Raw genomic sequence first — 72,089 nt, 5'->3', positions numbered from 1 at the left:
GTGTACGTCTCCATACCCATTCTCAGAAGCGACATCCCGCCACTTTGCCATGTTCTCTTGCTTAGAAGTAAGTCACGCAGTCCAGTGACTCAGAGAAGGATCACACAGGGATGTGAGCACCAGAAGGCAGGTCATGGGAGCCGTTCTAGAAGCTGCCAACTATGGCTTAGCATATAGGAAAACAGGCCATTGGGAATAAATAGAATGCCCAAATTGAGTAAACACTTCTCTGAGGTCCCTTATATCAATGTCCTCTTTATAGAGCATCATTATCCTCAGATTCAGTTAAACACAGCAAAATTAACTTTTCGTTTCTATTCCTGATTGGTGATAACATTAATGTGCTGTTCAAAAGAAGTCATTCAATGACAAAGAGCAATCACAATGACAAAAAACTTAATATTATGACACAAAATAATAAAATATGATTGATTAAAACCCTTAAATTTTCAGAACTATAACTATATCATAAAATGAAATATAGCAGCTAATCAAATATCTCTACTAAATTAAAGAAAGGTAAATTAAGATATTAATAAACTACTATTTTTCTCCTGTCACACTAGGAAAAAATAAAGATCGCAAATGTATACGCATATTTCCAAGTCTAAAAGAATATACACCAAAGTGAAATGGATTGAAGTGTGGGTGAAGTCAGATGTACAGTTACAATTTGTAATGGGAGCATGTATTACTTTTACAAACCTGAAACTTCTTTAATTAAAAGGCAATCAATGAGAGGAAATTCTACAAACGTAACCTGTCTGCTTCTTTATTCATGTGTGGTTGTTCAGCAATGAGTTCCAGGAGCCCTGTTGAGTACCCATTATGTGTCATGGTGCTGGGTTCAAGGTCAGGTTACACACTAAGTGAAGACGTGCCTTCCGCCCTCAGGGGCCATCCCTACAGATTATTTTAGTCTAAGGGGACTGTCTTTGGTTTGGAATAGGTTGTATTTCCAAAGATTGTACCTCATAGACATCAGTGAAGTCAAATGGCTTTGGATGCTGAAAACTTGATTATGGAATGTCAAAATTATTCACAATTCCTCAAATGTTGTCATGAAAATCTTTTCTCAGAACCACATCCATCCCTTTCACTTCAGTGTCTTTCTGGTTGACAGTAAAGATGGTTTTGCGTAACTTCCTCAATCAGTACTGGCCCATCGTTTAAATAAATGAACTTATAGAGGATGATAGTACCTGTCAAATGTAAAAAGTGTCTGATGGTCAAATGCATTTGAGCATCAACAACTTGAGTGAAATTCCCCAGTGGCTCTACAGGAGGTCCTTTATGAGGAGGGTGCTGAGAAGCACCTAGAACCTCTACAGGAACGTGCATACTATTTCTCTCCAGACCTCTAGTCCACAGAAGTTCCTTCTCTTAGAGAATGGATCTAGTGCTCCATGGAACTAAAAAGGGGAAATGCAGCTGTAGTCAATACTCACAGTGATTTATGTAAAAGGTTGTCTCAATTCATATTTTTTATCTTCACAGAATATTTTCTTCTCTCCCTAGTCTGAGTGGTAAGTCTCCACTGTGACGTGCTGCTCCCTTCAGACCTTTGCAAAGGCATGGAAACAGCCCCACAAAATAACAAAGAAAAGGCACAGATGGGAAAGGATTGAGGCAGGCGTTGAGTTGGACACCCCTGCTTGGCCCAGTGCCCACATGTTCCTGAGAGATGCACATGTTTACATCTCGGCAGGAAAGCACAACATCAGTAATGTCCGGTCACGCTCATATCTTAGATGCCCACAGAGGCCCAAGACTGCCCCACAGTGATCCATGATCCAAGGGGTCACTTGCTAATACTGAAACTAACAACTTTCCTGTTCTTGTGTAAATATTTATTAGACAAGGACACTTACCCATTTCTGTGCTAATTAATACTGGAACCAGAGAAAAATAACATAGCTACTTGCTCCAGGAAATACTTACTTGAAAGATTAGAATGTGAACCAACTATTGAAATAGCTTATTATCAAAACTGACATATCATCAATATCTTCTTCTCAACCTTCCCTCTCTGTGCACAGCAACCCAAGCCATAACCTGTACCCAGACCAACCAGTTCCCTCTTTGAAAGATTGCCTCAAAATCACCTACCCACATCCCTAAAATCCTACAGATTTCTTCCGTGACTACCCCCCGAGACACTGTGACTATCAAGGTGGGGTTCTTTCATACTGCAATAAATCTAACAAAATTAGCTTTGCGTGATCAACAGGAATTTGGGTAGCGGTCTCTTTGGGGGAATGACAACTGACATTTGGAGACCATGAACCTATAAGAGATCCCTACAGGTAATACAACATCACACAATTATGTGAGTACTCACTTTGATTTGATGGATTGACATATTAAAATCATCTTGAAACTGGCCATTAACATGACATTAGGGTGACTGTGTGTCCTACATTCCCTAGGTTTTTCAAGAGCCCCCCAAGACTTGGAGGTCTTAGCCTCTAACTGAGTAAAATTTGGAAAGAGTTGAACCTTTCAAGTACGCTGGGCTCTAGACGGATAGTCCAGGACTAGCAACATGAACCTCTGCCCACCCCAGCCCAGCTTACCCTTTGTAGGCCGCTTTGCACTGTCTTCCTCATACCAGCTACAGGACGAGTGATGACCGGCAGGGGACCCAGAAGATACCACTCAGTCTCCTCGGATTTAGCAGAATGGTCTCCTCAGTAGAAGGATCAATTGGGGAATTAGTTTTCATAGCAACATCTCCAATAAGGAAAAGCAAAAAGCTATCTCTAGTAACCTTAGTTAACAAGTGGATTTGCATGTGTGCATGGGTTTGTGTATCTTTGTGCACAAACACATGTACGCAGAGGGCAGGTGTCAATAATCTCAACTCATGAAAGTTTCCTGAAGTTACTAAGTGGAGAGGCGACGGTTCAACGACCACGGCAGGGATCCAGTAACAGGGTTACAGCAACACCAGGTCTTCCTTTGACCAGGGTGTAATTTGCTTTATTGAAACTATAAATCAGTTGATCTTTCTGAAATAATGAAACAGAAATGTATGCACTTGGAAAATCTGCTAATAATGAAAGAGATACAAATTTAAGACAGCCATGACTTATGAATGGGCTGCTACGTGCCAGGAAACTTGCCAACATTATCTTAGGTTCTCTAAACCAGTGCTTCCCAAACTTTAATGTCCCCGAGGAGCTTGTTAAAATGTCTGATTCAGTGGGACTGGGGTGGGGTCCAGGAGTCTTTTGTGGGGATGGAACTATTTGTATTTTGATTGTTATGGGAATTACACGAACCTGTATATGTTTTCAAATTCATAGAACTTACATGCAAAAATGAGTCACTTTTATTGTTGATACTTTTTAAATATAAAATTTAAAGTCAGACATGCACACAAAAATACATCATTGCCTCCTGATGTGAGGCCCTAGAAAACTTGTACCATCACTATGGAATGTTCCTTCTGAAATGTTTATCCCGAAATCTGGCCATGAAGAAATAATCCATTGTTCCAAACTGAGAGACATTCTATAAAACAGCTGGCTCAGGTTCTGCAAAGTTATCAATATCATGAGAGGGGAAAAATGAAAAGGCTAGAAACTGCTCAGATTTCATATAAAGACATGACAACCAGATTCAGCATGGGATTCTTGATCAGGTCTTGTGTTAGGAGAAAAAAAGCACAGAAATAAATGATATCGTTGGGATAACTGAAGACATTTGAATATGAACTCATCATTTAGTGAAAGTACTGCATCCATGTTAAAGTACCCGAGTATGACAATACTATTGTTTACCTTGTTCTTCAATTAGCACTGAAATATCTAGAGGCAATGTGCCATGACGTCTACAACTCGTGTTCAAATGGTTCAGCAAAATGCATGTGCGTATAGGAGAAAATCAAGTGTAGCAGAACATTCAGCCAGGTGAAGAGCACGTAGCTGTGCCTTGTGCTACTCTTGCAACTACTCAGAAGGCTTAAAATTTTTCAGAATAAAAAGTTGGTGTATCTAATTTGCTGACTGCTATAACAAATTACCACAAACTTAGTGGTTTAAAACAACACACATTTATTACCTTACAGTTCTGGAGGTCAGAAGTTTGGAATGGGTCTGATGGGCTAAAGTCAAGGTGTGGGCAGGGCTGGTTCCTCCTGGAGGCTCCAGGGGAGAATGTTCCATGCCTTCCACAGCCTCCCGCATTCCTTGGCTCCTGGTCCTTTCCTCCACCTTCAATGCACATCACTGCAGTCTCTGCTACCCTCACCACCTCTCCATTCTTCTTGTGACTGTCCCGCCTCTCTCTTATAAGGACTTTGCGATTTCACTGGGCCCACTTGGATAATCCAGGATCGTTTCCCATCTCAAGATCCTTCACCCAATCACATCTGCGAAGCCCCTTTTACCATGTGAAATAACATTCACGCACTCTGGGAATTAGGATGTGGACATTAGGCAGTGAGGGGGAGCATCATTTAGCCTACCATAGTCGGTAAATGAGTTTTTCAATCCTTGTGAAATTTTTAAAAGCATAAATAATATATTTTGAACAGAACGAAGACCACAATACAACATATCAAAATCTGTGGGATGCAGCAAGAGCAGTGCTTAGCAGAAAATGCGTAGCGTTAAACGCTTACATGAGAAAAGAAACAGATCAACAACACATCACATTACATTCTGAACTATTTGTAATTATTTGGATTATAGGTATCTTTTTTTTTTTTAAAGACTGGCACCTGAGCTAACATCTGCTGCCAATCCCTTTTTCCCCCTTCTTCTCCTTCTCCCCAAAGCCCCAGGTACACAGTTGCATTTTCTAGTGGTGAGTGCCTCTGGTTGTGCCATGTGGGACGCCACCTCAGCACAGATTGACGAGCAGTGGCATGTCTGTGCCCAAGACCCGAACCTGCGAAACCCTGGGCGGCTGAAGCAGAGCACGGGAACTAAACCACTCGGCCATGGCCATGGGGTGGGGCCCTGGTATTCTTATTTTAATGTACACTTGGTACTAGCAGGAGGCGTTTTTATTCCATTTTGAACCTGAGCCTATCGGAGGAGAGTGAGTAGATCCCCAATAATTTCACTAACAGTGATTGGTTGACGTTAGATACCTATTAAATTTTCTATCATAGCTTTTTAATGTTACATACAGATGAGATATGCATTCAAGAGTGCATTCTAAAATATTGCCCCTTTTACAGTTTAAAAAGCTGTTGAATACATCACCAAATAAGCGGCAGCAATTGGGTTATTTAGCTACATATTGCTTTTGCTTTAACTTTTTTATTTTGAAGAAATCATAAATTCACAGGAAGCTACAAAGAAACCCTTGGGGTGTCCTTCACACTTTTCACCCAGGCTGCCTCATCCTTCACAGCTATAGCACAATACCAAAACCAAAACCAAGGATGTTAGCATTGGCACAGTCCACACAACTTACTCAGGTTTCAGGAGTTGTATGTACACTCATGTGTGTGTATGTAGCTTTCCGTCATGTTATCCCCTGTGTAGAGTCATGGGATCACCACAACAATAAAGACGCACAAATGAACCACCCGCACAGGACTCCCTCATGCCATCCCTTTATAGCCACAACTATCCCTCCTCCCCGTTCCTAACACCCGGAAACCACCAATCTGTCCTCCACCTCCATAATTATGTTAGTTCATGAATGCAGCAAAACAGCAATCATCCAGTATATATCCTTTGAGATTGGCTTTCTTCACTCAGCATAATTTTCTCAAGGTCCACCCAAGCTGTGGTGCATATCAATAGTCTGTTTATTTTCACCAGTGCACAGTATGCCCTGGCATAGAGCTACCATACCTCTCCCCCATTGAAGGACATTTGGGTAATTTCCAGTTTTGAGCTATTACAAATAAAGCTGCTATGAACCTTCATGTACAAATTTCTGCATGAAAATAAATTTTCATTTCTCTGGAGAAATGCCCAAGAGTGCAATTGATGGTTCATTGGGCAAGTTCACTTCATATTCTTTTGTATGTTAAAAAACATATATGCTCCCTGTAAGGTATTGGCACCAACTCTTCTCAAAGTAATTTCTGTATGGCTGTGTAAACCCCAAGACATGTGAACGAAGAGATATCTGTTTAGCGTGCAAGTTGGCGCCTATGCCTGAAGCATAGCATTATCATCTGTGTCCATAGTCTCTCCTGACAGGGCTCTCCCCTCCCTTCTAACAAGGTCTCTAGTACTGGAGCAGAGATGGGAAAGACACAAAGAGAGAAAAGACTTTCCTCCTTCTGAAATAAGGATTGTTGAGGACACCCTTTCAGAAATGAGGCTGAGAAGCCCCTCAGACCTGGACGGTTTAGCATGAATAAAATCTCCTTGGATTTTGCGACCGGGCTACCCTTTCCTCCTGCAGGTGGCCAGAGGTCTGGGGAGGGCCCACTACTCAGCGGATCCTAGCTCCAAGACAGGACCAACTTGGGGGTGGGAGATGCTCTCAAAAAATGAAAGAAAATCACTGTTCCTATGAGAAAACAAGATTAGATGGTACCCATCTTTGTAAGCTGGGCCTCATCAGTGCTCACGTTGTCCAGACCTGCAGGCCACTTGTAAGTCTTCAGTCCCTGGTTATACCTCAGGGCCACAGTCACCCTACGCCATCCGCTGTCCTCCCTGGTCGCAGAAGCCTGGACTAAGACCCCTTCCTCTCCTCTGTAACCCTTACGTCATCTACTTTAACCCTTGGGTTCCTCCACCCAAACCGAGTATAGAATGGGACAGAAGCCATTGGCTGCCTGTTTCTTAGCTCGATCCACAGAATTTGGTGAAGATTCAAAGCTCACAAACAACTCCTCCATTTTCTTGAGGTTCCTATGTTGCTGACATGCTGCTGTTCCTTTACTATTTTTTATTTACTATTAACTTTTGGAAATAGAAAGCATAGCTATTCATTCTGAGTAATGTGAACAAAAGCCCATAAAGCCACAAGGTGTTTTTCACTTGCCATGGAAACTTCCCAACTACCATAGCTCAAGCTTGCTTTCCACCTTCCAGGCTTGTGTTACGGATTGGAATACAAATTTATGACTAGCCATTTTTATTGCATATATCATATTTCTCAAGGGACTAATCAATTTCTATCACATTCAATGCCACACAATTCATAGGAACTATAAGAATTTTCAGTCAAGTTCATGCTGATATCAGTTCATCCTGTTATTTTCCAAAGTGCGCAGATTATTTTGGTATCTTGGTGCATCCATTTATTTGTCCTTTCCATGTAGGTGGAGCTTACGTGTGCGAAGAGTGTGAACACTATTTCCACGCTTCATTGTGTTTGGAGGCTTGTAGAGAAAGACTCTACACAAACGTAACATGCCATCAGTACAATTCTCTTTTTTTAATAAAAATTTCCATTTCTCTGTAGTTTATATCTGATCAGTTTCCAGTTTCCATTTTTCACTTTATTTTTTTTGTTGTTGTGGGGGAGGAAGAGGCAGAAGTGCAAGTATTGTTATCTTTTGCCAGGGTTTCCATGGCTGCAACGACATTCATGTTTTTCTCTCGATAGTGCATAATAAAGCAGATGTTATGTAAATAACTTCAAATGCCATCTAAAATTATGTTTCCCTGCAGAATTAAACAGCTTGGAGGCTGCAAATGTCTCTTTCCCTTCAGACGATCTAGAGACCCTCTTCTTAAAGATGGTCCCACCTTCCTCCAACAAATTGCCATGGCAACAACCTCCAATATCCGGAATCCACTCTCCACTAGTACTAACAGTCCTTGGATGCCTCTCCAGCATTGGCTGCTCCCTTGGGCCTCATTAAAATCACCTACCTCACTTTTCCCACCTTTGCTGGTGCTTTCATTCACAGGGAATTCAGATACCTGTCCTCTGTCTACCTCCTAGGGGTGCTCCAGCCTCCAGAACCTCGCTCAGCAGGACCACCTTCAACAAGCTTCTCTGATGAAAGCATGACTCTATGCCGCTGTCTAAATCCACAGCCAGGTGGATGGTGAGCAAAATTAAAGACAACTTGAAGAAAATGACCAATCAATCTAGAGCAAAATGGTAAGTGAGATAGGCTAGGAAGACACCATCCTCTCCAGGGGGTTCGTGGTCTCATTTCCCACCACAGTAGAGAGGGTTTTGCATCCTCCTTTGTAAGTGCACATTCTCAGTAAAGACTGAATCTACCAAGAGAAGGAGCGATTCCAGTTTCCCAGCGTGGTTTCACTGCTTTTTCAGAAGAGATCCTCACCCCGGCTAGAATGCTGGACTGGCGGGTGGTCGTTAGCGCTCTTTGCCAGCTCTTTCCTCCCTCTCTGGCTTCTTCCTTCTAGGAACATGGAAGAACTATATTTACTCGCTCCCTTAAGGTTGGGTGGCAACATGTGACTAATTCTGGCCAATGAGTTGTGGGTGGAGATACGTGTGTCACCTTTATTCCAGAGCTCCTACATGCCTGTCTCAAACCCTCCAGAGCTCTCTTTGCCTCTGTCACAGAATTCACAGCATTTAAGTCATGGCCACATTAACATCCTAGATCCTGCCAGAAGCAATGTCCAGGCTAAGGGACAGGATAAGAGATAAACCTTTGTTGTTTTAAGGCACAGAGATGCTGGGGCTGTTTGTCATCATCATGCAACACTGACTAATACAGTTGAGATGCTCAATTTTCAGAACTAACTTCATACTTATTTCCAGGATCTTTTGCTGACACTGGGCAAAGAGCTGGTTTAGTCCAATGGGCAGAGGAGCGGCCAGAAGAGGAAATTCATTCAAGTCACGTTCAATGGTGAGAGCAGCTCTAAATCGTAGGTACATAAGGTGGGCCGTCAGGGCAGAGCAACAATGCCTTGTGGCCTAGGGGCATCCATGGGTCCAGTGGCCTCAGCAAGGGCCCATTTCTTCGAGGGGGAAGAGAGGGAATGTCCCGTCAGGATCAGAAAGAGAACAATATAATGTGACAAAAAAAAATACAAGTGATTCTGAAATGCCACCTGCCTTTCCCCTGCCTCCCCGACTTCTTTTTAGTGGAGACCCCCCAACCCAGACAGAATGCTGGGATGGTATGTGGTCATTAGTTTCTTAAGGAATGGAGTCAGGAGATTCTGATGTTAAATTCTACAGCAGAATCATAAAACCGTACTTCCACCGAGAGGCTGGGGCACTCGTCTGCCTGACCGGGCGCTGGGTTTCCCAGGGTGCCCAGCTCTCCTAAGTCTTTGCTCCAGACGAGAGAACAGACGTCGTCCTTTCCCCATCGCTCTCACTGCAGTGCTCTGCAAGCCTCCATACTCAACGACGACAAACTAAAGCCCAAGGGGACACCTGATTAAGCTGTTTTATCTCTTAAAAATATGAGAGACGTTTATATGCTACTGCAAGAACCCGCTCTCTCCCTTCGCTCACCTCACCTCCATTCTCGGTGGCCAATAGGACCTGCCTGAGATTCTAATCAAACCCTTACAAGCAGAAGTTTTGCTTTCCCAAAGCTTGTTATGTTCTGAAGAAGTTTCTTATTTCAGATGGTACCTAGGGGCAAAATGTGATGGGAAAGTGGAGAGGGAAATAACAGGAGTTAATTGTTGTCACAGTCGGCAATAGTTGGAAGGTCCCCTGACAGGACATCCCACCTTGAAATCTCACTCATGTCTATGATCCCCTTGGCACCAACGAAAATTAACTTTATTTCTCAACAGTGAGAAAGGAATGGAGGCCAAATGGCATCTGGCACACTCTAAAGTAATGATTTTTGCAATGACTCCAGGAGAGAAATGTGGTGGGAGACGGAAGCCGGGACACAGTGCAACCTGCCGTGGGCACCCTGCAGTGGCGGAATGGGAGCCATCGGTGCTGCCCTCATCTGAGAGCAGCCACTGAGGAAAAACCTGCTTCCCAGTAAGTTAATTACGCTAATTTGATTTTAATTGATTGCATAGTCTTGCTTAAAATTGCTGTGAAATTGTGTTTGTTTTAAAGACGCACAAAAGCCATAAGCTGAAAGAATTCAACCAAGTTCTACATTGTACATATTAAGTAACATTAAAATACAGCGTAGACCTGCCCAGAGGCTCCCCAATCTGTTTGCTTTCAGTCCCCCACTATCCTCCGGTTAGAGAAGTGCTGTGTGGGAGGGATCCAGGGAGATGCCGGGTGAGTGCTGAGGGTGAGAACGTATTGGGGTGAAGTTCACAGGCTGCTCCCTTAACGGGGGTCCTGAATTGTTGGCGGAGACATCTGACAACACCAGTAACAGAACTGGTCCAGGGATGGGGACACTGTCTATAGTGCAATCCCCTTTAGTTGCCCCAGCTGTTCATCTGATAGACACAGTTGTGCAGGGGAACAATGTGGATACAAAGGGACAAAGCCGGTGTGCCTCTCCTTTCCCGCCAGAATACCAACTTCACTGTGGGTGGCAATGTGCCCAGCTCTACCAGGCACCCTCTCGCTTCCCCCATGAAGGGGTGGCCACGGAAGACATGAAACATAAGCGCAGGTTAGGAGGCAGGGTTTCTGGAAAGCTCCTTTAAAGGGGAGCTGAGTCAGCACACTCACCTTCCCTCACCTTTCCTCCTGCTTACTGCCTGGGATATGGGGCAGCTACGGTGCCACAGCAGCCTTCTTGTGAGTAACCAAGATGGAGACGCCTGGAGAACTCTGAGGTCCCTGCAATGCTTCCCTTCCGACTGCCTGATGACCCAGAGGAAGAGCCTGTTGAGGCAGCTGTCACTGGGGTTTCCGTTATACAAGACCAACCAGAGGCCTCAGGAGAGGGCGCAGGACTGTCACAGCCCTCTCTGATGCAGTGTGGAGCGGGCAGGAACCTATCACAGAGACTTTGACCCGCAGCAAGGGGCCACTGCCTCCACCGTCTCGGGTGGGCCTTGCAGCTGGAGGAGAAGGCAGAGACATCAGGGGGCGCCCCTGGGGTCTCCAGCAGGACAAGGGAGCGGGAGCCCCTGCAATCCATCCTCTGGAAGAACTCAGATGGAGGGGCCCTGTGGAGGGAGGATGAAACGATCCAACGGGCTCTTCCAGATGACCTATATTTAGCACTTCCTGAAAGCAGCTATTTCGAGTCGAGTGTGAATGAAAACAACAGTGGATTTCAAAAGAGGGAAGAGTGTGGAAGGAGGCCATGAAAATGTAACGAGAAGCAAAGGCAGTGCCGATGACTGCATATCTGGGTTCAGTTCTGGCTGACTAGCAGCAGGCACGGCCTCACAATTCGAAAAGGAAAGAGAGGCAGAGGAGTAAGACTCAGGGCTGAAACCAGACATGGAGAGGCTGGCCCGGCGCCCTGCCTGCCGACACCCCTCGCTCATGGAGACAGTCACTGCTGTGACGTTCTGAGTCTTTTTTTTTAAGGATTGGGCTAAACTGATGTCAATCTTTTTTCTTTGTTTTTTCTGCTTTATCTCCCCAAACACCCCCCACCCCCCCGCCATGTACATAGTTGTATATCTTAGTTGCAGGCCCTTCTAGTTGTGGGATGTGGGACGCCGCCTCAACGTAGCCTGACAAGCGGTGCCATGTCCGCGCCCAGGATCCGAACCCTGGGCCACTGCAGTGGAGTGCGTGAACTTAACCACTCGGCCACGGAGCCGGCCCCACGTTCTGAGTCTTTGCAGTGTGACAACGCTGGGCCAGGTCTTCTACCTCTGGGGTCTCATGTCATCTTTACAGATATTGCTCCCATTACAGCTGAGGACATCAGCGTGTCTGTTTGTCCCCAGTCACCACCAAGGGCAGGAGGGCAGCCGCCCTTCCAGAGCGGGGCCCTGACCTTGTTATTTTCTAGCCACACCAACCCCCCCAAGAAACAGCCCTACTCCAGGGACGCCACAAAGCTTCTTGTTTTAAACGTGATTGTAAAAAATCTCAATTAAGGGAGTCTTCAATTAATCGAGTGTTCTGGGTAATTTAATTTCCTGGCTTAATTGAGCACTAACCAGAAAAACTTTCCCATTAAAACACATTTTTCCAAAGTATATAAGGCACACTTCCTTGACTTAGTGAACTAGATTTTTTTTAAAGGAACTAATTTTCTTTTTCCTGTTTTTTTTTTTTTTTTGAGGAAGATTGGCCCTGAGCTAACATCTGTTTCCAATCTTGCTCTTTTTTTCTCCCAAAAGTCCCGGTACATAGTTGTATATTGTAGTTGTAGGTCCCTCCAGTTCCTCTATGTGGGATGCCACCCCATCATGGCCTGATGAGTGGTATATAGGTCCACGCCCAGGACCTCAACTGGCAGACCACAGGCCACCGAAGTGGAGTGCGTGACCTTAACCACTTGGCCATGGGGCCGGCCCCGGTGAACTCAGTCTAAATGTTATGTTCTTTGATAATTAAGTCGCTGACGGTGCCTCTGCCAACTGCTCCGAAAATCACTTCTCACCCCCAGCAGCTCACGCCCCGCGTGGGGTTGTATCTGACTTTAGGTTTTTTCCCATCTTCTACGACGTAAGTCTTGAAAGGACATCTCTGGGTGAAAGATTGTTTCTTTTACATTTCAAATTCATTTCAGGGGCTAGCCTGGTGGCGCAGCAGTTAAGTGCGCACGTTCCCATTTGGCGGCCCGCGGTTCACCGGTTTGGATCCCAGGTGCGGACATGGCACTGCTTGTCAAGCCGTGCTGTGGCAGGCATCCCACATATAAAGTACAGGAAGATGGGCATGGATGTTAGCTCAGGGCCAGTCTTCCTCAGCAAAAAGAGGAGGATTGGCAGCAGATGTTAGCTCAGGGCTAATCTTCCTCAAAAAAACACTCGCTTCAGCAGTGCCTAAAGTGGAATGTTAGGTCAACTGGGTCATAACACATGTTATAGATTTTTTAACGATTCCAAAAATGTTTCCAAAATGCCGCACCACTTCTCACCACACTGCTGCCGGCACTCAGTGTTATAATTTTTAAAAAATCTTAGAGGGCAATTGCTCATGATGAATTTAACCATAAACTGGGAACTGACGAGCTGGGAGACCAGTGACGCAGGTTCTGGGTGAAGGGAGGATGAAGGTGGATGACAACGAACCAGGAGAGGAGGAAGCGCTCGGAGAACAGTCTGAGAGAGAAAAGAAAGAAAACACTTCGTCCATGCAAGCAGTGGTGTCCTGTAAATGCCTAACAACCAGCTCTCCAGGAAAGAAAAAAGAAAAGAAGGAAAGAAAGCCCTGATTTGTAGAGTTGGCAAGGAGTGCATGTTCCTGCCCTGGCCCATTTCAACTCACTTAACCCGGAGTCAGAAAGAAGTGGCCCAGTTGTCTCTGGTGGCTCAGTAAGAGGTGGCCCCAGCACACCACTGACTGCAAGGCACCAAGGGGACCATTAGAAGAGTCGTAAGGGTGAGGGTCCTTGGGTGTGGACGTGCTACTACCATCTTCCACACCGTGCCATTTAAGACTTGCCACCCAATGGTTCTGGACACTTACAGGGATCCCTAAACAGAGGACTGGGGACCTGAATGCCCTGCGTGGTCAAGAGAAACACATGCCCCTTGACAACAGCACAACTGAACAGACCCCACAAGGAAAATCCCTATTTGTTGGGGAAGCAGCATCCCCAGGGGACCACCATGTCCCCTAATCTCTCCACATGGTTTGTTCAATCTGACCTGACAACAGACGCCTTGCTCAGGCAATGGATTTCATTGCATAGTCAGTATCCCTTATTGGTCATCTATTTCCCCCAGGTTAGAGAATCCTAACTCAACATAGTAATCACTCACTATGGGTGAGGGAAAGCGGTTGATTACTCTGGTGGACAGTCCTAAGGCCTAAGTACTGAGGTTGAAAATGGACGCAGAAATGACGAGATGTTTCTCAGTGGCCTCCATTTTCAGCACTTTATCAGATTTTGGTGAAGGAGCACACAGAAGCCAGAGGTTACGGGTTCCAGTGGCGAGATGGTGGCAAATGGACTCTGAATCTAGTTGCTTACTTCATTTGGCTTTAGAAAGTGCTTCCTCATGGGCTTTTTTCAGCATTGGGATATGGTTTTAAATTATTCATACTAAGACATTATTTCTTTAACAAACTCAGAAAAACATAAAATATTGGGAAAATGTTGATGATTAAGCCATTTTACCTTCTCATGAAATCTTGATATCCTATGCGTGGCAGAGATCGCCAGTGTAGGAACCTTGTCTTTTAATTTCTGTAATCTGAGCTTTGACATCTGGGGCCTTGTTGACCCTGGAGGGACTGCCCCCACACCCCCCCACCACCACCCCACCACCAACCCAGGGCTAGATAATCCCTAGAGAAAGAAGGGACTCTCCCAGAAGCAAGCCTTTCATGTGCAAACCAACCAGTGCAGAGCCTGGACCCCACCGCCTCCTCTATCGCTGTCACACTCAGGTCACCATCCCTCTGCCCTAATCCACCCAGGGCCAGATACCTGAAAAACAAGGACAGCCACAAGGACAGCCCCGAAGGCCCAGAGCTCACTGAAATCACTCACACCCCCCAATCCTAAATCTTCTCACCCTTCCTTGCCTATTCCTTCCCCAAGAAACCACAACAAAGGCTCTTACCACATTTCTCCTCTCTCCCTCTGCCTCCTGGTGCTTCCTCATGTGCCTGCCCGCCATGGCATGGCCCGGCATGCTCCCCTCTTAGGATCTGTAAGTATAACAAACCATCTTTTCAACAGCAGTCCTCTCCGGATCTGTGGGTCTCATCATGCCTGAATAACAATAAAACCTGCATTTTCAAAGAGTCACTTGCCTCTCAATACCCCTTTTCCCCTTGTTAAGAACAGAGCCCCAACGTCTGTATAAGCACATTCCCTCCAAGATAAAAAGACAGGCTCTTCAAGTCTCCCTGGCACGTAGCAGCAGCTCTGTGAATAAGTTCTGCTCAATGAGGGTCCACAGAAGTGCGGTGGAGTACACATGCTTTCCTTTGCGCCCATCCTCTTATTGACAGCCTTCAGAGGACTTGATAGCTGGAGCTCCAGCAGCCAATGTGGGCCATTGGGATATGTCCCACAGCCTGGAGAAGGGGGATCCGAATCATCTAATGAATGTGGATCCCTTGTGAGTTCATGAAATCTGAATCCCTTTCATATGCAAAGAAAAAAGTCTATGTTGTTTAAATATTTGAGATCTTGCTGTTATATTCAGTCAGATAAGCTCACATAATGCACTACCTTAATGCAAAAAAACCATAATTTCTTGGCCTGAAGTCATGGGTTCAAGCCCGTTGAGGTACTCAATGTGTTCTAAAAATATATCAGTTGGTCATGCTACTGACATTATCACTATCAAAAAGGAGATAGTATAACTCATCTTTAACGTCAAAAACTTGGTAAGCCAACATACTCAGGGCTGAAAAGCCGCTTGCTAAGTGCCTCGCCCCTCCATATTTCCTACACGTAGAAGACTGACGAGATGCTGGCGGCCCCGGTTGGATTATATTCACAATTTTCACCGTTTCTTTGAACCACAGATCAAGAGCCGGAGGCTTATTGTTAACCACCAACTGCTCTGGACAGTAAAGCATACACGACTTGGCATTCAAGTGAAACCGCCCCCTTTCCGTGGGGCTCACAGTTAGTCCCCACTTGGACCAACCCCCTTTACCTTCTGCAGAGCATATCACCTCTTACAAAACAGACACAAGTTGATGACGACAACAGAACATCTTCCCCTCGAGTGTGGACTCTGGTGACCCCTCCCATAGCCCACTGGTGTGTCGTGAACTGACTCAAGGCTGGAACAGCATCAGCAGACCCTCTAATGTGCTGGTCACTGCTCTTCCACAGGGCAGGCCGTTAACATTACATGATATCCAACAATAAATAAAGGAATTTGAACCGAAACGCAGTTGTGCTTTCTCTCTGAGAACATCTGTGATAAACTTCGAGTCTGGCTTTACACACTTTTCTGTGATCGTATGACTTGTGTCTCTTTCTGCTGCAAAAAAAGCAATTTTTGGTTTATTCCATTTCTTTAACAATGATTCGTTAACTTTACACTTAAAACCATTATTTTTGCGTTTGTTCTGTTAAAAAAAAAACCGGGATCATGATTGTTTTACTAATGATGGTGAGAGTTTGATGAATGAATAAACTTTCTGAAAAAACAACTCATTGGCCTGAGGAGTTCAACTCATAATATTGATCGAATCATCAGATATTTTGTCTTATTTCCTAAACACATTTCTTTTGGTTGGAGGAGAGATTCTTTTCCTAGAAAATTTTCATACTGACAGATTCATGCTTTACGACACTCTGAGTTTAGTATTTTGCTACTATTTTCTCTCTACTTTTATGCTTCATTAAATCATGAGTTAGACATACAAAGGAAAAAATGCAATTTAACAAACACAGGAAAGTATATCCCACAAGCTTGAAACTACGCTAGCCAAGATGAAGTGCACAACGTTAATAGAGCACCAGCCCGGATGACATGACTAAAGGCCCGGGGCCTCCGGAACGGCTGCTGAGAACTCAGCTGGTGAGAACCCAATGGGATCTCTGTGAAAGTCAATTAGTTTTATTTTTCACATTTGTAAAATTTATAGGATTAAAAAAAACCTCTTTCACTGTCTTTTCCTTGAAAACTATGAAACTGCCTACAGGCTACTCAAGGGGCCACAACTTGAACCTTACTGACTTACGGGACAAAAGCAAGATGCTCCCGAGCATGCCTGAAGAGCTGCCATCCCACTGACCGACTTTGTGGCACCATTTCTGTAGTCGAATTCATTTTTATTGACACTAACCAACCTAAATTTGAGAATTTTTTTTAATAATCTATCAAAGAGGATATAAAAACCACTTTACAAGTCCGATTCTGGCATGTTCTAAGAATTTCATCCTTCCTAGTACTGTGTTTATTTGTATTGTATATATTTTATTTACTTATTTGCTATTTTAAGAGGAAAAGTTTGACAAAAAGGAAATGCTAATCTTTGAGATTACAAACGAGGAATAATGCATCAGTCAGGGTAGGGGGGTTACACTGCCGTAACAAACAAAGACTCCGAACATCTCAACGGCTTAATCCATCTCTAGAGAGCTATACATCCACAGGGGCCTCTGCCCCCGTCTCACCCTTGTCCTCACTCTGAGACGCAGGTCGTCGGAGCAACCCCTGTCGGGACAGTGTCGCTCCTGCGGGAGACGGGAAGGAGAGCTGTGGGGGGAGGGCCTTTTGTCGGCAATGAAACGCTCCAGTCTGGAAACGACAGGCGTATCTTCCACACACAGTGCCTTAGCCAGAAATGGTCAGATCCCACTCGACCGCTAAGGGACCCGGAGGTGCAACCCTACTTGTGCCCAGACGGGGCAGAATGGAGACGTTTGAAGAACTGCACAGAATCCCACCTTGAACATTAAGGTGGGGTTTGCTGCTCATTCTACAAGTGTTTATGGGGCACTTATGGGTCCAAAGGACAGTTCAGGTTGCCAAAGAGCCTTCAGCACTGACTTCAGGTTAATGGGGACGGAACAAATCAGGACACACGCAAAACTCACGTCAGCATAATGAAACGTCATCAGAGCCGAAAAGCACAGAAGAACAGGAATGAGGAGGAATTCCGAAGAATGAGAGAATTGTTTTGATTTGAATGACTGGGGAATGCTTCATAGAGGAGGTTATCGGATGGCAGCCTTAATATAGGAAGTTTTTTTTTCTATTTTACTTATTGAGATTATGATAGTTTACAACGTTGTGAAATTTCAGTCGTACATTATTATTTTTCAGTCGTATTGTAGGTGCACCACTTCACCCTTTGTGCCCACCCCCTGCACCCCTTTCCCCTGGTAACCACTAACCTGTTCCCTTTGTCCACGTGTTTAACTTCCACATATAAGAGGAGTCATACAGGGATTGTCTTTCTCTGTCTGGCTTATTTCACTTAACATAATACCCTCAAGGTCCATCCATGTTGTTGTGAACGGGATGATTTTATCCTTTTTTATGGCTGAGTAGTATTCCACTGCAAAACAGGAAAATGTTTTAATATCCAAGGATGGACCAGGGAGACAGAAGGAAGGATTTCTGAGCAGAGGAACAGCACATCCAAGGTAGTGCATTTTAACACACCCACGTTATAATTGTGTTGTCAGTTTCACAGTGACGATGACATCTGGAAGCCCATTTCCTCGTCCTCCTCTGAGTTCCTAATACCCTGTGGCTGTCACATGGGGGTGTTGGGGATACGTCGCAGTATCTAACTCTGAGGGCTGTTGTATTACCATGGTTGAGTGTGTGCACGTGCTGAGTGCTAGTGAGCACTTGGCACTTCATACTTTCAAGAGGTACTTCTTGAAAGCTAATACGTCTTTGTGATCAGACAGACTGCGAAGAGGATAATCTTAACTTGGACAAGAAGGCAACACACATGTCATATCTACTTACACCTACGTCTACTTTGTTGCCCCAATAAAGAAGCTGCACGGCCTCCATCTTGCATTCCTTGTGAGAGGCCTGTCTCCACTTGGTTTTTCTCCCACCCAGATCTCCCTCCTTAGAGAAGTTCAGCTGGAAGTTGGTGGTTTCCTTAGTTTTCCTACACCTAGGCCACCCCCCTTCATGTTGCTTGAGGCAAAGGGAGCTGTGGAGCTATAAGAGCAAACCAATAAAAACAACAACAATAGTGATAGCTGTTATCATTAAGACAATAGAGGTTATATGAAAATATCTGAGGCATTGCCTCTCTGGGCACACCAACGACTTGTGACATAATGCGATGGGCAAAGGCTTCTTTTAGTTGAGAAAGGGGAATGGAATGGGAACGTGACTGAGAGCAACCCAGAACTTTGAAAATAGGAAGGCGTACGAGGCCATGCCCCAGTCTGAAGCAGGAGCAAAGGAGTGACGTGGAAATTAATAACAGAAACCTTAACTAAATTGGAGTCAGAAAGCCTGTAGGAGGAGCTCTCACCCCATCCTACGTCATCACTTACTCCAAATAAGAAGAGACCTACACTTGCAACTCCAACAGCAAGTGCAATTACTTTAATAAAGGAAGATTTCTCTCCCCACCCGGCAACAGCCCAGCCAATGAGAAGCATTGCCCACCCTAAACGGTTGCTTTCCTCCAATGGGCTTTCCTTTAGGACAGCCCCTCCCTACTCCCCCCTTTTCTCTACAAAAGCAGCTCCCCTCCTTTGTCTGCTCCATTTGTCTGTGGTTCAACATAGCATGCACACCCCGAATTGCAATTCTTTTGGCTCTTCCCAAATAAACTTGTTTTGAGAGTAAAATAACAGGGAAATTCGCTTTTTAAGTTGACGCTGTGGACACAGCTGTGGCAGTAGCTACTGCGTGCTGAATGTAGGAAGCTCTGACCACTGAGTCAATTCATGGTATCCAAGGCAAGAGCTAGTCAGAGCCAACACATGACAGGTAAGGGGTCCATGGGTCTTTGGTATCGAGGGAACTTCAGGAGCTGTCAAGAACAGAGTGTGTGCCACGCCAGGATTGGGCCAGGCAAGGATGGGACACTCTGGATAGCCTGGCGCTCAGACCCAAGACCAGCGAGTTCGCCTCATGCTCAGAGCTGATGGAGCTCCTCTAGGTGGTGCCGCAGGGTGGGAGCCCTATGCCTAGATTCTACTGATGAATAAATGACAGACAATAGGATATAGTGGAGTATATGAGGAAGCCATTTGGGTTAAAACTAATTCCGCCTGACCTTGCTTTTCCAAGAGGGCCTGAGGTGGCCTGTTGAGCATGCATTGTACATCTGCTTTAAACATTTACTGTGTCCCAAAGACAAGAATGATGCCCCTAAAGACAGGCACGTAGCCTCCCCCGTTATCGGCATTTCCTTAAGGATAAGCATCTCTTCCCGGAAACTAAAGATTAATTACCGACCTGCTGTGCCCGCTAAGCATCTCGTGACAGTAGTATAAGAGACATTCCTGTCATACGTGATGTATGCTCTTTGTTCCAAGATGGTATATAACCACTCTGTACACCCCACTTCTTTGGTGCCCTTCTTTCCTTGGAGAAGGAAATCCCCCAGCTAGTCCTCAGACTTGGCTTATAATAAACTCACCCCAATTTTGACTTACATATTATGGATTATTTGCTTTGACAATACTTTGCCCTCCTTGCCAATCTTGAAGATGCTCTACATAGAGGAGCCAGGACCCCCCACCAATTTCACCAATTTGCAGCCCGGAAATATTCCTTAAAGGGCAACTCAATTCAGCAAGCAACCTCCCCCCAGGAGATTTAGGGAGCTGGCAGGCATTCCCCATTAAACTTGGTGAACAGCGGTGGCTCTCAAACTTCATTCCACATTTCAATTACCTGGCAACTTTTACACATCCCCAAGCCAAAGCCACATTTCAGACCTACTAAATCATGATTTCTGGGGTAGGGCCCGGGTGTTATTAGGTTTTAAAACTCCTCTAGGTGATTCCATTGTGCAGCCAAATTGGAGTACAAGTAGATTACAGCCTCGCTATGCAAAGTGTGGTCTGTGGACCAGTAGCAACAACATCACCTGGGATCTTACTGGAAATGCAGGTTCCCAGGCCCCACCCAGCCCTACTGACCTTTATTCACTCATTAAAGCTTGGTAAGTGCCTGATGGGATGTCCTTTATGGGGCCTAACGGGGCCTGCTGATTGTGATTACCTCCATGAACGGAGAAGCTCCTGAATAAGGAAGGGCCTGCTGAGATCAAGATCAGAAGCTGTTGAAGAGGCCTAAAGAAATGGAAAGTTTCTGGTTGATGGTTGCATCTGCACAGAGTAATTTTCACACTGCCTCAGACCTTCCAGAGACCTACAAGTTGGAGGGTTTTTGTTTCCATTGCAAGCTCGATATGGGACCAGACAGCTGAGTGCTTTGTGCTCATCCTTAACTTAGTCCTCAGGGCCACCCACGCAGCACGTTACTTCCCACTTTGCAGCAGCACAGCGAGGGTAGGAACCTGCCCACGGTCAGCTAGCTATTCAGTGGTAGAGAAAGGACTTTATCTTGTTTATAGTTATTGACTTGTTTTCCCTGTGTTACCAAAAGTCAGCTTTCTATTGTAGCTAGTGCCGGAAGGAGTATGGCCCGAGGGCATCAGGCAGAGACTGTGCCCAAGGACACCGACTGGGGCTGCTCGATCGGCCACTTCATAGCCAGGCCCTGGTGAGGAGGCGAGCGGAGAGGGGGAGATGGATGAGGAAGTTGTTTTTCGTCACTTCACTCCTATTCTGAGCCAAGGAGGGCCTCACCACTGCTCCTTCCCTTTCGCCTTACCCCGCCGGGAGCATCCTCAGCCCAGTGACGGGGACCAGATGGGATGACTTCCTTGGAACACCCCAGGGCAGCTGCTGTCGCCCATCCCAGACCACGCCAAGCCTGGAAGGTGCCTCTGTGGTGGATAGCACAGGGAAGCAGCTGCAGGAGAACCAGGTCAAGCCCATCACACACGCTCCATACCCTGAAGAATAAGGACCACCACCTTCCAGCCAGGGGGTCAGAACTGAAGCTTTATTTGAATATGTTTTGTTATATTCAGAACATCACCACTAACTAGAAACTTGTATGCAAGGGTGACTTTTATAACTGTCGAGTAGATAAAATATGATAATAGAGTTATAACAATAAATACACCTTAAATATAAATATACACATTGATATCCCACACGTATAAAAGTCATGCTCTGTAAATACTCTATGCACACGTCTTTGTGGGGTGCTGGGTTCCAGGACGGGGCTTCAAGGGTTTACATGTGTCCCATTAGCTACGGATATTTCCAGACAGCTTATGTAGGAGCAACGCATTACAAATTTTGAAAAAAACTAAGTATCACAGAGCAATTATTTTTAATATTTATTACATTTTTTTGTTCTATAAAGAATGAGCATTTCTTAAATATTACAAATGGTGAAACAAATATACTAGCTTACAGATATGTACAATGTACTACTTTATACTTCAAAAATGCAGGAATATAAATGATATATATAATATATATAATTTTAGATCTAATGAACAATTCAATATTGCTCTTGTGTTGGTCTTACTGTATTGCATGCATGCCCAGGGCACGCCCATGGCTTGTCACCAGATGGAGGAGGGACTGGCGGGACAGACGGAGCTCATGGAGCCCCATGCTCATCCCCAGAGAGCCATCATCAAAGCAATATTTTGAGTCTTGTGACTTACTGTGGCTGGGTCCAGAACTGCGCCCATATGCAAGGTAGGACATGTCCTCAAGAACCACAACTACATATTCAGGGATGGGGTCACATGGATACTCCAAACACGGATTCGGGGAAGGTAACTCCTCAAGCCCTGAGACGATTGGGGAGCTCCTAAAAGCTGATGTTGACATAATCATCAATACCCTCAGTACAGTTCATAGAAAATGACAGCAGAACAAAGACCCAGGATTGGTGTGTCAATAGCCTTCTGACAAACTCGGCAAGAAACAAAGGAACAGAATCTGTCCTGAATGAGATCCGACTTTCAATAGCTACAAGCTTCTCATGTGGACAAAGTTCTAAACACTTAAAATCACAGACACGACTTGAGAGGGCTGTAAGAACCCTGACTTGTGCCAGTAGGACTAGTCAGCATCTTAGGAGCCTTAGGGACATTACAGCGCACAGCAGGTGTCACATCTTACTATTAGCAAAGAACTCACCCCAAACCTCGAAACCCCACTTTGGCCATGAAGTCCTGTTTCTTCTTCCACTTAACCCACGTCCAAACTACAAATCATAAAATCTCTCTGAGAATAGAAATAGAAAAAAAATAGAGACAAGTTGAAAGACAAATGTTCTAGAAAATCTGCCAATTAGATCTTGTTGTGAAGGCTGTGGAACAGCCACTTAGAACAAAGGAGCTTGCTGGAGGGTGGGTCCCTTAGGGCTCGAGACGGCTTCAGGTCTGGCCCAGGCGTTCTGGGCTCCCTCTCGCTGTGCCCAGGCCACCTGCACACCCTTCCTTCTCAGGTTTAGTTCTAGGAGGCCAAGGTGGTGGGACACGGTGGGGCTGTTGGTTCTCCAAGGTGCCTCCCACACGCTAAATACATCACCAGGGCAAGTTACTAGTAGAGCTGAGAGGATGAGACAAAAGCAAGGAAATTTCACCAGAAACGGTTAATCTAGGATATGTTGAGAGTATGGAGCTGGGCAGCAAAGACACAGGAGGTGCAGGAGAGAGGAGAAGACCCAAACGGGAGTGTGGTGTGCAAACGTCCCCAACTTGACAACTCTGCCCAGGCTGGCACCGCTGCCCAGCAGCCAGGAAGGCCCCCTGTGCCAGCCCGGGGGGCAGCACTGCAGCATCCTCCGCCTGCCAGGCAGGCGACAGCAAGGATCGCAGAAAGGCGGATTCCGGAGTCAGAGCCAGCATGGGCCACGCCGACTGGAACAAACAGGAGAGTCACAGGCTCCGTCAGTGGGACTTTTCGGGAAGCGAAGGCAGAGCAATTAAGCCGATGCCTGTCTCCAGCCACCGTCCCGTCTCCATGCCAGCATGCAGGAACCAGCGGCGGCCGTAATTTGGTTTCAAGGATTAAGAACGCACGCAAGGTCATTAGGAGGAAAAGATAATTGTTTCCAGAGTGAACACTGCACTGAACAGCTCTTAAAAGACATTCATAATGGAACATTGATAATGGAGTCCAATATAAAATGTTGCATTTATAATGGAACATGCAAGTTAATCTAATATGGCCTGATCACATTTCCAGGAATACGCTCTGTCAGAGTCAGGTCATCAAAAACACCATGGACCACTTCTGTCTCAAAGTATTTCATTAAGGTGCAAAGTATGGCAGAGACAAGTTCATGTCACTTAGAAAAATGGATGTGCTTCTGGTCTTCAGATGGCCTTAGTTGGCTGTTACCCAACTGGATACAGATCGAGTTATTTAAAAGAAGAAAACCATCTTGGAGGGGAAAAGAAATTGTCTAAAAACAGCTACTTTAATTGCTTTTCTTTAAAATCTGAGGGCTGGAGGAAGTTATACCCCCTCATGGGTCAATGGGAGGAAACTTCACATTTCTAAAACTCTCGACGTATGACACAGGGAGCGTTATTGCGATGCTTTCGTCATGTCACAATATCCTCAGTCAAACACTGAAGAACTTCTGACAGGAGCACACTCTTCGCGAACTCATCACTGTACGTGGAAATACATACTCTAAAAGCTTAAAACGACGCCTGCTAACTAGGTCTGGCAGGTGAGGACACCCCTCAGGGTAGCAAGGCTCATGTCAGCTTGGAATAGACAGTGGACATCCGCTGGGGGAGACGGTGCTCTTTTATTCTTAATTCAGTTAAAGAACCATAGAGTCGACCAACTTTGGCCTGGCCTTCTCACCTCTTCCCACCCCTCCCCTCCCCCAAGGATGTCAGTGGCTCTGACCCAGGGAAACACCTGGTCTGGGGGTGGGGCCTGCAGCTCCAGGTGAACATGCTCTCACATGCATGCAGACAACAGTTACTCCTCTCAGCACACACTACTGCTGTGGGTACGAGCCCCACTGCCTTCTGATGGCAAACGAGGCCTTCAGAAGTTGCTGGCGCCTCTCTCAGCTCCCTGTGATGCCGATGCCAAGCATGTTGGTTTTCATTTTAACCGTCTGGGAGGTTCCCTGATTCTGGAGAGGGGGTGCTTATTGTTGGTGGTGTGAAATACCCTCTTAAGGACAATAGGGCACGTCTTGGTCAAAATGCAATATTTAACACGTGGGCATCTTACATGCTACCCTGACGACTGTGGGTGTCACGCGGGAGGGGGAAGGTGAGGCGACAGGGACAGGCGAGTGCTCCTCCCGCGGGAAGGGCCTTCACATGATCACACATTTGCCCTTGAGCTTTTCTTTCCTCTTCTGCTGCTTGCTCTTTTTCCCGTCGATCTGTAGGCTCACGGTCCTGCGCTTCTCCAGGTTGAGCAGCTCCTGGAAGAGCTCCTTCACGTTATGGTTGAGCTTGGCTGAGGTCTCCATGAAGGCGCACTTCCACTTGCGGGCCAGGGCCTCGGCCTCACTGCTCTCCACCTCGCGGCTCGGGCTCTCGTCACACTTGTTGCCCACCAGCATGATAGGGATGCTCTCCACGTCCCCTTTGATCTCGCAGATTTGTTCGTAGATGGGTTTGAGCTCCTCCAGGGACTGCCGGCTGGTGATAGAGTAGACCAGGATGAAGGCGTGCCCTTTGGAGATGGACAGCCGCTGCATGGCAGGGAACTGGTGGCTGCCCGTGGTGTCAGTGATCTGCAGCGTGCAGATGCTCTTGTCGCAGCTGATGACCTGCCGGTAGGTGTCTTCCACAGTCGGGATGTAGCTCTCCCGAAACGTGCCCTTCACAAACCTCAACACCAAGGAGCTCTTGCCGACGCCACCTGCCCCGAACACGGCCACCCGGTAATCGTTGCTCTGTTCCGGCATGTTGCTTGACGGCTCCAACTATCAACCAGGAAGCACCTAGCAGAGGAACCAGATGTTTGAGAGAATTAGTAAAAAAGAAAAAAAACATCTGGGAAAGGATGGCTTTCCTCTGTTTTAACGGCACACACACATACAAAAAAAAGTTGAAATGATAAAGTTCACTTTCACTCTCCCAACATAACAACAATCAAATTTCACTTAAAAATCTTTAATTCTAAATCCAATCATTATAGTCAATACTGGGTTTTTAACGGGGCAGTGGATCTACTCAGTGGCTAACTGGAACCATTCTGTTTCTCCTTACTGGACCACGACTCTGAGCATCTTCGCTCACACATCACCCTATGCCCAGGGGAAAGATGCCGAGGCAGCCCAAGGGAGGCAGAATCAAGGGAAGATGATGGGGAGATGGAAATTAACACCCCCCCAACACACACACACACACAGTCACAGCATATCTTTATTGTTTTAACTGAAGTACTGTGAACACCTAATATACTGGTCATAATAATATGTGATTTCTTTTATAAGTACCGAGAGGGAGAAGAGAGGAGGAGAACGCTATTAACATTTATTCAGTGTCTACATTAACTCACGAAATCCTCACCACCTTGCAGAACTGGTGTCATTATTCCTGTGTCTCAATGAAGAAACTGGAGACAGAAGGAATCAGGGAACAACGTAATGTCCACCACTTCACACAGCAGTAAGGTGAGGCTGGGACGCAAGCCCCAGGCTGGCTGTCACCTGGCCCGCCAGGACAGAGGGCTGCTCCCAGAGGCTTGCATGCCACTCAGGCCGCGGTGCGCATGGTCTCACCAAGCAGCAAGAGCTGACAGTAACTAGGAAACTTGGAGGGTCCTTTCACCCATCAAAGTTAAAACGATTATAGATGCTTTATTTTAAGAAGCATAGGAATCCTGTTACCAAGATAGTAGTTTAAATAACTATTAATGGTCATTACAATGGAGTATAATGGGGTCTCCTTTCATCAGAGACATCACACCTACCCCAAGGGGTGAGGGTACTTTCTTCACTATAGGTGATCAAACGTCTTTCATCCTGTTCCTTCTTTGCTAAGGAAGGACACAGAACACACAAAAAAGTGGAGAAATAAGCAACATCCAATTATTTTCATAACCAAAGTAGACAAATAATATGGTAAAGTGAAGCATGGGATCCATTTTCTCCAGGCAACCGTTGTGCTGACTCCCATTTTTCTAATCTTAGAGTGACCGAGGGACGGTAATAAAGGCCCTGTACCACAAAGGCATCATCAGAGGCCAGTGACGATTATTAAGCATAATGAGCCATGGAAGGAAATGGGTGTGCAGTGAATATGTCTACTGGCAGACAGAACTTCAAGTCAAAGCCCAGGACAGCGACAGCCCACGTTCTGATTTCTCTCTGGGTTCACCAGGTACATGTGCCTCCAAACCGGCTCGATTAAATACTCAGCTATTCTTGTGTGTGCTTTGGAATCCCAAACCTACTGAGGAACTGAAGAGGCATCAATGCTAACAGAGAACATAGAAAGATGTCAGGAAGTTCATTAACAGCAATGACCGTGGGAAAGCCTGCCCGGGAGTTTGATCAGTCTATTAAATGCTCATGAGATCATGTGATCAGTTCAAGGGTGCAGCATCGTGATAGACCGTTCTACATTTATAAAATGCAATGGTACATGGAGTCTGGTTTGAAATTTATCCCTGCATCCCCAGAATGAGCCTCTCTTTGTGCTCGGAAGGCAGGGTCCTCACTCAGCCTTGCTTGTGTTACGTTATTTAGCTGCAGACTGGAGTGTGAGCATCTAGCCGGAAGAGAACGTGTCTTAACAAGCTCTGTATCCCAAAGTCTCCAAAAAAGCTGTTGGTCTTCAGCTCACACTCTTTCTATGTTTAGTGAACATGTTGTCAGCCGTGCTAAGGTGTCTTCATCACCAAACTGGCCACCGAAAGATGGAGAGCAAGCGTTAAACATAAAAAAGGAGGAACACATAACTACTGTTATTCCTTGGTCCAAGAAATAGCTATTGGGCTTCCTCTAAAGGCCAGGTTCTGGGCGAGGAGCCAGCAAACAACTGTGCAGAGGAGCGACCAGAGGCAGGGGCTCTATTGTCGTGGACCTAGGATCAAGTGGAGCGACAGACATGACAAGATAACTTCACAAATATTTAATCAATTACTTCACAGCAGTGCTGCAAAAGAGAGGTCTGCAGGACCTTGATCACTCCTGGGATCAGGAACAACTTCCCTAAGGAGGTGGCGTGGGAGCAGGAACCTGAAAGATGCACAGGAGACAGGCAGGTGGAAGAGCATAAAGTTCAGTGTGAAGGTATGGGATAGGCCTGGGGCAATGACTCCATACTGATCCTCAGGTCTCGAATGGTTTTCCCCAAACTGCGAACTATATTCTTCCACCTCAGAATCATTCATACTTTACAAGCATTTACAAACATCCTCTAGAGACTATGCAAAGTCAGTGCTTACCCAATAGAAGCTCCCACATTGGAGGACAGACACGCAGGGGAAAGGATGCATTACATCCCACCTGGTAAGTGCTGTGGTAACGCCATAAACCAGTCAGGAGAAGAACTGGTGGAGCATCTAGGTCCATCTGGGGCCTTCAGGAAAGATTTCACAGAGGGCTGGGATTGGCCAGATGGTGAAGTGATAGAAGGCATGTCAGTAAGAAGAAAGGACCTCATGGAGAGGAACAAAGGCAGGAACAGAGCAAATTTTCAAGCTATGGTAGAAAGCTGGTGAGAACTGGCATCTGGGGGCAGAGCTGAGAGAGCAGTGAGTGGTGGCACCATTAATCGAAGTAAAAGGTAGAAGAGAGAAGTAGGTTTGGAGAAAAGGTGGTGGACAGTGAGGAGGACGGAGCTGTGATTGGGTCAGGTTTTTAAGACAAATAGGTGGAGATATCTAGTAGGTGACTGAGTTTCAGTTTGGAAGCTCAGCAGAGAGGTCTAGTCTAGTGATAAATATTTGGGTATCATCCATACATAAATAGCACTATGATAAATAAAAATCACCCATGGAGAAAGCCTGCAGCATGAGAAAAGACCAAACGTCAGAACTGATGTATACTAGCAAGAGAACTTGGCAAATTGCTTCAGGTTTCTGCACTTGAGTTGCTTGAGCTAGAAAATGGAGATGATGACACCACTTGCCCCACAGAGCTGCTGTGGGGTTTAGTGAGATGAAACAAGGGCAGGCGCTTAGTATAGGTGCTAGGGCAAAGTTCTCTGGCTATTTTCAGACAGGACCAGGCAGAAAAGGGGGCACAAAGGAGCATTAAAGACGGGGGGAAAACTGGAGAGAAAGTGACAAAATCCCAAGGGAGCAAAAAATGTCAAGAAGACATTGAGAAGATACAACTAAAGCAGTGCTTAGAGGGAAAGCATAGCTATAAACGCCTATATTAAATGAGAACAGAGATCTCAAATCAGAAACCTAACCTTCCACCTTAATAGGGAAAAAGAGCAAACTAAGCCCAAAGGAAGAAAACTGAAGGAAAGATGAAATTACAGCAGAAATTACTAAAATTAAAAATAGAAAAACAATAGAGAAAAATCAATAAAACCAAAAGTTCTTTGGAAATATCAACAAAATTAACAAACTTTTATGCTAGACTAACCAAACAAAAAAGTGAGAAGACTCAAATTATTAAAATCAGGAATGAAAGTGGAGACGTTACTACTGACCTTACAGAAATAAAAATGATTATAAGGGACTCCTATGACCAACTATATGCCAACAAGTTAGATAACCTAGATGAAATGGACAAACTACCAAAGCTGACTCAAGAAGAAATAAAAAATCTGAATAAACCTATGACAGGATAGTAACCAAAAACCTATCCACAAAAAAAGCCCAAGTCTAGTTGGCTTCACTGGTGAATTCCAGCAAACATTTAAAGAAGAATTAATACCAATCCTTCACAAGCTCTTCCAAAAAACTGAATAGAACATTTCTCACTTTTTCTGAAACCAATATTACCCTGATATCAACACCAGACAGAGATATCACAAGAAAATTACAGACCAGTATCTCTTATAAATACAGATACAAAAGTTCTTAACAAAATACTAGGAAATTGAATCCATCAGTACGTAAACAGTATTATACATCATAACCAAGTGGGATTTATCCTGGGAAGGCAAAGTTGGTGTAACATCCAAAAATGAATATAACACAATATATCAATAAAATAAAAGACAACATGATCTCCGTAGATACAAAAAGAAAAAAAATGACAAAATTCAGCACCCGATCATGATAAAAAAAAATAATAAACTTAAACCAGCAATAAAAGGAAACTTCTTCAACCAGATAAAGGGCACGTAATGAAAAACCTGCAGCCAACATAACACTTAACAGTGAAAGACTGAATGTTTTCTCCCTAAGATCAGGAAAAAGACAAGACTGTCCACTCTTGCAGCTTCTATTCAACATTTTACTGGAGGTTTTAATCAGGAGATTTAGGCAAGGGAATGATATAAAAGGCATCTACCTCTATAAAAGGAAAAGAAGAAATAAAACTATCTCCATTGCAGATGACACCACCTTGTAGATAGAATATCCTAAGGAATCCACTAAAAAACTATTAGAACTAATAAACTAGCTCGGCAAGTTTTCAGAATACAACATCCATATAAAAAATCAGTTGTATCGTATCTCTACACACTTCCAGTGAACAATCTGAAAGTCAAATTAAGAAACCAATTCCATTTACAATATCATCAAAAAGAATAAGATATTTAGGAATAATTTAACAAAGAAGTACAAAACGTACACTCTGAAAATCACAAAATATTGTTGAAATAAACTGAAGACATGAAAAAATGGAAAGACACCCATGTTTATGTATCAGAGGACTTAATATTGTTAAAATGGCAATATTCCCCAAGTCAACTACAGGCTCAATGCAATCCCAAGAAAAATACCAACTGACTACTTTACAAAAATTGACAAGCTGATCCCAAAATTTATACGAAAATTCACAAGGCCCAGAATAGTCAAAACAATGTTGAATTAAAAAAAGAACGAAGTTGGAGGACACATACTATCTGATTTCAAACTCACTACAAAGACATCATCACCAAGATAGTGTGGTACTGGACCAGGACAGACATAGATGAATGGAAAAATCCAGAGTCCAGAAGTAAATTCTCATATTTAGTCAATTTTTTGGACAAGGGTGCCAAGAAAATTCCATAGAGAAAGAAAAGTTTTTTCAACAAATGATGCTGGGACAACTGGAGATCCACACACAAAAGAATTAAGTTGAACCCCTCCCTTATATCATATACAAAAATTAACTCAAAATGGATCAAAGACCTAACAATAAAACCAAAAATTATCAAACTCTTAGAAGAAAATAACAGGCCTAAATTTTTATGACCTTCGATTTGGCAATAGTTTCTTAAATGTGATACCAAAAGCATGAGCAACAAGATTAAAATTGGAAAATCTGACTTCATCCAAATTAAATACTTTTGTGTATCAAAGGATACTATTAAGAAAGTAAAAAGACAACTCACAGAATGGGAAGAAATTTCTTCAAATCATATATCTGATAAGGAATTAATTCCAGAATATATAAGGAACTCTTACAATTCAACAACAAAACTAAAAAAATGGGTGAAGGACTTGAATATACAGTTCCCCAAAGAAGCTATACAAATGGCCACTAAGTACATGAAAAGACACTTAGTATTAGTAGTTATTAGGAAAATACAAATCAAAATCACAAGCAAACACCACTTCACACCCACTCAGATGGCTATAACAAAAAACAAACAAAATCCAGAAAATAACAAATGTTGGCAAGGATGCGGAAAAATGGAACCCTTGTGCACTGCTGGGCTAAATATGAAAGGGTGCAGCTGCTTTGGAGAACATTCTATCACTTCCTAAGGGGGTTAAACCTAGAATTACCATATGACCCAGCAATTTCCTCTCCAAAGTATATACTCATGAGAAATGAAAACATAGCCACACACAAAAATCATATATGAATGTTCCCAGAAACATTATTCACAATGGCCAAAAAGTAGAAACCACCCCAATGTCTGCCAACTAATGAATGAATAAGTAAAACGTGGTATATCCATACAAGGAAATATTACTCAGCAATAAAAAGATATAAAGTACATATATGGCCTACAGTACAGATGAACCTCAAAAATATACGCTAAGTGAAAGGAGTCAATGACAAAAGACCGCACATATTGTATGATTCCATTTACATGAGATGTGCAGAACTGCAAATCTATACGGACAGAAAACACGTTTGTGGTTGCCTAGGGATGGAGTGGGGTGGGCATCAAGGAGAAATGGGAAGCGACTGGACTGGTAAAGTGCACGGGGTTTCCTTTGAGCGATGAAAATGTTCTAGAACTGATTGTGGTGATGACTGTACAACCCAGTGAATATACTAAAAACTATTACATTGTATACTTTAATTGGGTGAATTACATCTCAATAAAACTGTTAAGTAAAAAAAGAGAGACACTGGGGGGAGTGGTAATCCACTGCATATGATGTCACTGTCTATGGATTCTGAAACTGACTCACAGACAGAGGAACAAGTCCACAGACCCCAGTGTCAGGAACAATGGCCTAAAGGTAACAGGCTCAGCTTTGTTCCTTGAACAATATATGCAACATCCTGGTTGAAGCTGACAGTTGTGATGTACAAGGCAGCCTGGTGGATGCTGGAAATGCCTATCTTCTTGTGGGTGATGGTTACAAAGGTGTGAACACTGCGTTGTTGTAGGGGAGAAAGGAATATTCCTCCACCTTTCTAGGTCCTTCTGGCTGGGCTAAGAATTAAATTGATGTGAAAAACAATAACAGAAGAAAATCAAACAAATTTAATAACATGTATAGATGGGAGAAACCCAGGAAAATTGAGTAACTCCCCCAAATGGCCAAAGCTACCACCTTAAATAGCATCATCAGCTAAAAACAAAGGAGGATGTTGGGGGTGGTGATTCAAGACTTCAAAGGGGAGGAAGGCAGTTCACATGGAGATGGAAAAGCAAATGTTTGGTAAACAAATGTTTGTCATGCCTTGCAAAGACAATGATGCATGGGGAGGACCTTGATCAAATGCGCCTTGCTAGGTTCCCCCCTAACGACTACACCTAGTTCACATTATACTATAGTTGTCTATGGTGAGAGTTCCTCCCTGGGACAGGCCTTCCATCTTAATTCCTTTAGGCAGTTCAGGGGAAGGTCAAAGTTTCTTCCAGAGTCTTTTGTTCTTAAAAATAATCAAGTCAAAGAGACACATTTTGGGGTGACAAATTCTGATCCCCCACACTGTTACTGTTATAAGGTGGTTGTCCAAATCATTCTAAATGAGTTTATTCTTTTAAAATCGTCATGGAAATGAAATCTCAAGTTTTACAAAAATCATAAAAAACTGGGAAATCCAATAGGATTTGTTCTCAGACCCCAATTAAAGGAATACTATTGTTAGAGATCAAGTATGATAGAAATAGAAAGTAAGGCTTTGATTTTGGTGAGTAGGAGATAGACAAACACGGCAAAGTTTCAGCTGGGTGGTACGTGGCGGGACATGAAGAGAGTTGAAGTCGTTTTGCAGTGGATTTGAGAGTGAGAGGAATTGATAAGATGGCTGGAGAGACAGGAAGTGTAGATTTCTCTTTAAGGAAACCTGGGGATTAAGGAAGAAGGAAGGAACAATTGGTACAAAGCGGGGTGGTTTGAGGACAGGGAAGATCATCTGCACAGGTCTGGTGATGAACTCTGACGGAGCAAACCTGGGAGAAAGCAGGAGCCACTGGCATCCAGAAGGCGCATGGCAGGTTGGTCTCTGAGGAGACGAAAGTGTCGGTGGAGGCACAGGAAGCTCCCGATGAGAGCTGCGCAGACCAACCCCAACCACTCTTGTGGTCTCAGCTTAAAAACTTTCCGACAAATGAAAAATGACACAATGCACGTACTTGATTAAAATAAATAAAGGAGATTATAAAACATTCTTTATCCACAGCCAGGCCCTTGCTTCAGCAGAATTAACCACTGTTAGAAAAGAGTGGAAACTCAACTGTGTTTCCCAGCGTGCGCCATTGTAATTTTAACCCATGTGCTACCTGCTTGCATAATAGATCCTAATGCCTTGACTTGTTGACTTTGAACCATATGCATGAAATTAGCACAACTACCTTCTTCCACTGCCTAATTTTTGTTATACTCTATTTTAAAGCACATACCAGTGTTGAACTTTTCCAGACATAATATTTACAGTTTGTTCTAAAATTTAAATTAAGCCTTCTGTGCTTTGTCCGCAGGTTGTTTCTAAATCCTATCAATAAACAGCATTAAAAGGATTTCGTAAAGATTTTTCACTGCAGACGCAGACAGTAGGGCTGGACACACTGAGAAAGAAAGGCCATTTTCATCAAACTTGGCTGAATGAAGCGTAATTTCCTGTATCCGCAGCACTTGGGTCTTACCATTTTTCCCCTATTTTTTTTAGCTTGTTTTTTACCTAAGTAATGCTCAGTTGCCAATTTTTGTATTTCAGTTTATCACCTTCACTGGATCCATTTTACGTTTTGGTATAAACATGACTGATAAACTCTTTTCGATGGTGCTAACATTTCTCGGTTCATGCCCTCTCACTTGACTGATACAGTTCTGCAGCCAAACTAAGTTCAAATTCTTTGTCCTTCAGATTTTAAGGATTATTTAATCTTTAACTTTATTATCCAGGGTTGCTGATGTGAATTCCAAAGCCAGTATGATTCTCCTTCCTTCCTAAGAAAGTTGGCCTTTCCCCTTCTCTTTGGTAGAGCACCCCTAGAACTGCTTTTTAATTGTGGGAGTTGGGGCGGGGGGAAGGGTTAGAAACCTGATGTTTTCTGCAGCTTGAGGAAATTTTCTTCTATTTTTAAAATTACATCATCCCAGCCCCTGTACCTTTTCTCTCATTCCGGAACCTCTATTAGATGATGGACAGATTGTACCTAGTCTTGATTTCTCGAGAACCTTTTCCCTTATATTTTCAGTCTCCGTCCTTGTACTCTGGTTTTTCCTTTTTCGCAGAAGCACTTTCTCATCTTAGGTCAGGTGACACCACGCTGAATTTCAACAAGAGGCCAACTGAGGTTCCTTGCCACTCTGCCCTCTTATCCGAGATATCTCTGGTTCTCTTTCACATTGTCAGTTTTACCAAAAGCCTGCTGGTCTCTGGCTGTCCACTGACGGGTGAAAGAATCATGATGTTGGCTCGTGGAGGCAGCTAGAGCGGCTTTTCTTGATGGTGCACAGATCTGTCCACCACCCATCCAGCCCCTGAATAGGAAGGCTGTCTGGAACGACTTTAAATACACCCTTCTTCTTTCCTGTTCTTGAACTTGCTTGGACTAGACTATCTCTGCAGGCCCTTGCACCTCCAAAAAAGCTTATAGACAGACAGACAAATGAAGGGAAAAAATCAAGAAAAGGGACTAAACTACCCATCTTAAAGTGTCATAAAATGTAAAAATGTGTTCTATAATAAAGAATTCAGAATAAGACATTTTAAATACTGAAAATGAAGTTAGAGATACAATATTGTGACTCACAAGATATATATATTTGGTCATTCAGATGACCAAAATATACTTCTCATGTATATTTGGTCTTTGTCCACGGTTCCTGGCTCACAGTTCCCCAAACCCTTGGAATTTCCTGAGCTAGAAGAGCAATGGGAGCATCTTTTGTTATATTTGGTCTTTTTCTTTTTAGCATTAGTGGGAAGTGCTCTGTGAGATTAGACGGTCTTGAGGGGATGGGACTCAGGGCCTGTCCCCTCTGCAGCACTTTATTTTTTTTAAGGTTTGCTTTTTGGTGAGGAAGTTTGGCCCTGAGCTAACATCTGTTGCCAATCTTCCTCTTTTTCTTTTCTCCCCAAAGCCCCAGTACAGAGTTGTATACCCTGGCTGTAGGTCCTTCTAGTTCTTCTGTGTGGGATGCCAGCACAGCATGGCCTGATGAGCAGTGTGTAGGTCCACACCCAGGATCCAAACCAGCGAACCCTGGGCCACCGAAGCAGAGAGCACAAACTTAACCACTTGGCCGCGGGGCCAGCCCCATATTCGGTCTTTTGTCCTCAGTTCCTGAAAATGCTTCAGAGCCATAAAGGTGAAATGGGTGTCTGTCACTCATAACAAGCCCTTTCCACCACCATGTTATGTTTTGATTATGTTGTTATATTATGATTTATGCTAATGAGGTGACTTTTGGAAAGCACCTAAGGATGAGAGGGTGGTTACCATGGGAAACAACCATGAATAGAGGGTTGGGATTTTCAGTCCCCGCCAACCTCCTCAATGTCAAGGGAGGAGAGAGGGGCTGGAGGTTGAATGATTCACCAATGGCCAATGACTTAACCAACCACGCCTATGTGATGAAGTCTGCATAAAAACCCAAAAGGACAGGTTCACAGAGCTTCCAAGCTGGTGAACACATGGAGACTAGGGAGCTCAGAGAGGGCGTGGAAGCTCTGCACCCTTTCCCCGCACCTTGCCCTATGCATCTCTTCATCTGGCTGTTCCTGAGTCATATTCTCTGATAACAAACCAGTAATCTAGTACATACCATGTTTCTCTCAGTTCTGTGAGGCACTCTAGCAAATTAATCAAACCCAAGGAGGGGCCGTGGCAACCTCTAATTTACAGCTGGTCAGCTGGAAGCACAGGTAACAACTGGGCTTGCGCCTGGCATCTGTAAAGGAGGGTAGTCTTGTGGGACTGAGTCTTACAGGCCTCAGCCTGTGGGATCTGATGCCATCTCCAGGTAGTCAGGGTCAGAATTGGGTTGAAGTGTAGGACACCCAGCTGGCGTCAGAGAATTTTTGGACATGTGAGGGAACCCGCTCCGCATTGTAACTGAGTGCAGAATTATTAGAGGCTATCCCAGGCCTGGAGGCCTAGATTCTAGGGAAAATGGACTTTGATTTCCTGAGTCACAAAAATTGCCCAGTCAAGTATCCTTTGGAAGAAACATCAGATTCATGCGAACAAGGTGGAAGAAACTCCTTGGGTAAAACCACATCTTTATCTGTAGACACCCTTTATCAAACCCACTTCAAAAACAAATAGTTGAAACCAGAGGATAATCACTGATTGGAAGAATTCAGCTCGTTGAGAGCGAGCATTTAGAAAAGTCTGATAATTTAGTGCACTGTCCTGCCAAAATCACCCATCACAGCCTGAGCTCAGAGGAACATGTGCTTCCTGAAGTTCAAACAAGCTGTCCCTGCTCAGTTACTGCCTTGGTTTTCCACAGTGCTGTCTCCTCAGACAGATTTGTCTTTATTATAACACCTAAACCTTATTAACTTTAAAGAAATTCCTTATTTAAAGTTGGTACTTAGAGCCTATATTTAAAACTACCACTAATAAAAGGTAAATGGTTCATTTAAGTAAAAATAAAGAGTATTACCGATATGACAATATAAATAAGGCTATCTTAAAAAGATATTAACAATTTTCAACAGAGCATAAGTTCTCTAGGTAAGAGAGTGTACTTTTATATCTAATTAGAAGCTCAATTTAATTAAAGATTTGTTTCATGTACCTTCTTAGCTGAACTGAAAAAATGAAAGATTTGTTAGTGGGGAGCGTTTGCTTGATGATAAACAAGAGTTAAACACCCATGGCTCATCTTTCCCCAAAGAAGCAGAATCCTTTTGCAGGAATCTTGTTTCGTGGTGTTATGGAGACACCCCCCCATGCAATGTCAGGGCAGGTGCTGAAGCAGGTGACACACCGCACCAGGTGACAGAGCCACCATCCCATATGGGGGTGGGGACAGAGTGGGGGGTCTCAGGTACTCTTTGCAGGACTCATAATATCTGCAAGAATAAAATAAGTGGAGAGAAACTGGGGAATTTCTTGGAATGGAAGGGGTAGAATAAATTATTCTCTAAGAGTTTCATCACTGAGAGGCAAAGAAGCCCACAGCTTAAGCACAGAAATAAGACTAACTGATGTTTGTCTGAAACTACCTCATTTGGAGAAAGTTCGATGGCCAAGAATCCTAAAGAGCCAAATAAAATGCACTGATTGACACTTCAGAAGGCCAAGAGCCTGACTACATTTTGGCCATTATCTGCTTTATGCCTTTTCTTTCCATGCGGGTAAGGGAAATGAAAAGGCAAATCACGTGAATGAAAACAATACCATCGTCCTGGTGAAAAGGACCAGTTACCAAGTCTGACCCTAAATGCCCAATGCAGCATGCTGACCCTGCAGGCAAATACAGCCAGGCACCGCCTAACGACGGGGATGCATTCTGAGAAATGTGTGGTCAGGCAGTTTCATCACTGTGTGAACATCACAGAGTGCACTCACACAAACCTAGATGGTATCGCCTACTCCTATAGGCTATACGGTACTAACCTTATGGGCCCACCGTCGTCCATGTGGTCCATGATTGACTGAAACCTTGTTATGCGGTACATGGCTGTAAATATCAAAGGATGAAGGCAGATGGAGCACAGAAACTGCACATCACAAGTGTTCAGTGCCACGGGTGACAGCTTACCGTGCCGCCACGCGCAGCCCAGGGTCCTTCCTTCAACGTCAGCACAGGGAACACGATACTGTGTCTGCCTACTTGGTTAGGTGGATTTCTAGTTTTAGCTAATTAAAACTTTACGAAATTGGCAAGTGGCTAAAAACGATTCCTTCAGACAATCATGATCTATTTTGCTTTTGGTGTTATATCTAAGACTCCATCGGCAAAGCCAAGGTCATGAAGATTTACCCCTGTGTTTTCTTCTACGAGTTTTACAGTTTTACTTCATATATTTAGGCCGTTGATCCATTTTGAGCTAATTTTTGTATATGGTGTGAGTGGAACCCAAACCCATTCTTTTACCTGTGGATATCCACTTGTCCCAGGACCACGCGTTAAAGAGACAATTCTTTCTCCATGAGTGGTCTTGACCCCCTTGTCAAAAATCAATTAACTGTAAATGTGAAGGTTGATTTCTGTCTCTCAATTCTTTGCAATGGTCGATATGCCTATTCTTACACGAGTACCACGCTGTTTCATCTACTGTAACTTTGTAGTAAGCTTTGAAATCTGTAAATGTGAAGCCTCCAGCTTTGTTCTTCTTTTTCAAAATTGCTTTGGGTATAGGAGGCCACTTGGTAATTTCATACAAATAGATAAACTGGACTTCGTCAAAATTAAAAACTTTGTGCAACAAAAGACATTATCAAGAAACTTAAAAGAGGATATACCAATGGGATAAATATTTCATATATCTGATAAGCATCTAATATCCAGAATATATAGAGAACTCTTACAACTGAACAACAAAAAGATCAACCAACCAACTAAAAAATGGACAAAGAACTTAAATAGATAGTTCTCCAAAGAAGATATACAAATGGCCAATAAGCACATAAAAGATGCTCGGCAACACTAATCATCAGGGAAATGCAGATCCAAACCACCATGCAGTGCCACTTCACACGTTCTAGGATGGCTACTATCAAAATCACAACAAAAACCCAGAAAATAAAGAGCAAGTGTTGGAGATGTGGAGAAATTAGAACCCCATGCATGGCTGGTAGGAATCTAAAATGGTGCCACCACTATGGAAAAAATTAAATATAGAATTACCATAAGACTCAGAAATCTACTTCTGGGTATATAACCAAAATAAGTAAAATAGATATACAATTGACATGTAGATATACAATTGAAATAGTTGAAGAGATATTTGTACACCCACGTTCATAGCAGCATTATTCACAACAGGCAAAAAGTGGAAGCAAACCAAGTGTCCATGGACAGACGAATGGATACACAAAATGTGGCGAATACATACAATACATACATACAATACAAGAGAACATCATTCAGCCTTAAAAGGAAAGGAAATCCTGACACCTGCTACAACGTGAATGAACACTGAGAACATTATAGTAAGTGAAATCAGCCAGCCACAAAAAGACAAATACCATACGATTCCACTTATACGAGGTCCCTACAGTAGTCAGAGTCACAGAGACAGAAACTAGAATGGTGGCTGCCAGGTGCTGGGGGGAGAAAAGAACAGGGAGTTCATTTTTAAGGGGTGCAGAGTTTCTGTTTCGCAAGATGAAGCTGGGTGGTGGTGTTGTTTGCACAGCAACATCAATGCCCTCGATGCCACTAAACCATACACTTGGAAATTGTGAAAATGGTCAATGTCATGTCATGTATATTTTACAATAAAAACACGTGATTGTAAGTGAAAACACTGTTAGCAACAACTAACGCACAAATTAAAGCCCACACTCATCCGTGAGCACAATGAGCCCCATCATCAGCAGCGCTGGTGGAGCAGACAGCCCCCTCTCCTTTGTCATCCACATGACGCAGGAAGCAACGGGGTCTAATCTGATCTGACAAGGCCAAAAAATCTAATTTCCTAAGAAGACCAATTAAAATCTGCACCTACTTCCTGGCCCTAATTTCATCTTGTATTAATGGTCACGTGAAGCCATCACTATCAGCCATGGCATTTAAAACTAAGCCTGGAGACTGCGCTGTCCAGTACGGGGGCCACCGGCCACTGGAAAAGCAGCCAAACCAAAGGCGACGTCCTGCACGGGCTTTTGAACGCCTCCCACAAAAAAGAATGTTAAATGTCGCACTCAGAATTTTGATATCGATTACTAGTGGAAATGACATTTCATACACATTGGGTAAAATAAAATACATTATTTAAATTAATTCTACCTTTGTCTTTCTACTTCTTTAAAGATGGTCACTAGAAAATGCAAAATTACGCGTGCAGCTCATATTGCATGTTTATTGGTCTGCACTGCTCTAGGACATGAAAACAAACCTCTATTTGCTTTTTTTTTGCGCAAACTTTAACAACACGTCATACATAATCCAATATGTTACAAAATTTAACTAAACTTGATTTTTTAAAAAGTGCTTAGAATCCTCTTCTTATTAATAGCGAAAGGGAAAAAGCCACAAGCCACTGGAAAAGTCTTATTTTTCCGCTGTGGTAAAATATTTAAAATAATACACCAACATGCATGACGACAAACTCAAACGCATTCCTCTCTCAGAATCCTACAGGAAGAGAAATAGAAAATAACGCCGCAGACGCGAGGAAACCAGGATGAGAAGTTACACAGGGGAGAGACTGGCGAAACAGTGGAGCAAAAGTATAAATATTCCAAACACACTTCAGAGCATCTATTTGCCAGAATGATTCTCTTTAGCTAATAGGATTCTTTAGCACATATATTCTTCTCTCGGTATTTAACTATTATTCCTATTTTCTCTCTCCACCCCCCACCCCCCCACTAATATCAGTGCCACGAAGGCAGCGTCCCTGTGCGAGACATTCACCAGCATGCCAAGGCCTCCATCCCAAGGCCAGACACACCGGAAATACTTAGCACATACTAACTGATTATCTGCTGTTGAAACACATTTTTGTGGGCCAACCAAGGAAATTGTACCAGAGAAGATAAAGGAACTCTTCAAAGAAACAAAATAAAGTTTTGAAAAATCTATGTAAGAGTAACCACTCGGAGGTTGGCAATATCGACTGACATAGAAAATTACCAAAGGAGAGGTGGTACCAGCACAGACACACAACCAGAGGGGAATGACTGCATCACGTCGTTCACCAGCAAGCTGTTGCAGCAAAGAAGCTGAAGCCAAAAGTCGGCAGGAACTACTGGACACGCATTTGGATATTTTATTTATTTTTTAATATGTAAAAGAGACCTTTAAGATATAGTAGATTCTTTACAATATTTCACATGGAGATGAGAAGCAACCACAAAAATACTGTTGAACACACAATGGTTCACTAGTTATCTCGCAGCAAAGGAAATATAAGTGTTGCAGAATTAAAAGGCAAGTGATGTTTTTCTTTTCTACAGAAAGCAACTGAGGTAAATTCATTCCCATTTTCCGTGTGGCGGGTGGCTTTTAGCAGTCTGCCATAGAGCAGCTATTTCCCCAAAATAAGCACACTCCCTCCTTCCCAGTAATAGAAAGGTGACATTTTAAATACAAGGGAGGGACACAGTACCTGCTTGGAAAAACCATTGTCCTTTGGAGAGAGCATTTTGAAAAGAGATGTATAAAAATGCTTCCACCAATATAGGATTTTGCCAAAAGGAAAGGAAACGCATCCCTAAAAAGCTATGTGCACAGTCAAAAACTCAAAAATCACATTTTTTATCATTTTAAAGGTCTCCCAAATGAAGGATTTCCATGGGTGTGGGCGCATTTGATAAAAACACATCAACGCAATATGTTTCAGTTCTATTTCGAGAATGTGTGGTGGACATCAGAGATGACATGAGGCCAGAGAAGGGCTCCCTGGAAAGCTGCCATCTGAGCAAAGATTTGAGAGGGGTGACAGTGCGAACTCCACATACCTGCGGGAAGAGACCCTCACAGGGAGAACAGCAGGTGCCAACACAGATGCCAGTGTCACATGTTCTAGGAACTTGCAGGATTCCAGAAGGCAGGGAGGGAGAAAAGTAGATGAGGCCAGCAAAGCAGTGGGCACAGGTGGGCAGGGATAGACGCAGCTTTTACCGTGAGAAGGACGGGAGGCCACCGAGGATTTTGCACAGAGAAGGGACAGACCTGACCCCCGCTGTCCCAGGACCTCGGCGAGGACGGAGGGAAGGAGTGGACTCACGTGGCCCTCTCTCCCGGACATCTCCACCCACTGCCTTGGAGACATGTGCAAAATGGAACCATCACCCTCTACCACCCGAACCACTCCCGTAGACTGTGTTCATCTGGGTCCGTGGTGATGTTTTCCTTCCAGTCGTCCAGGCCTGACCCCGTGGAGTCCTCCTGAAGCCCCCGTGTCCTCTTGTACCTCACGTCCAATCCATCAGCAAAGTGTGTCAGTGACGTCTTCCAAACACGTCCAGACCTAACCACGAATCACCTTCCCCGTGGCCCCCACCCTCTCCAAGCGACCATCCCCTCTTACCTAGATCACTGCAGCAGCCTCCGCCAGTTTGCTTCAGACCTTGAGCCATTCCACTCATCTCCCCAGCCAGGCACCAGATCACGTCATTCCTGTGCTCAAAACCCTCCCTCGGCCATCCTGTCTCCCTGAGAGTGAGAGCTAAAGGACTCTGCCCCCACCGGCACCCTCTCCTCCCTCCTCCTATTTTACCCTCAGCTCATGCCATGCCAACCATATTAGTCTCCTTATTGCTGCTTGGACATATCTGCATGCTCCTGCCTCAGGGCCTTTGCACTGGCTTTTCCCTCTACCTAGAGCACTCTTCCCCCTACCCCTTCCACAGGCCTATGTTCATACACCACTTTCTCAATGAGACTCCCTCAGCACCCCAACTGAATTCACAATCCCAACCTCACCCTGGAGTCTGTAACCTCTTCCTGCTTCATTTCTCTCCACAGCATGGATCCATTTCTGACATACTATGAATTGACTCTAAGATCTGTGCTCACCTCCACTCTACTGTGAGCTCCACAAGAGCGCTGTATCTGTTCTGTTCACTGCTGTCTCCCCAGGGCCTGAACACCACCGGCCCATAAGAAGTGTAGACTAAGAATCTGACTGGTGTGTGAAGGCATCTGTATTTTACTTTAATGAACAGCTCAGCAAGGCCAGGTTGAGCAACATGCCCCAGGTGACAGCAACATGGGCAGAGACTTGCGTGTCATCACTACCTGGCCATGCACCTGTGGTTGCCATATATGTTTCATTGGGCTAAGTGGGACCTCGACGTGGCTGCAGGCTGAAACAACAGAGGAGGAGTGTGGACCACACCTAGGCCGCTAGTTCCACGACAGGGTTGCAGGCAGGGCTGCTGCCAGTGATGTCTCCTAACAGCCAGACCAGGACCGTGTGCAGGCGCCACAGAGGGAGAGGCCTCCACAGACTGAGGCTCCATCCCCGGAGGCCTCTGATTGTCAGAAGGAGGGTGGTGTGACCGCCACAGTCAGCACGGGGGAAAGCAAGGTGAGGTGAGGCTGGAGAGTGAGGCACGGCCAAGACCCTATAGACCTTTGGAGGGCAACATGCAGCCACTGAAGGGGCCTGGCCTCAACAGAGAAAGTGCAAGAGAAGTCCAGCACTACAAATCAGGCCAAAAATGGGCAGCTTGGACTAGAGTGACAGCCAGGAGGGAGCTCAGCTGGTGATGGTTGGTGAGGGAAGGAGTTAAGATGTGGAGAGAGAACGTGTCAAGGAAAACTCCCAAGGTTTCCACTCGGTGGAACTGAAGAGATGGGATGAGATCATTTCCTGGGGGAAGGCTGGGCAAAGGTCAGCTGGGGGGAGGATGGTGAAAGGGTCTCTGGGACCGTCGAGGGCTCACATCTAGCGGGCAGGTGGATGATGGTCCGGGGTCAGCTGTAGGATCCGGGCCCAGAATGCACAGTTGGGAGTCATCTGTGTTGAGGCAGGGATTGCAGGCCAGAGTGTGGATGAGATGGCTTGTGAGGACAAAGAGAAGGGAGCAGGGGACTCAGACATGCCACAGGAGACTCTAGAGTTCAGCGTTTGGAAAGACGGTGGGTCTGCGAAGAATTAAAAGAAGGAATGGCCTCAGGGTAGAAGCCCCTGAAGTGACGGCCCCCGCTGTGGAAGCCAAGGGCAGTGAGGACTTCAAACCAGAGGCCCGACAGCCTGAACTGGGACTAAGAAGTGAAGCACAAGGAGAACTGGAGAGCACCCCCCGTGGGAAGCACTTGGAAGTCACCAGCAAGAGACACTGTGCTGGCACCACGGGCGGAAGCTGGACGGCAGTAGGCGGAGGAGCGAGCACGCGATGCAGAAATTCACACAGGCAGATCAGAAATCGTTCCCGAGACTTTGGTTGTGAATGGGAGGAAAGGCTGTGAATTGGTGGCTGACGGATATCCAGTTTTGATTTTTAAAAGAGGGTGTTTTTTAAAATTCATTTTGAAATACAGAGACATAAGCATGTGTAAATGTTAATGGGAAGATAACAACTGAATATGCTGGCAAGATGAAATGTAAGTTCTGGGCGAGGGTTGAGGAGAGGTTGAACAAGCATGCTGTACAGACAGGATGCTGTGGTCAGGCAGGGATGCTCCACTGTCCCTCTGGATGTGGCAGAGGACCCGGGCTGACCAAATCCCCTCTCACTGTGACTGTGGGTGTGCCCCTTACGAGGAGTGGAGGAAAAAGACTAAAGTCGCCCTGGATGGCATGTGAACATGGGCTGAGGAAGGACACGGAACTAGGGGCCAATGCCCCTGCTAAGCAAACGAGAACACCCAGGAGGTCAGAAGCTGATGGAGTGAGAAAAGGCAAGGGCGTACAGTCAGGAGCTGTGAACCATTAATCAATGAGTATTTATTTGTGTCTGCTCTGTGGTTACTAGGAAACTCAGCACAATGTGCTATAAAAGGCTGTAGCTACTGATGTGTCTAGAACCCAAAGACACATAACATCAGATAGTCCTTAGCAACACCTGCCCTCAGCAGGCTCCCAGTCAAGCCCAGGACCCCCAGAGTCATGACACAGATAAACAGCTCAAGTCTAGAACAACAAAAATCTCAAGCAGGGGATACTCTTGCATATTGAAAACAGTGTGAATTCAGTTACAGAGTCGGACCTGCCCGTGGGGAGATGAGCAGGGGCAGGGAACAGAGGAAAAGAGCACTAGTGAAAGAAGGAATGCAGATTTAACCAGATACGAGATGGGGAGTCCCCGTGGGTCTGGCTCAAAGAGAAAGATGTAAAGAAAAAGAGTCAATATTTTAAGATTAATTGGAGAGTGCGCATACTAGGTAGATGAGGAAAGTTTGACGCTGGAGGCCAGGAATCCATCCAGAAGCAAAGAGCAACTATGAGCCGTTGGGCTTCACGCCAGGTTGTAAAGGAGAATAAATCTGAGACGGGGAGAGAGGGGAACCGTTGTGAGGCTGCTCAGATGGCAACCACCCTCACACCCCGGAATCCTGACCCTCTAGCAAGTGTTGAGACAAGCTTGATCTTCAAAACATCTTTGATTTAGGTATTAATAGCCCCATTTTACAGATGAGGGAGCTAGACTCTGGGTGGTTAAAGCCACAGTGCACTGTTGCAGAGCCGATAAGTGGCAGAACCTGCATTTCAACTCAGGTTTAGGAAGCCGGGAAAGGCATTCAGGCCAATCCAAGCTAGCAACCACTGAACAGGAGCTCTGACTCTGCAACACTGAGGAAGGAAGCGCTTTATGCTGACCTGCAATATTGCCAAGCAACTTCCAGACCGGGATCATATTAATTTAAGAAGTGCAACAATGACGTTAGGCAGCTAATAATGAATGACTGTGTATGTTCTATGACTCATCAAAAAAGTCATAGATGCCTCATAAAAGGTCCACACCAAAAGCTGCACCCTCAGCAACCAGACCAAGTGGTCAATATAACACCCGCTTGCAGAAAAACACGGGTCATACTCACGTCACAGGGTGTTTCAGTCATTATTTTAATGTAGCCCTAACACCATGGGCAAAGAGGCCTAACAAGGCTGACCAATAACCGCCCAGGCCACAGGAGACTGGAGTCGGAGTAGGAGCTCTGATTTTGCTGGTCTTTGCAGGTCTTAGGAGAAGGAAAGGTGGTGATATGAAAATGCTTAGGATTCACGCACCTTTCAATGCTGGGGTAAAATAAAGACTCACAATTCCCAATTAGTACAGATTTCTAATTAGCACAGTTCCCAATTAGCACAAGGCCTATAGTTAGGGTTGGGTCGCACTGGCTGTCTCAAGGCTGTAGAGCCCCAGCATGGCTTGTGTTTCCATGTGGAACAGCTTCACTGGAATCTAGAATTGTCCTAAAGGACAGAGATGGATAATCTCAAGACAGAAAATTCTTAGAACGTCCATGGAAGAATGAAAATAGCACAAGAAAGTTACCAGTGCAAATATCAACAATATCTCATGTTTGGAAATGCAAAACAATAAAAGACAAAGTCATATGCTTTTCCAAGGTATTAACTTGGTTGGGCTCATCGTTCCACATTAATTCACAATGGCAACTTACTCAATATCATTTCTGTCTCAATCACCAGAAATAGCCTCTTTCCCAGAGCTAAATAGGATGGGAAGGAGGGTTGGTAATGAAACATTTACCATGTGAGTTACAAGTTGAGCGGTCAATGGTAAGGAAGCAGCATCATAGTCGGGTGTTAACAAAATGGTATCAAGTCAAAGAGAGACAGATATCAACCACTAGCTAATTAGTGAGAAAGCCAGAAAGACAAACGGGAGTGCAGTGTCCACAGCGTTTCACGTACATCTGTCCATGTCAGTACATACACCGCCATATTGTGCTTTTTAACAACTGCATAGGACTCCCCAGAGAGCTGGTTCATCATTTATCAACCAGTTTCTCACTAAGTGCTTTTTTTGATTAACAAACAGCCTTAAACATAAATACCTCATCACATTTTTGCGTCTATCTGTAGAATAAATTCCCATTAGTGGAACTGCTAGATCAAAGAGTATGTGCTTTTTAAATTTCATAGGGATCACCAGGTGCCCTCCAAAATTACTTTTTTTACTTTTACTTTGTTAAATTTGGCTACATACGAGATTTTAAATTTCTGTTCAGAAAAAAACAAACAATAAACCACATCAAAGGACAAATGACAGCTAGAAACAAATATTTACAACCTATTTCAGATGAGTTCTAATTTCCTTAATACAGTGGGTCTCAAAGTTGGTGAGCAACCAGTCACCTGAGACTGCTGGGTTCAACCCCGGAGACACAGATTCAGTGGGGCCCAAGCGGATCCAGCCCTGTCCCGGGTGAGGGAATGGTGAGGTCTGCCGAGCACAGTGGAGACCCACAGCCTTACCCAGGATGAATACCATCCTTGTAAACTAATGGGAAAGTGAGCAGAGGGAAGAACATGCAGATCCCAAAGATGCAAATTACTTTTAACATACGAGAAGATGCTCAATGTGACACAAATAAATGCAATTAAATGAGTAATGAGAAACAGACTTCTTGTTACCTTGGAGAGGATCAAAGCATTTGATAATGCACTGGACTATGTGAGGTGTGAGGAAATAGCCCTCACACACCGTTGGGAGCAGGTGAAAGAAATCATAATTCTCCTAGATTTACAACTTTATTCTTTATGTTTAAATATTTGCTCCAACAACCTGATTTATTTCTCCATCTGAAATCGTCAATAGATTCAGAGGAATTTAAACTAACACTCAAAAGTATGGAAGAATGAAGAAGAGATGCACGGAGTGTCATCTGTAAATCTATCTGGGAAAATCAAAAATAAACAAACATTTGGTTGTCATGATATTCTGGGAAATTTAGGTTCTTTTCAAAATCTACGTCACCCAGTCATTTCTACCATTCAACAGTTGCAACCTCCTCTTGGCTTGTCAAGACTTACACGGATCTTACTAAAACAGGAATGCCACTCTGCAGTCTGCAGTGCCCACCCATTCATTCTGTGGTCAAGAACCCAAAGAAGTCCAAAAAGGCATCAAAAGAGAAGCACAGTCCTCTGTGAGTGAGGGGACTAGTCCACAGGCCCCTTTCTTTAAATCTCAGGGGACTATTTCCTAGGCGAGCAGGCAATGATCTTAGGCATGTATGTGTAATTGGGGGCCCTGGGAGAGGCAGCTGGGTGGTAGAGTTGGGGAGATGAGTCCAAGTTTATACAAAAAGGAAAACGCCATCCAGCCGGATTCCTGTAGAGCTGAGTGACTCCTGGCTTTGCTCTGGATGCAGGGACCTGGACACTGATCACTTTCCCTTTTTGCTCAGTATCATCCAAAAATAACCACCACACTCAAAAGTCACAGAAGTGCCCCAATAAAACGATGGGAGTGTAAAGATGACATAGGAAGGAAAGCCTCCCCGTGCAAGGGCTCCTGGCCGTGCTCTGGGGAGCATCCCTTCTGGAGCCCAGCTTCAGAAGCTAAGGGAGGAGAGAAAGAGACTATTATGGCAAGTCCTAATGGGAAGCTCCTGTGTTCTCCTATTTCCCCAGAAAAACAATCACTTTCCAGACACTAATTAGCTTCAGAAAAACACTGCACAAATTCCTTTCATACAAAACGCCGCTCTCTTTAAATCTCCCATTGTGATTTCCAGGATGAGAGCCCGTGTGATGGAAATGGTACCCACCCCTCCAGCACCCATTGATCACAGAGGCTATCTGGGGACTGGGTGGAGACACTGACACCTTTTCCCTAAGGTCCTGCATTTCTGCATTTCAAGGAGTCAGTATTCACGAGTCAGTCAATGATAAAGCACTACATTTCTCCAAACTTTATCCAATGGTGTTGAAATAGATAGAAACATCGAAAACACACATACCAGTGAAGGATAACGTGGAAAGATGTGTGAAGCATCTTCAATCACCCAGTAAATACTAGCTCACCAGCTGTTTATCGATTTTACAATATGTTTGCTGCTATTTGCCCAATAAAGCAATTTAAATATGGAAATGGAATGACTGCTAACGGGACCTGGGGGCTCACTTGCTGACGTCTGTAACTGGACGGGACTGAAGCAAACTTGGTCCGAAGTGGTGACGCCCATCCTAGAAGTGCCCCTTTGTTTCTGCCACAGGAGACCCTGTGTTTAAGTCTCTTCACTCATTATACTTCATAGAATCAGGGACTTATTTGACCCCATCCTCTTATTTCACTGATAAAGTCGTAAGTAACAGGTTCAAAATTGTACCACTAGTTAATGGCAGGGAAGGAGGGACACAGGTCTTACAGCAACTGAGGAGCATTCGTATATTTATTTTTAATAATGTTCAAGTGGTTTAATTTATTGACTCCTGACTTTTCAGCACTTACATTGCTTTGCCGAAAGGTTAATCTATAGCCGTGCTGGCCAATACCCCAGCCACTCGCCACACAGGCTATCAAGCTCTTGAAACATGGCTAATCCAAACTGAGATGTTCTGTTAAGTGTAAGACTTAACAAAAAATTGTAAAATATCTCAATAGTATTTTGTATTAGTTACATCTTTAAATGGTGATTTTTAATGTATTGTTTTAAAGCAAATACTTATTAAAATTAATTTTACCTGTTTACTTTTATTTTTCTGATGTGACTATAGGACACTTTAAATGATGCGTGTGGCTCCCACGTTGTTTCTACTGGACAGCACTGAGTGACGGGGAGGCTCTTACTGCACTGAAGAGAGAGCTACAGGAATCTTGCTTTCCGGAATCTGCCGGTGGCGAGAGCAAAGGAGAGGGAACGAGAGGACCTTTGTGCCAGTACTTTAAAGAATACTAACCTGGTCAAGGAAGAGAGACTTGCAACCACATAATGAACTAAAAACTAAAGCATTATTTGAAATCAGTGAAATGATTTTAAGTTAATCCTTAAATGTGCATGCGTGTGTAAATTCAATTTATAAGAGAACAATAGCAATTGTGACATGACAACCATCACCTTCCCTTTGGATTAAGAACAGCTATTTTCCTATAAAAAATTATAACCACAAACAATTAATGGCATAGAAATCAGGTCTGCCTTTAAAGAGACATCTGTCCATTGTAAATACCCATACGAAATACATGATAGATAGAAAGATAGACGGTTGATGGGTAGATAGATGACAGACAGATCGATCCAGTCCACCTTATTAGTGGGAATTGGGCACACTGGTTATCCGAATTGAAAGTTACAGGGCAGCACCGAGCCCTTTTAACTTAAAACAGCTGGCAGGCAACCACCTCACCCCAGACAACCAAATGCTTCTTTTTGTAACAAAGAAATTTGCCTTACTGCAAAAATTTACTGCATTTATCTTGGGAGAAAATGAGGATTTTGTCTAAATCAATAGGCTAGTTTCTAATATACTAATATGTCAACTACGGCCACCAAATCGGCAGAATGAACAATATGTTTTTCTTATCACAGAGACACTCTTTGATAAAAGAACCCCCCTTATTTTCCAAAGGCTTTACTTTCCCAGTAAGATGTGCAGGCATCAGAGCAGAGCCAGGATTCACCCTGAAATAATACATTTCCCACAAAGTCATGTGCGGTTTATAGGATGTGTACAACATGCAATTAATACCAAGCCCTCTCTGCTCCTCTCACGGTGAAGCGGCATTGCTGATGGCTGAGGATGCTAGATTGTTAGACACATGCTCAAAGGGGACTTCCACAACTTGGAATTCAATTTGGGTGTTTTCTGAGTCTCCTCTTAGAAACAACTCTATTAAAGCTCTAACAAAAGATTCTGGAGGTTTCTGCAATAACCATGCATATATATCTGCCATCTGCAGAGAGAACTGAGGACCGAGCAGCAATGCCGTGTCGTGGTACAGCCGGCAATCACTTTTCTCTCTCCCCTCCTTTCCCTGTGTTCCCCAGGGACCATCATCCCTAATACCAAATGAAATGTCATGTGTTAAATGAGATGAAAATGTTTCCTTGCCTTCCATCTTCTGGTTTCTATAAGATGAACTATGGGTCTTCCTGCGCCACACAGGACCTCCAGCATTTCCAGAAACAGAATTGTTGACAATTTGCAATTTCAGACAACTGAAAAACTAGTATGATTCCCCCACAAATTTGTTAAATTTATTCTAATTTTATCCTCCCCTTTTCTATCCCTCCCACTCCACCTCTTCGAAGCCAAATGCCACTGGAGAAGCAGCACATTTGGACTGATCTGGAATGTAAAATGCTCCAGCCTTTTATTGTTACCTACAAAATCACCCTTAAAAAGAATATTTTTAAAGTTTTTAGTTCAAAGCAGAAAATGTCCCTAAGCTAAGACTAGCTTCTCACATGAAAGGGGATTGTTCAAAAGATAAGATGGCAAACATGTAGGATAAATTCCTAGGGAAGGTAAGTTGTGTCACCGCACAGTCCAAGACGCTGAATCCCAAACGTTGTATTTCACCGTTCATGGCTATAACACGATTCACAGAGCTGCTCGTGTAGAAGTCACCCAAATCCCCACAGAACGTGCATGCATTGGAGTTTTAAAGAGAAAAACAGCATTTTTCAGGACAGACAACTCAGGCAGGTCCCCACCACTCGAGAAGCCAGCAAAGCTTTGCAGGTGAGCCCGGGAGCTGTCAGCAGTCATTGTCATCTATGGGAACCACATTCTTACAACTAAAGACGGGATGCTGTGCCTCTCCTGCATCCTGCTCTGACAACAAGGATACAGGAAGAAACACACGTAGATATCACGAAACGCATTCTTTTTTAAAAGAAGAATTAGAATATTCAGCCAAGTCTCGGCCAAGCCCATGAACGACTGCGGTCTAGCAGGAAAACACGCTGAACAAGACAGCGGCGGCTAACGTGCTCCGCATCTTTCTTTCGGCCACATCTTTTTATGACTTTCGTAAACCCATCAAATCAACTTCCACATTAACAGGAACACCTGCACCATAGAATTTTCTAAAACGCTAATTCCTGTTTTGGAAGGGATCCCAAACAATGTGTAAGATATAGGTTATTTTTTTAAAGAACATGTTTTAGACAAAGGTATCAAGATGCTCACACTCCCTGACAAAGATACAGAAATGCAGCTTTTTCCCCTCTCCAACTCCAATATTTATTTTGCTGACTCGCCCACCCAGATAGTGGCAATCCCTTTTCAGGGCTGGCGAACACGAATGCCAGCGCCGTCAGTGCCCCACTGCGGACGCAGGGAAGCCACAGCAAAGGAGGGGACATCGGTTACCTGAGGAAGAACTCCGCTCCGCGCCTCTGCCGAGCTCGCCTCGCATAGGACAGGCCAGCGCAGGCTGTGCGGATGCGGGCTCCTCCCGGAGGCAGGCGGGGCGCGCTCCCTCGCGCCGCCGTGACGATGCTGTCAGCTGCTCGCCCGCCCGAGCGCCCCGCGCCCCCGCGCCCCGCGCGCACCTGCGCCCCGCGCCCCCGCGCACCTGCGCCGCCCAGCCCGGGCGGGCCTGGCACGGTCACAGCCGCCCCGCCGGCCCCCGGCCTTCCTCCTCCTTCGCCCCTTTCAATCTCTGACTTCTCATCTGTGCCAACGGCTGCAGCGGCGGCTGCTCCTGCTTAAATGGCGCCTGCTCGCCTCCAAAGAGCTTTTAGGTGCCACCTACTGCATGCTCCTGGAATAGATGGCCAGGACTGAAATTTTCTGAGAAGTCAATGAATTAAAATAATTTCATTGAAAGTGCACCAGATTCTTTTGTTTTAGATCGTGCACATTACCAACTGTAATTACTACTAACCGTAAGCCCTCCTTTCAGTGCCCAGATAGTAAATTGAAAACCTACTCAGTTAGAAGGCGGAGGAAATCAGACCATGCCCAGCAGGCGACCATACTGTGCCGACAAACACGTTCCACTTTAACGGGATCCTGGGACACACCAGCGTTGGCAGTCGGGGGCTAGAACTGCCTTTTCTCCGAGTAGTTTCACATCAGCGTTTCAAGGAAATAACCAGGTTTATTTTTTGACATTGATGAACCATTTTGTCAAAGAAGCGTTGATTAAAAACGGGTGAAATCAGCAAGAAATAAGATTTATGGCTAACAATTCTGTGCCGACATTTTTCAAGTGCTTGCCTATAACATTGATCCATAAATTGAAACTATGGGTTTAAGGAATATTTCTTCTCCTATTCTAATGCATTCTTTTTTAATACCAAATTTCCAAAGAGAGTTGGCAATATTAATATTTTTTGTCTTTAAATTTGATTTAGCTTATAGAACCCCACTTACCCGTTCTAAAGCTGTTCTGAAATTTCTGTATAATTTCAAAGAGCGTTCTCCTTCAATATTCATTGGCAAAGTAAATTTTGGCTCTGTTATTCACAGGAAATATGTGTTTTCAAAACCTTACTTAAGAATTATAATCAAGAAAATTTATTTTGCTGACCGGTTCGTCCTGATTCTGACCTTGAAACTATGGCCATTGGAACATGAAAAAAATTACACCATTTTTGTCCAAGTCATTTAAGGCTGCCAATGGCAAATCTACCCAGTTGCAATGAGGCCTGAAAGCAGGGTAGTCACTCCATCCCCATCCTGGTCTCCTCTTCATTACAAACGAATGGATGGCCATTGCGCAGCCATCCCAGAGGAGCCCCGACGCACTGAGGAAGACTCTGGGCACCGCCTGCCGCCTTTTCTGGAGACTGAAAGGACCCTCCAGGCTAACAGAGCGGGATGTTGTTTTCTATGACAACCCAAAATGTGGGTTATCAGGTTAAATGATAAAATGGAAGTCCAGGACTAAACAGAGAAGGGTGAAAAGATTTAAAGAGGTGAAAATATTGAAGTCAAAAGGCCAGTTCTAGGCTGAAACTGGTCGGGAGTGAGAAGCTGGAGCTGCCGGAGGGAGCCGCCTCGGGCCTGCCAGCTCCACACGGCAGAAGCAGCCTGCGTTTGCCACCTGTAAGCGTTTTTGTTCCGAGAAAGGGAAGCAGGGGCCCCAGAGGCCCTGTTTAAACAAGGAATAACACACTTAAGATAATGTCCCTGGCCCCTCTCTCACTCCCCACAAGCCCTGGCTTTTCATCTGTTGGAGGTGAAAAGCTGTAGGCCCGCGTCTGTCTCAGCCTCTGGCATGCATCAGCATCACCTGGGGTGGGGGGCTTGTTAAACACAGCCAGCTGGGTCACACGGCTGGGGCTGATCCTGCAGGGCTGTGGGGGCGGGGGGGCGCCCAAAATGTGCAATTGTAACAGGTTCCCTGGTCCTGCTCATGCTGCTAGGAACGGGGACCCGCTGGGCTCAGCCACCCAGGTGACGCAGACACTGATAACAAGAGGTCATGTGCTCAGGTGCGAGAAACAGAACATGACTCTATTTTCTAAAGATAATTGAAACTGGCTCAGCCAGTCTGGTGTCCCTCATTTTGAGGAAGCCTCATCCTTCTCACAGACTCACACCTGCACCCCAGGAGCTTTTGGGGGCCATAAAAAGAGCCTCTTCAGCTGCATTCCCACTTTGCTTAGGATTCTACAAGCTTACACTTGGCCTCTATGCAAATTAGGAAAAGGACCCCTCTCTGGGTGGGCACAACACCCTCCCCTCTCCCTCCAAGACGGTGCATGGCTTGAGGGGCAGAGGCCCTTTTATGCAAAGGGCAGGTGCAGTCCACTCCAGGTGCCCAGCTGGGTGAGTGGGGCACCTGCTGAACTTCAGCCCCACTCTCGCCCTCTGCTGGTCACCTTTGTGCATTTTACAAACTGCACAACCAAACTCAACAGCCTGGCTCCTCCCCGAGGACAGCATGGTTCCTGTGAGGGCTGGCAGCTCCACTGAGGACCTGCCTCCACGGGTCCACAGAGTGCCAGACACCATCCAGGGAGATGCAGAGCCAAAATCTTACACTAGGGGCACGAGCTGAGGGATAAAGGGGAGAGGCCCCAGCTGGCTGCTGAGCAAGCAAACATAGAATGAATACACAGCTTGGGACTGTGTTCCTATGTGTCTCGTTGTCTCACTTCCATCCTGTTTTCTCTAAGACACTGTTTCTGGGCACCAGCAGCATCAGCATCACGTGGGAAATTGTTAGAAATGCACGTTTCAGCCGGACCCCAGACCTACTGAATCAGAAACTGGAGGTGGAGCCCAGCAATCTGCCTTTTAGCAAACGGTCAGGGTGATTCTGATGATGCATAGTAGTTTGAAACCTATTGCGCTAAAGTGTGTTTTTTAAATTATATTTTTAACAAATGCCATGTCAACATATCTCCTTAAAAATTGTTGAAAGTGGGGGCCAGCCCCGTGGCCAAGTGGTTAAGTTCGTGCACTCTGCTGCGGTGGCCCAGGGTTTCGCTGGTTTGGATCCTGGACGCAGACATGGCACCGTCCATCAGGCCACGCTGAGGTGGCATCCCACATGCCACAACTAGAAGGACCCACAACTAAGAATATACAACTATGTACTGGGAGACTTTGGGGAGATAAAGGAAATAAATAAGAAATCTTTAAAAAAAAATTGTTGAAAGGGTGCCATCTTGATAGAAGGTACTCAGGGGAGCAGTGCACCCCACGCCCAGAGGTTTCTGGTCCTGTAGATTCTCTCAGCATCACAACCCTTAGTACCTGTCCATGCAGCCCTCCCTTCTAAGGTTTCACCACGTGAGGGTAGGGTGCAGGCCTCCACTGCCCAGAGGACACCCCATTTCTCAGCATTCTTGTCCGCAGTCAGGATGTCCACCTCCAGGGCTGGCCCATGACCCTCTTCAACTCAGACTCCCACTGCACCTTCTCCCCCACGGAGGCACTCCAGTCTAATCCCCAGGTGGGCCAGACCCTCCAACCTAAGATCTCGACCCTGAAAGGCAAAAAGCTTTTCACATCTGTTTGGAGAAAGGGAAGCTCAGCCCCCGAAAATAAAGGCTTCTCCGAAAAGGGAAGAAGAAATGACGTTTCCCTTTGGTTTTTGTCCATGAGTTCACTGGCCCCGAAGTAAGAGCTCTGAAGTTGGATTGGCCCTTCAGAGATGTCCCACACTGAGAGCCAGCCCGGATCAGCCACGGTACATGTGCTGTCCTCCCCCCGGGTCCTCTTGGAGCAAATTCCCAGGAAGGGGTCAGCTGAGAGCCTTCAGCAGCCGTGCTCCAGCCCCTGGGCAACCAGGCTTCAGTTTGAGTGGTGGGGGTGGTAGTGCCCCACAGCACCCACTTCAGTCACCGGAGACGATCTGTACAGAATGGTGTTAACTGTCAAGAATGGAGAATCTCAGAGACAGGTCTTTGTGCAGAGAATAAAGATTCTGTGTTATTCCGTTGGGTTTGATCCTGATTCTGTATTTTTACTCATCCCTTCAGCTGTATCCAACTGTATTGGGTGCTTGTAAGTCTAAGGAGGTTTTGCCTCTGGGCTTCCTCCCCTCCCTCGATGCCATGTGTACCCCATAAGGATGAGGGCCCACGCTTGCTATCTGTTCTTAATCTTTTCAGCTTACGCGGGCTACACAGATGCTAAAGCTGACATCTGTTCTCTGTAATCTCAGAGTCTCTCATCCCTGCCTTATCTAAGGTTGACCTAGTTCTCTTGGTCTACTGAAACATTAGCAAACACAGACAGATGATTACATCCATAAAATGCCGCTCCGTGCGCTCACACTGCTCTGCACGCCCCTGGATCCAGCCCCTCAAACCCCTGGCCTTCCCTCCTTCCCAGACCTTCCACTGTAGCCTGTGGCACCCCTGTGCCTTATTTGTCAAGTTCCTCTAAATCCTAAACTGCTTGTGGAAGAGTCTGCCACCCTTTTGCCCTAATTGAAAGCTGACTACTCTAGGCCCTGCTTCTCCCTAGCATCTCAAGCAGAGGCTGGGCTTCCTCTCATGCTCCATTGTCTCCTTGATCTCAACGCATTGTCTCTTCTGAGCCATGTCTTCTCCTCTAGCTGCAAAATCCTGCCCACTGCTGGGCTGTACCACCCTCTTGCCTTTGTCTTGCCATCCTTTGGGTCTCTGCCATCTGCCATCCTCTGGGTTTGGTGGTCTTGCTCCCCATCTGGATCTAGTGCCGCCTGAAAGATTCACCTCACTCTGTTCCCTTATTTCCATGGTCTCCTTGTCCCCAGTGACTTTTTCCTCTGTCATATCCCAGCCATCCCCACCAATAGCCACATCCTGCTCCCTGACATCATGACAAATTGCAGGGCAACAGGATATTGGTTTCAAGCATCCGTCTTTCCAGCCGTCACACAGCCATGCCTCTTCCTTCGTAGGCCAGTCTCTCCCCTGTGCTCAGGATCACCTTCCTTCTAAGTATCTGTCTTCCCACATCATCACTTCTGCCTTTTCTATCTGCATAATATGTAGCAGAAACAGGTTTTCTGTCCCCCTCACTCTTGGACTCTCTGAAGAATCAAAAAGATCGAAGGTGTCACGGAATGAGTCTGAGCTTCTAAGCTGTCTCCTCTCATCTATCCTTGTGGCCTCCAGTCTGTTCCCCAGGCAGCCAGGAGCAGAGCAGGGGCTCCCTAGAGTGGCGTCCAGGGCTTTTAGAATCAAGCGCAACCTTTATGTTGGCTCACAAGGCTCCCGTGATCCAGCAGTTTGCTGTGTCTCCAATTGCATCTCATGCCCTCTTCCCACGGCTCTCAGGTGCCAGCTGAATGGGACTTCTTCAATTCCCCAAATGCCCCAAGACCTTCCTCCCATCAAGGCCACTGTGCATGCTTTACCTCAGCTCTGTGAGCTCAGCTCACCATGGCCATTCCACTCCATTCTTCACCTCAAATCTATTCCTAAATGCATTGTCCACAGAGAGGCCTTCTTTGACCACCCTGCTTAAACTTGTTTCACCTCCCGCTATGGGTTGAATTGTGTCCCCTCAAAAGATATGAAGTACTCACCACTAGGAGCTCAAAATGTGACCTTATTTGTAAATCGGTTTGTTGCAGAAATAATTGGTTAAGATGAGGTCCCCCTGGAGTGAGGGGGGCACTTAATTTAATATGAACGATGTCCTTCTAAGAAGAGGAGAAGAGATGCACAGGGAGAGGTCGGCTATGTGACAATGGAGGCAGATTGGGGTGCTGCATATACAGGTCAAGTAACGCCAGGGATTACCAGCAAATATCAGAAGCTAGAGGAGGCAAGGAAGGAGTCTCCCCAAAGTTTCAGGGGGATCCTGGCCTTGACAGCAGCTTGAAGCCTCCAGAACTGTGAATCCTACCTTCTAGAATCCCAGCCTCAGAACGTGAAACAACAGATTTCTGTTTCTGTAAGTCCCCCAGTCAGCGGTACGTTGTTACGGCAACCCCAGCAAACGACAACACCGGCCATCACCCAGCCTCTAGATTCTGCTTCCTTTGTCGTCTAGATCAGAATCAGTCTCCATTTTCTGTTTATTAGTTGTTTATATACTTATTTATCTCATCTCCCCTTTTAGCCTGTAAGCCAAATGAAGGTAGGCACCATGAATGCCTCATTCCTCATTGTCCCCATATGTTGGCTTAAAAAAATTTGAGGAGGGAAGTGCATAAATGCCACCCCTCCCCACCCAAATTCTAAACCAATTAAGAAAATACAGGAGTCAAAAGACTCGAACAAGATGGTAACTGGGAAGCTCCAGACGCTCGTTCTCCCATGGAAACATCAAGTAAACGACCAGAGAGAGTGAAATAGATCTAGGGAGCTCTGGTAGCCAGTCAAGGAACTGCAGCGACCGAGTGAATGCCCAGTCATGCAAGAGCCACACTCAAAACAGGAGGAAATTTCCGTATGTCTTTGCTCACTCTGGCCCCATCCCCTCCCCAGCACAGTATGGTCCAGAGGAAGCCACCCAACTCCTAGTACCTCTCTTGGGACAGAAGGAAAGGAGTGGAACTTGTTTGCAACATTCTAGCTGGTCCAGGGGCTGCCCAAGGGATGAGGTTTCTGTCTTTCCTGACTCAGAAGTCACATGGGAATGGTAGTGAAGGAGTTCAGAGCATGCCACCCCAAAATATCCCACTTTGGCACATGGATTATTTTGAGCAGAAGGCAATCGAGAACCAGCAGACTCTGGAAAAGCTCTTTAACTCCCCCTTACCTGCCTGAAATAAAGTCTAAATTTCACCCTTTTGTAAAGGGAATCTACATTTATAAAGGAAATTTCCCTTAGAAAAGGTACCTGAACCAGGAACAGAGCTGTCCCCAGAGACCTATGTTTTTCCTGAGAGCTTATTTGCATAACAAGGTAACATTTATTTACCATACATTTCTTCTCTCACCTTCCCATAATTTGCCTCCCTCAGACCTAGAAGCTCCAAACCCGGACCCTTTCCTTGTCTCAGGATGGTATACAAGTCTCAATCACCTGGCCTCCTTTTTGAGTCTCCTGTTTTTGTAAGACTCCCATGCATATGTCTATAAGTAAAATTAGTTTTTCTCTTGTTAATCTGTCTTATGTCAATTTAATTCTTAGACCAGCCACAGAACCTAGAAGGGTAGGAGGAAAAGTTTTTCTTCCCCTACAGTGGAACATTTGTACATCAGGTGCCACAGCGCTTGAAAACTGCAGGAAGATTGCGGGTGCCCATGGGTACCTAAGAGCAAGAGATCATAGGCAAAGGAACGCGAGAGAACATCTACACCCATGGGAAAGCAGAAGTGAGACTCTTAGGGAAATTAAGACAGTTAAAAGTAGTCATGTAGATGGAGGAATCAGAGAAAAAAGCACATGCAGAGTCCCAGGGAAGACGCATGCCCAGAAAAGGCCTGAGTAGGCATTAAACCTTCATGTCAGGCTGATTAGTGAAGGTCTTACCCTGCACAGAGCCAGTCTGCAAGGACAGGGAGACATGACTATTTTCTCAATGCCCAATTTTCAACAAAGTTCACAAAGCACACAAAGAAATGGAGAAACACGGCTCATTCAGAGGAATAAAATACATCTCCAGAAATGGACCCTAAAGAAATACAGGCTTCAAACTTACAAGACAAAGACTTTAAAACTACTGCCTTTTAACTCACAGAGCTATAGTACAACATGGACTGAGAACTAAAGGAAATCGGAAAGAGGATATATGAACAAAATAAGAATATCAACCAAGAGATCAAAATTATAAAAAAGAACCAAACAGAAATTCTGGAGCTGAAAAATACAATTACAGAATTGAAAAATTCATTTGAGAGCTTCAGTAGCACATTCAAACAAGCAAGAGAATTAGCAAACTTGAAGAGAGGTCATTTTAAGTTATCAAGTCTGAGGAGTAAAAGGTAAAAAGAATGACAAAAATGAGCAGAGCCTAAGGGACTTTGGGACACCATTGGGCAGATTAATATATGCATTCGAGGATTTCAGAAGTAGGAGAGAGAGAGATGGGCAGAAAGATTATTTGATGAAATAATGACCAAAATTTCCCAAATCTGGGAAAATACCTGAATACACAAATACAAGAAGTTTAAGAAATCCTATGTAAAATAAATCCAAAGAGCCCCACACTGAGACAAATTATAATCAAACTGTCAAAAATCAAAGACAAAAGAGAGTCTTGAAAACAGCAAGAGAAAAACAACTTGTCAATATGAGTGATCCTCAATAAGATTATCAGCAGATTTCTCAGCAGAATCCATGCGGGCCAGGAGGCAGTGGAAAGTGCTGAAAGGACAACTGTCAACAAAGAAATTCTATATCCATCAAAACTGCCCTTCAGAAATGAGGGAGAAATTAAGACATCCCTAGATGACCAAAAGCTGAGTGAATCTATTACCATTTGACTTGCCTACAAGAAATCCTAAAGGCAGACCTTCAAGTTGAAATCAAAGGACACTAGGCAGTAACACAAAGCCATATAAAAATATAAGTCTTCTCCAGTAAAGATAAAGACTTGGACAAATATAAAAACCAGTGTTATTGTTGTTGTTGTCATATTGGTTCTTAAATTCACTTTTTATTCTTTTATAGGATCTAAAAGACAAAAGCATAGAAAGTGATTATAACTCTACATCAATGAGTACAACATGTATAAACATATAATTTATGACATCAATAACATAAAGTGGTGGGCCAAGCTGTAAGGGAGTAGAGTTTTGTATATGATTAAATTTGTTATAAATTTGAAATAAATTGTTATACCTCTAGGATGTTATATATAATTCCCATGGTAATCACAAAGAAAATATACACAAAAGGAAATGGGAAGAAAATGAAAATGTGCCACTACAAAAAATCATCTAAAAAGATAGAAGACAGTGGGGAGGAAATAAAGAACCAAAAAGCTATAAGACACAGAACATAAATAATAAAATGGCAATAGTAAGTTCTATATTATCAGTAATTGCTTTACATGTAAATGAATTAAATTCCCCAACCTAAAAACCTAAAACATAGGTTGGCAAAATGGACAGAAAACAGGACTCAACTGTATGCTATCTATGAAAAACTCACTTGAGATATAAGGTCACACATAGGTTAAAAGTGAAAGAATGGGAAAAGATTTTCCAAAAGAAGAGCAGAAATGGCTATACTGCTATCAGATAAAATTAGGCTTTAAGTCAAAAACTGTTGTAAGAGATAAAAAAAAGGATACTGTATAATGACAAAAGGGCCAATTCAAAATGAAAATAAGACAACTATAAACATATATGCACCAAACATCAGAGCTCCTAAATATATGAATCAAACATTGACAGAACTGAAGGGAGAAATAGAGCAGCTCACAATAATAGCAGGAGACTTTGGTATCCCAACACCATGATGGACGGAACAATGAGACAGAAAGATGAATCAGGAAAGAGAGGGTGTGAACAACATGGTAGACCAATTGGTCCTAAGACACATGTACAGACTACTCTACCCAACAAAACAGAATACACAAATTTCTAAAGTGCATGTGGAACATTCTTCAAGATGAACTATATGTTAGGTCACAAAATAAGTTTCAACCAAAATTTTAAAAGACTGAACATATACAAAGTGTCTTTTCTGATCACAATAGAAAGAAATTAGAAATCAGCAGCAGAAGGAAAACAAAAAAATCCACAAGTATGTGGAAATTAAACAACACACTCTTAAACAAGCAATGGATCAAAAAAAAAAATCACAAGGGAACTTAGAAAATATTTTGAGACAAATGAAAATGCAAACACAACACACCAGAACACATGGGAGGCAGTGAAAACAAGGATAAGAGAGAAATTTATAGCATAAATGATTATATTAAGAAAGAAGGAAGGAAGATCTCTAATCCACAATCTATCTTTACACCTTAAGGAACTAGAAAAAGAAGAACAAATTACACCCAAAGCTAGTAGAAGGAAGGAAATACAAAATTGGAGCAGAGATAAACAAAAGAGGGAAAAGAAAATCAATAGAGAAAATAAACAAAAACAAGTTTGTTCTTTGAAAGGATCAAGAAAATTGACAGATCTTTAGCTGGATTTTCTAAGAAGTAAAAAGAGAAGACTCAACTATCTAAATTCAGCAATGAAAGAGGGAGACATTGCTAGAGATTCTATAGAAATAGAAAGGCTTATAAGAGAGTGCAAAGGACAAGTGTATGCCTCCAAATTGGATAAGTGAGATACACGGACAAATTCCTAGAAACAACACAACCTGTGAAGACTGACTCATGAAGAAACAGAAAATCAGAACAGACCCATAACTAGTAGGGAAATTGAATCAGTAATTGAAAACTTCGCAACAAAGATAACCCCAAAATCAAATGAGTTCACTGATGAGTTCTGCAAAACATTTAAGGAAGAATTAACATCAATCCTTCTCAGACTCTTCCAAAAATTTCTGAGACCAGCACTACCCTGGTACCAAATACCCTGATACCTGATACCTGATGCTAAAGATATGACAGGGAAAGAAATCTACAGAACAAGGTCCTTTACGAATATTGATGTAAATATCCTCAACAAAATACCAGCAAATAAAATTTGAGAGCATATAACCATGTACTAAAGGATTATAACCATGACCAAGTGGGATTTATTCCTGCAATGCAGGGATGATTCAACACATGAAAATTAATCAGTGCAGTACACCACATAACCAGAATGAAGGAAAAGAAAATCATATATTATCATCACAAGTGATGCACAAACAAAAAGCATTTAACCAAATTCAACACCTTTTCTTTCTTTTTTTTTTTTTTTCCTGAGGAAGATTCACCCTGAGCTAACATCTGTGCCAGTCTTCCTCTATTTTGTATGTGAGTCATCACCACAGCATGGCCACTGACAAGTGGTGGAGGTCCACACCTGAGAATGGATCCCAGGCCACCAAAGTGTACTGTGCCAAACTTCACCACTAGGCCAAGGGGCCAGCCCCCAACACCCTTTCTTGACCACCTTTCATGACCACTGTTATGAAATAGAAGGAAACCACCTCAACATAATAGAGGCCATAGGGGCCGCCCCGTGGCCAAGTGGTTAAGTTCGCACACTGCTTCGGTGGTCCGGGGTTTTGCAGGTTTGATCCTGGTCGCAGACATGGCACTGCTTGTCAGGCCATGCTCAGGCGGAGTACCACATAGCACAGCCAGAAGGAGCTACAGCTAGAACATACAACTATGTACTGGGGGGCTTTGGGGAGAAGGAGAAGAAGAAAAAATAAATACATAAAGGCCATTTATGAAAAGTCCACAGCTAACATCATACTCAGTGGTGAAAGACTGGAAGATTTTCCTCTAATATCAAGAAACGGATGCCAGCTTTTGTCACTCCTATTCAATATAGAACTGGCAGTCCTGCCCAGAGCAATTAGGCAAGAAAAAAATAAAATACAAATCTGAAAGGAAGAAGTAAAATGATCTCTGTTTATAGAAAACATGATCTTATTTGTGAAAAAAACAACTATAGATTCCACACACAGAAAAAAGCTGTTAGAATTAATAAACAAATTCAGCAAAGTTATAAGACACAAAATCAATGACCAGTGGTCACCACTGAAGGGTTCTTGCTTCCTTCTGACCCCGAAAGCTGAGTGCGTGCACTCTGCGTGTGCTGTGCACACACAGAGAACAACGCTCCACCCAGATGCTTTTATAGCCGTCAGTGTTATTTTCAAAGCAAATTTTATCCTGTATAAACAGGAACCTCACGAGGAAACATGAACGAGCAATAGTAGTCTTCCATACTGGCGGTCAGACCGAAGGCCTTGTTCAGTTTCCCATCGCTTTACCATGTCTAAGCTCTCAGTTCATCCGTATTGAAAGGGCAACTCCTGGATTCATTCCATATGTGTACACACACTCACGCACATGCACTCACACGCACACATGGAGATACACACATGAGGATACACAGCACACACACATATCCATGATGACGCGCACACATAGATACATACACAATGATGCATCACAGAGAGAGAGGCACAGTGATACGGACCCACAGATACACATACATAGTGCTACACACACACACACACACATATTCACACGTTTTTGGCCTCTGGTACCTGTCAATCTTAGTAAGTCCCCATTTCTCCAGAAGCACAAACACACACATATGAACATCCTGATGACTATACTAACTATATTTTCAAGACAAGACAAACCACATTTCAGTTGGCCAGCTCACTGTCTCTTTCCAAGAGACCAATATTTCCTAAGCGGATGCTTGAAAAGATTGCAAGCATGTGAAAAATGGCACCAAAAATAGAAAGAGCGTCGCCCTTGCGGTAAAGCAGCATGGAAGTGAATTCCACGGGCACTGCGCAGATTCAAGGAGGAAGACCCCCTCCAGGGGTTAGTTGCTACCGCTCCAGCTGTGGCCATCTGATTACCCCATCACGGGCACAAAATCCTTGCAGATCAGACGGTCCACGTTAGCTGCCTGTGTTAGCGGGACCCATACTGAGCTGTGCCAACTTAATGTTCATCAATGTGAAAGATGAATTTTTGCTAAAACTAATGCTACACATTCTTTGACAGGCTGTTAAACTATACATTTTGCGACGCATAGTGTGCGGTGAAACTTCTTGTTGTGTAATGGAGAAAGCATCTTTGAGGTGTTTTTCAAATAAAGCACAATCTACAAAAATCTATAGACTGTTGGTCCCAGTCCATTGAACCAAAGGACAGCTGCCTTTAAAGAATGGGTGGGATCACCTGGAAAAAAGAAGTCTTTGGTTAACTTTCACTCTTGAAGCTGATTTTCTTGACTTCCTAGCCAGGCAATCATCTCAAAATTCAAGTTTTGAGAGAGAAAAAGGGGATTTCTAACTGTAAAAGCTACCTTTTCATCTCGAAAGCCAGGCTTGTAGGCTTGAGTTTAGAGTGTCTTGTAGGCCTGAGTTTAGAGCGTCTTGGAGGCCTGAGGAAGAAAGAGCTCAGGAGGTGATGTCAGGGAGCCTCTACACCGCAGGCAGAGTAGGAACGCTCTGATTCTGGAGGCAGGAGGTAAGGATGGGGGGGAGCGGGAGAGGGAGAAGCAGATGGTTTTGCAGCTTTGCTCAGAGGCCTCCGCGTGGGCTGTGGAATATGAGAAACATCCAGTGTGGAGGGGCTTGGGGTGCTGCCTCCTCACCCCCAATCCCCAGGGCCTGCCGCTGAGGACATTAACAAGCCCCTTGTGTATTCAGCTGCCTTGAGGGTGTGCCGCCCTTGGGGAGGGGCGCACGAGGACTGAGGAGCAGGCAGCAGAGGGCTTCAGGGCCCAGAATAGGAAGGAAACCACACTTGGAGAGGGCTGCTTTCAAGGCGACTTCTGCAGACTTCCCACTCTTTAGCAATATGAGTGCAAATCTAAGATTAAGGAGTTGAGGAAGACACTCAGGGGAGGTTTGGCCAAGCCTGCAGCCTGAGCACGGCTCCATTCTCCTCACCTCCAGGTTTTAGGGAGTAGTTTAACACCAGCGCAGGTGTGCTAGGTGGCAGAGCCTGGAGGGAGCCCCGAGCCCTGAATTCCGCCCCTGTCTGTCCGGGAGGGAGCTGTGGGGGAGGGCTTCATTCTCTCCATGTCAGGAGAGAGCTGGGGGCCAGTGGCAGAGGACGAACAAGGCTGCAATGAGGACCACGTTCCATCCTCACAGCAGAAAAGGGTGCCCCGCATAGAGCATGTCCCTGGAGGAGCCCGTGGTCCTTCCTCCATCCCTGCAGCCCCCTCCCAGGCAAACCTGGCAGGAGGGAGTGTGGCTGCGCTCCGCAGAGGGGACCTCATGCTCATCCTTGCTGGTTCTGCTCCCGGGAGACTGCTGGCCTGCCTCCTACTTCCCGGTTTGTCACAGCTTCAGGAAACCTAACCACAAACAGGCAAAGGAAAGGAGGAAACTTGGAGGGGAACTCTTGGGAGGGTCGAGGAGAACCTCCTCGGGAACCCCAGACCCTCCCCGGCCCTGCCTGCGCCAGCTGCACCCACCTTCCCTCCTCTCCACAGGGAGTCTCCCCCTGCTGCCTGGGGTCCCTCATCTTCTCTGTCTCCCCGATTCCCTCTGGGTGTTGGCTCATGACTTCTCTACAAAGGCCCTTATGACGTCAGCCATGACGCTGATCTTGCCAAGGCCAATGGCGGATTCTCCACTTGCGTCTTTCTTGCCTTTCTGGCATCTGTGGCGGGCTGGCTGCTTCTTCCTCCTGCTCCTCCTCCTCTGGACACTTGCATTTGCGATGCACTGGGTTTCCTCCTCCCTCAGGCCCCTTGTTCCTAATCTCCAGATGCTCGTCTTCTACCAGATCCTGGAATGTCAGCATTCCCAGGGCTTCACCCATATCATCCCTGGGTGATCCCCTCCAGTCCCACAGCGAGGAACGCCTTACGTCCCCTGATGAGACTTGGACCCCCAGTCCTGACCACTCTCTAGGGCCCCAGACTCCTGAGTTCACTGTCTACTCGTCATCTCCAATCCCGTGTCTGTTAAGCTTCTCAAACTGGCTGTCAGAACAAGCCAGGAGCATCTGACTCCCCGCCCTGGATGCTTTCCTCCCAAGGCCTTCCCCTCTCAGCAGAGGACGCGCCATTCACCCCACTGCTCAGGTCAAAACCCAGGAGTTCTTGACTCCTCTTCCCACTACCTCTAGCATCAGGATATTTTGCCGGGTTCCAAAATCTATGACCAGATTCATTCACATCAGGCCACACAAGTCACAGTCATCAGTAGTTTGTGCTCTTGACACAAAACACTGTCACTATTACAGTGAAACAACCAATTCAAACCTAGTGGCATCAAGCAACCACCAATGCAGTATGCTCACAGACTCTGTGGGACAGAATTCACGCAGATGCAATAGGTGGACTCTCTGTGCCGCGTGACATCTGGGCCTAAGCTGGGGGTGAGCGTGCCTGAGACACTCTTGTGTCTGTGTCTGGGCTGGGGTGACTCAGGCTGGGCTCAGCTGGACTGTTGATGGCGGCACCAGCAGGTGGTCTCTCCATGTGACTTGGCCTTCTCAGAGCACGCTGGCTCCTTGTAAGCGGGAGAATCCCAGAGAGGAAGCTACTGAGAGCGAGTTTTCCATGACAGCTGGGCAGAGGCTCCATGGCCTTTTATGACCCAGCCTCAGAAGTCACACAGCATCACTTGCACCAAGTTCTATTGGTGGAAGCAATCCCAAGGCCACTGATTCAAGGTCAGGGGACACAGGCTCCACTTCTCCAAGGGAGAGGGGTTTCCAGCCATGTTTTAAACACTTTCTAATAGTCTTTCTACTCTACTTGTCTTTTACTGTCCATTCACCACATGATGGCTTTCCAAAGGCACAAATCAAACCCAGTTAGGCCCACAGGGAGACCCTGCATCGATCCCTACCCAGCCAAGATATCCAACTCTGTACCACCAATCTCCCTCTGCCTGCATCCCAGAATTCCTCTCCCTCCACTCTCCTCCTGGACTATCACCCTCCAGCCACACTGCCCTTTCTACCTCTTAGACCTGCCAAGCTAAGGAGCATGCTAGTCTAAGCCTTGGAACATGCTGTTCCCTCCACGTGGAAGGCACATCCCCAGATCTTCACTCACTTCCTTCTCCTCACTCAGGACCCAACTCAAATGTCACCTCCTCAGAGACTTCTTCCCCATTCCAATCCCTTATCAGTACCTGGAGTTGTTGCAGGCCTGTCTTCACGTAGGTGTCGTCTGACTTCCCCAATGAGAACATAAGCTCCTTGAGGACACACATGGTGTCCCGGAGCAGGGCTGAACACAGGGGGCCTTTATGACTGGTGGTGCAAGGCGCCAGCTGGGGCTGGTGAAGAGAGAGGGACTTTGGGTATAGACATGAGGGGGTGTGGGTTAGACGCTGTGTGAGGAGGGGTGTCAGAGACAAGGAACAAGTGATTCCAGACATCTGCATGAGAGGAGTCTGACAGGGAAGCTGTTGGGCTGGGAGAAGGAGGCTGGAGTGGTGGGGAGGCTGAGGAGTCGGTGTACAGTTCTGGGAACTGGGCTACCCTCTGTCCTAGTCAGGGTTCTCTAGAGAAACAGAACCAATAGGAGGTATATAGATATACAAGGGGAGATTTATGCTGAAGGACTGGCTCACTCGACTATGGAGGCCGAGAAGTCCCCCCGTCTGCCACCTGGAAGCCGGAGCCCCAGGAAAGCCAATGGCATAGTTTCAGTCCAAACCCAAAGGCAAGAGAACCAGGGAAGGTGACGGGGTAAGTCCCAGACTGAATCCAAAAGCGTAAGAACCAGGAGCTCCAATGTCTGAGGGCAGGGGAAGATGGAAGCCCCAGCTTAAGTGAGAGCTAATTTGCCCTTCCTTTGCTTTTTTGTTCTACTTAGGCCCTCAATGGATTAGATGAGGCCCACCCACATTGGAGAGGATGGGTCTTCTTTACTCAGTCTACAGATTCAAATGCTAATCTCTGCTGAAATGCTCTCTCAGACACACCCAGAAATAACGTCTCACAGTCTGCCTGTGCATCCCTTAGCCTGGTCAGGTTGACACACAAAATTCACCATCATGCCCTCGAATGTTCAATCACGGAGAATGGCTCAGTAAGTCATGGGTCACCCACTTATGGGTCATCAGGAGACATCTTGTGCTATGGAGTTGTAAAAATAACACGTATGAGAAAGTTCTCATCACATGAACGTTGCTTTCTCAGTAATGGCCGTATACAAATGGCAGACACAGAATGATACATGCCACAGGAATGGCATGGAAGGCAGCGTGCCGAAGGCTAGCCCAGCCCGTTTCTGGGAAGGAGGATGATACTTTTTACAGATGGATGAATAACTTGAGGCAGATTTACAAGGAAGACATGTTCATACGCCGTCAGCATTGGGGAAAGCTCCAAGTGAGCTGGCTCTGGTTCTGGTGCTTCTGACAGGTGTGCCCTACCCCAGGACAGCAGCATCGCGGTTCTACATTTCACCCTCGCCCTCCCTGGAACTTTTCTGAGACAACGCCATTCCAAGTATGAGCTGCTCATCTCTTTAACAGTTATATGGCATCTACTCCCCTCCAGGACGTCGCGGATTCCTGCCGATGATCCAAAGGCAGACCAGTTCCCACAGTGGGGATGGCGCTGTTTGTTGTTGTTGATGTTTCTTTCTTTCATCATATAATCAGAAACCACTAAATGATCAGTACATAAAATTTTGAGCAATACAAGTAAGTAGAAGGAAGAAAGTTACACTTTTCTGAAATTCCTCTGCCCCAGGACAACTGCTGTTCACATCATTTACGCTATATAGATACTCAAGACAATAGCACTTGTGTTAGTATAATAAGTGAAAAAAAACTATGCTTCCAAATAACATGTCGTTTATACTGTTTGGAACATGGATTTTTAAATTCTTCTGCTTAATTATCGCAATACCTATTCCTCTCTCTCCTCCTCTTCCTTGCTGACACTAAATTAATAACCTGGTAAGGATCCTCTTATAATCTTCTCTTTGCTCACATAATTATAGGTGTAGATATATGTATATACAATTTTTAAATAATTGTTTATTAAAAATGAAATGAATGTACTTCTCAGTAGTTGCCTCTTCAGTTAAACAGTAAGTTGTAGAAACCGTTCAGCTGTTTACGGATCGCATCCACCAAATGCCACAGCTATTGCCACTCCCAGGAACGGAGGGCACACTCTCTGCTGCCCTCCAGGAGCCACGCCAATTGCCCCACTTTGGCTGAAGCGCCGCAGTGGCCTGTCATCAGTACTTTAACTTCTTCCCCTGACCACCGGTGAAGCCGGGCATCCTTCAAGGTCAGGGTCACCCAGGGTTGGTTCTTCTCTGCCCGCTGGCCCCGCTGCCTCTGTCTCCACCCTCCCCTCTCTGAGCTTCAGCCCCGCGTGCTCTTCTCTGCGTTTGGAGGTTTAAATGGTGGAGGTGTGGGATCTGATCTACAGCTCTAAGAAGTTGATACCGAACCTCTCAATCTCAAGTTCGTGTGCCTGACGCCCAGCAAGCCAAACACGGAGACATGGTGCTTGGAGATGGAGAAAGATTTATTCAAACTATGCCAAAAAGAGCAGGTGGGAGCCTGGGTCGCTCAAATCCACCTCGCCAAGAACAGGGAGCAGGGGGCTTTATAGCACTAAAGGGGGCTAAGCACTGGGCAGGAGGAGCTTTGGGGAAACAAAGGGGTCACTCTCCATGAGACCCTGGGCAATCTGATTTCTGGGCTTCCTGGGCTGCTGAGGGCTGGCCATCAAGTGATCACAACCTCCCAAAGAGGTTGTCTTTCTTTTTTTTTTTTTTTGAGGAAGATTAGCCCTGAGCTAACATCTGCTGCCAATCCTCCTCTTTTTGCTGAGGAAGACTGGCCCTGAGCTGACATCCATGCCCATTTTCCTCTACTTTGTATGTGGGACGCCTGCCATAGCATGGCGTGCCAAGCGGTGCCATGTCCTCACCTGGGATCTGAACTGGTGAACCTGGGGCCGCAGAAGCAGAACATGTGCGCTTAACCTCTGTGCCACCAGGCCAGCCCCTGTTGTCTTTCTTCTGCAAATCAAGCTCACAAATCCTCGAGACCAAAGCCACCCCTCAAGTTAAACCAGAAAACAGCAAATTGACAAGTTTCATCTATGCCTGTGTTGGGAACAAGGTCAAAAGGCAAATACGTTCTTACTGAATATCTGCAGTAACCCTCAGGCACCCGGCTTCGAGATCACCTGGCGGGTGTGAAAGGACCACTGGAAGGGCAAAGAGAGACACAAGCGACCCGCCCTGCGGTTAACGCAAGGGAAAACACAGGTGAGCAGACTAACACGGGCTCTTTAGTGGAAACAAGTGGAACATTTCATCACATCTAGTGTTTGCCACTGGGTTTGTTAGTCCTGTTTTGCACATAACTTTTATTAGGAATGCTTGCTAACTTTACCTTTTAGCATGGACATAATCACATGATTCCTCTCTCTTAATTGGATGTTGACCGTTTACTATTATTGACCCACCCTTATAGAATTGATTATCCTTGAAGACATGTTGAATTGCTTTTAAAGACACTACTAGATTCTATTTTTTAAACTTGTATTGATAATTGGGATTGATTTATATTTCTTTTTCAAATTGTATTATTGTAAAATAACTTATAATAATAGCTACTCAAATAAACTGAGTGACTTTACAACTACTTTTTTTCCTATGGTCTGGAATCCTTTAAATATCACCGGAATAATTAATTATTGAAAGGGTAGATAGAATTTAGTTGTGAAGTGTAGTCTTGTTAAAAACATGATGAGCTGCAATCATATTCTCAGTCTTTCTATGAAAATTACTATCTTTTCCTCTAATTTACATTTTGATGGATTGTGCGTGTGTCACCACGGAGCAGGGCGCAGCATTCTCTTCCAAGTCATTTGATCACCTGTCTCCATGGTGATGTCTTCCTTTTCTAATGTCATGCAACATTTATCTCCTCCTTTTTTAACTCAGCGGGCTTATAAGAATTTTATCTATTCTGTTGGTTTTTGAAAAAAAAAAACTAACTTTCAATGAAAACAACCCAAAAAATGGAAGATATATCATCACCATGTTGTGTGGGACCAAAAAATCAAAAATCTAACTTTCAGATTTATTGGTACCATTTTTTACTTCAAACTTATTAATTTCAGCTTCTGTCTCTATGAAATCTCTCTCCCTAGCTTTATTTTCTATTTTTTTATTTCTATATTTTTCAGCTAAACACAGAGGTCCTTTATTTTTAGCCTTCCTTTTTAGTAATGGAGGTGATGGGGTTGAAGACAGGCTGCCCCCTTCCCCTCCCACCACCTCCCCCCCACCCCGCCATGCACCACTCTGGTATGTGGATTATTTTGAGCTGAAGACAATAAAGGCTCGGAAGACTCCGAAAGAACGTTTGTCCTTCCCCCAAATTGCCTAAAAGAATTTAAGATAGAAGGCCTGATCCAGGAAGGAGCTAACACCATGAGATAACTCTAGTATG

At 44.9% G+C, this 72,089-nt stretch overlaps 1 protein-coding gene across 4 annotated transcripts; it reads right to left on the bottom strand.

Annotated features, from left to right (window-relative positions):
* Positions 1-21,401: 21,401 nt before the first annotated feature.
* DIRAS2 (DIRAS family GTPase 2) lies at positions 21,402-52,415 on the bottom strand. 4 transcript variants are annotated; one of them, XM_070495783.1, is made up of 3 exons: positions 52,056-52,217; positions 26,348-26,413; positions 21,402-25,373 (listed from the first exon to the last, which is right to left on the bottom strand). In XM_070495783.1, exon 3 carries the CDS (start codon positions 25,335-25,337, stop codon positions 24,738-24,740), a length of 600 nt encoding a protein of 199 aa, XP_070351884.1. In that variant the 5' UTR covers positions 25,338-25,373; positions 26,348-26,413; positions 52,056-52,217; the 3' UTR covers positions 21,402-24,737. The 4 variants fall into 4 exon arrangements, with proteins under 4 accessions (XP_070351884.1, XP_044612844.1, XP_014710151.1 ...); XM_044756909.2 differs by lacking the exons at positions 26,348-26,413; positions 52,056-52,217 and adding an exon at positions 52,261-52,415; XM_014854665.3 differs by lacking the exon at positions 26,348-26,413.
* Between the last annotated feature and the right edge of the window lie 19,674 nt (positions 52,416-72,089).

This window comes from Equus asinus, chromosome 23, assembly GCF_041296235.1.
Source record: "Equus asinus isolate D_3611 breed Donkey chromosome 23, EquAss-T2T_v2, whole genome shotgun sequence".
Taxonomy (NCBI): domain Eukaryota; kingdom Metazoa; phylum Chordata; class Mammalia; order Perissodactyla; family Equidae; genus Equus; species Equus asinus.
The sequence above is the reverse complement of the archived record's forward strand: the minus strand, read 5'-3'. Positions and strand labels throughout refer to the sequence as shown.

What these genes read in the sequence shown, in the direction of transcription:
- DIRAS2 (XM_044756909.2), bottom strand. Translation starts at nt 25,337, where the DNA reads ATGCCGGAACAGAGCAACGATTACCGGGTGGCCGTGTTCGGGGCAGGT.